This window comes from Gossypium arboreum, chromosome 6 (genome assembly GCF_025698485.1).
Source record: "Gossypium arboreum isolate Shixiya-1 chromosome 6, ASM2569848v2, whole genome shotgun sequence".
Lineage (NCBI taxonomy): Eukaryota > Viridiplantae > Streptophyta > Magnoliopsida > Malvales > Malvaceae > Gossypium > Gossypium arboreum.
Window position 1 is genome coordinate 103130637 of NC_069075.1, and position 72089 is coordinate 103202725.

At 31.5% G+C, this 72089-nt stretch overlaps 5 protein-coding genes across 8 annotated transcripts; 3 read left to right on the plus strand and 2 right to left on the minus strand.

Moving 5' to 3' along the window:
* The first annotated feature begins 4234 nt into the window (after positions 1–4234).
* Positions 4235–5327, plus strand: LOC108485422 (ethylene-responsive transcription factor SHINE 2-like). The gene is made up of 2 exons (XM_017789260.2): positions 4235–4425; positions 4539–5327. Exons 1-2 carry the CDS (start codon positions 4346–4348, stop codon positions 5092–5094), a joined length of 636 nt encoding a protein of 211 aa, XP_017644749.1. The 5' UTR covers positions 4235–4345; the 3' UTR covers positions 5095–5327.
* A 21207-nt stretch (positions 5328–26534) lies between these two features.
* On the plus strand, positions 26535–29138 carry LOC108486584 (SPX domain-containing protein 2-like). The gene is made up of 3 exons (XM_017790706.2): positions 26535–27096; positions 28097–28223; positions 28560–29138. The coding sequence occupies exons 1-3, from the start codon at positions 26803–26805 to the stop codon at positions 28994–28996; spliced, it is 858 nt and encodes a 285-aa protein (XP_017646195.1). The 5' UTR covers positions 26535–26802; the 3' UTR covers positions 28997–29138.
* A 133-nt stretch (positions 29139–29271) lies between these two features.
* Positions 29272–30607, plus strand: LOC108486582 (probable carboxylesterase 17). The gene has a single exon (XM_017790705.2). It carries the CDS (start codon positions 29439–29441, stop codon positions 30369–30371), a length of 933 nt encoding a protein of 310 aa, XP_017646194.1. The 5' UTR covers positions 29272–29438; the 3' UTR covers positions 30372–30607.
* LOC108486585 (protein BUNDLE SHEATH DEFECTIVE 2, chloroplastic-like) lies at positions 30416–31958 on the minus strand. Of its 3 annotated transcripts, none has more exons than XM_017790709.2 (5): positions 31723–31958; positions 31537–31643; positions 31362–31425; positions 30794–30890; positions 30416–30713 (listed from the first exon to the last, which is right to left on the minus strand). In XM_017790709.2, the coding sequence occupies exons 1-5, from the start codon at positions 31778–31780 to the stop codon at positions 30641–30643; spliced, it is 399 nt and encodes a 132-aa protein (XP_017646198.1). In that variant the 5' UTR covers positions 31781–31958; the 3' UTR covers positions 30416–30640. The 3 variants fall into 3 exon arrangements, with proteins under 3 accessions (XP_017646198.1, XP_017646196.1, XP_017646197.1); XM_017790707.2 differs by having other exon boundaries at positions 30416–30719; positions 31723–31951; XM_017790708.2 differs by having other exon boundaries at positions 30416–30719; positions 31537–31640; positions 31723–31948.
* Positions 31959–32951: 993 nt separating this feature from the next.
* LOC108486679 (DEAD-box ATP-dependent RNA helicase 15) lies at positions 32952–37766 on the minus strand. 2 transcript variants are annotated; one of them, XM_017790854.2, is made up of 13 exons: positions 37708–37766; positions 37504–37564; positions 37264–37383; positions 36630–36730; positions 36110–36282; positions 35767–35998; positions 35547–35665; positions 34924–34980; positions 34650–34834; positions 33840–33984; positions 33658–33741; positions 33515–33578; positions 32952–33302 (listed from the first exon to the last, which is right to left on the minus strand). In XM_017790854.2, exons 3-13 carry the CDS (start codon positions 37377–37379, stop codon positions 33292–33294), a joined length of 1287 nt encoding a protein of 428 aa, XP_017646343.1. In that variant the 5' UTR covers positions 37380–37383; positions 37504–37564; positions 37708–37766; the 3' UTR covers positions 32952–33291. The 2 variants fall into 2 exon arrangements, with proteins under 2 accessions (XP_017646343.1, XP_017646344.1); XM_017790855.2 differs by lacking the exon at positions 37708–37766 and having other exon boundaries at positions 37264–37380; positions 37504–37692.
* Between the last annotated feature and the right edge of the window lie 34323 nt (positions 37767–72089).

The window sequence follows — 72089 nt, forward strand, 5'->3', positions numbered from 1 at the left end:
AGACACCTTGTATTAGGTATCGGGGCAGACGACTCCCAAAAGATAGAGACATAGGTGTGATTGTCTAGACTGACACTACATTGGACATGACCCAAGTAGAATAAATTCCAGATCCATTTATGGATTTTTTTTCACTTGTGACATTCATAGTGTGACTTACATTAATCCTGAGTAAGTGACAAACTACGTATCTGTGACTCGTATGATTTGATATATTGATAGCTTAAGTTCAATTGGTAATAGACCCAAAAGACAAAGCATTGGGTATACAACATTTGCATGAAATAGCTTTACTTGCAATAGTTGAATTTATAGACCAATAAAGGGTAAATGATATTCTCTTATCAGCATTATATGATAGATGAAAGGTAACCTTGCAACAAATCATTTATCCTGATCTAATAACTATTTAATAGTAATTGACTTTTCATGAAAGAAGATGTAATGGTTACCATGAGATAAAATAGGATCATATTAGGAGGATAGATTTATCCCAAAGAGATTAAGGATATCCTATGAGGGCAGAACACATATTACAAAATCATTAGGCAAGCACTTGATAATGTAGCTTTTGTAATGATATATAATAAGGGGATCTCAGTCATGGTTCTTTAGTGGAATGACTCCATGTCTAAATAACGTTGTAATTAATAAATGAAGAGTCAGAACTTAATTGAAAATTATTTGAGCCCTAATTATATATGTCCAATCTGTCCATCCTTTAGCCCGGTATAACCTTAATGGTTTGCATTAACTAATGAAATAGAAAAGGTGAAATGACAAACTAGAGAAATAGATCTCATGTGTCACTATTCGTAGTGAATACATTTTCTCGCTAGAAACAAGAGATGGCTTGAGAATTAATTAATTTCTTCGAATTATTATTTAATCAATTGGTGATTGAATAATTGAGGTTCGAAGAGGAAATTAAATTAATTAAGTCATCATAGTTTCATGACAATTAGTTAATTAAATTAACTTGGTTGTAGATTTTAACACGATAAATTCATCATAATTTTACAAAATTAGAATTATGATTGAGGAAATAACTTAAATAAATAAATAAGATTTTGGGCAAAGGAAATATATCAATTGAGATTGGATAAATTATATCAATTGGTTTAAAGACCTAATAACACATATATTTGACCTAGTACATCACAAGGCCCGATAGACTCGGTTTAATAAGAGTGGTGGCAAACCCTAGTCCCAAAAAGGGATTGTCATCGCCCCTAGCTTGTATTCTCCTGGTAAGAGTTGTGTTTCCTATTAAAATATTATTATTGGGCTATTTCTTGTTCTGCCAACACTCTTGTTATTTTCTCTATAAATGAAGAATAATCACTAGGTCAATGACACACCTCTAATACATCAATATTTTGTCAAAATATAGACAAAATTATTTTCAAATAAATTCTATCTTTTGACAGAATTCATTTTTCAGTTTCTAGCCATCAAAGTTTCACTAAAGTTTTTATCAATTTGCTAATAGAGCCCATACTTTGGCAACCTGAGGTCGGGGATAGTGGAAAAGATCGAGTGGTTGAAAGCCAGGAATGATTTAGTCTACCTCATCCAAAAACACAGGTATAATCTAGTTAACAAGTTTATCGCTATGAACATTACAATTGGTCAGTTATAAGAAAATTTTCAAAATTCCACTATACATTATTGCACTATTTTCAAACTAATTTTTTCAACAAGAGAAGATATTAGTCGATGTCTAACCTATTTCTACTCAAATCAAAGGCAAAGCAAACTTTACCCCAAAAGAGAGGCAAGAAAAAAACTAGCATTTCCTTGATACTAATATACCAATCATACTTGCAGAGATTTTAAAAGCTAAGCTAATTCGATAAACTAAGATAAAATGACCTGAAAATTTCAATCGAGTAAATGAACCAAATTATCACAAGGTATCATCTTTTGATTAGCCACTCTATTGAGAAGTGTTTTTTTTCAAAAGACAAATCACATGCCTCTATAAATAAGGAAAAAGTGAGTTTGAAAAAGAAGCCACATCATCAAACTTGACACTAATCATCATGGTCTTTCAATCCAATATGTTGGATAAAACTATAAATTTCAACTCATTTTGATCCTATTATATTGGTTTTAAGCACAAAAATAATGGATCTTCGAAGGAATAGAGGCAACTGTCTTCTTCAAAGATATCAGAATCAAAATAGGTGGACTTCATTTATATGTTAAAGAGGTCAACAAAAAACATCACTCATATGCTTGAGCTTAAAAGGTTATATTGTGCTCTTAAACACAAGGAAATAAAATGATATTGCTCCTAAGCACAAATTTAAACTATTCATCTAAAAAAAAGTGATGCTCTTAAGCAAAAGTTTAAATCATGCATCCAAAAAGAGATGATGATGATGATGATGATGATGATGATGATGCCCTTATGCATGAGTTTAAACTATTCATCTAAATTCTAAAAATATGATGCTCTTAAATATTATCTTAAATTGTTCATCTAATAAATAATATTCCTAAGCATAAGTTTAAACGATTGTATCACTTTTAAGCATGAGATTAAATTGTACATCTAAAAAAAATGAACTATCTCATGACTTGACCTTTAAAAATTGATTATACACATGCAATTTAGTTTTATTGCGTGCTCATTCCAAATGAAAAGAAAAGTTGTTGATGGCAAAAAAATATTAAAAGATGAAAATTTTCGATATTAAAAGAAAACTAAGTTCTAAGGCTTGTTTATGTTCTATACTCAACACAAACCATTTGTGTGACTAAGTCTTGAAAGGCAATTTGTAGGTTTGAGAAAATTTTGGATGAATCAAAATTATTTATTATTTATCTTTAATTAAATTAAATTAATTAAAAAAAGATAAACTAAGAAATTAAATCCTTTTAGAAAACTTTTATAAACATATCATATTCTTTAAGGTTTATTTTATATATATTTAATTTAAACAAATATGAGATAAATAATAAATTAAAAAAGGTTTAATCCTTGTATATCACCCAAATTAATAAGTTATAGTCTATATGAATTCTCTTTTACTTAATTGATTGGCATTATAAAAGGAGATAACTTACAAATCATTCAACACAACTTCATAATTTTGAAAGTTTAAAAATCAAAACCTTAAAGAGAAGATTTTGAACACTAGAAACTTTCTCCAAATCTCTGAAAAAATTGAGAACTCAAAAATTTTGAAGAATGTCGCATCAATTCTAGAAAAAGCTACTTCCAATCTTGTTCAACTTTACAAAGAAGTTTAAACTCGTTCTTCAAAATCAAGTCTAGAAAGCTTTTAAGTGGAATTATCTATCCAAAATCAAGTTTTAAAGAAGCTTGGAGCAAATCACTCCCTAATTTGATTGCACCAACATAAAGGAGATAAAAATCATTCTTCGGAATCAAGTCTTGGGAACTTTTGAAGTGAACCTTGTTGACTTAAGATCAAGTTTCAAAGACTCTTAGATCAATTCTCAAACAAACAACTACCCAAACTTGTTTTCAAAATCAAGTTTAAACAACCTTTAGATCGAAGCTTCATTAAACAGAAGAATAAAATGATTTCTTTGTGTTCAAGAAACTTCCAAAATTTTAACTCAAATTTTATAAATAAAATTATTTTATTTGTTCTTAGTTTTTAAGTCTTAATTTTTTACTCCAATTTGTGTGTAAAAATTGTTAATTTTTTATAATATAAATTTCAAATTAATACTTGGCTATTAGATACAAAATTGTTTAGGGTAGTGTTTGGGAATTTAATTTTAAAATTACAATTTGGATTTAAAAATAATGTAAATTAAGAAATAAAATATTTAAAATGTAAGATCCATAATAATTTCTCAAACTTATTAGATTTCTAGTTAGTAGTAATTTTGAATTCCTAATATTTTTAGATTTAATATATTCATATTTTTATACTTGTGGATAACATATGCATTGTATTCTTATCATGAATTTTCAAATCTATATTTCATAGAGGTAGTATTATTTTATCACCGGTTTTTTTTTTCTTTTTTCTTTTGAAATCCAATTAATTTGATTACCTAGCTAGTGAACATTATTAGTACTTACTAGTATAATGAAGAAGATAGTCAAAATGTTATCTAGCTGTTTTTTCTTTCTTTTTCTGTTTTGGAACCTAGTTCTTTCCTGGTGCGTAGGTGGAAATCTTTATTGCAGCAAAGTAGTATACTAATTACCTCGAGACTTTTCCATTAAATACATCTAGACAGCTCACAGCCTCATATATAATTTTTTTCACATTTCCCCCCTCTTAAAAACTGCAACCTCATCACCTTCCATATTTATGATATCTCTGCACTCAAGTCTTTCTCTCCATCACAAGACATGGTACAATCAAAGAAATTCAGAGGTGTTCGGCAGCGTCAGTGGGGCTCTTGGGTTTCCGAAATTCGCCACCCTTTGCTGTAATTACCACACCCACCCACTCACATTATCACCCCATTAATTGCCATAAATATATATGTATATGCTTGTCTGGTTTTATGCTGTGAATTTGATGGTGTTTTTATATTTGCAGGAAGAGAAGGGTATGGCTAGGGACATTCGAGACAGCTGAGGCTGCTGCAAGGGCATATGACCAAGCTGCTATTTTGATGAACGGCCAAAATGCAAAGACCAATTTCCCCAAGGCTGCTCACCCTGGTGAACAAAATGCTCGTGGTGGTGGTGGTGGCGGTGATGATGATGATGATGATGATCGGTCTCCATTGCCCCCTAAGGCCTTGGCCGAGCTTTTGAATGCTAAGCTGAGGAAGTGTTGCAAAGACCAATCTCCTTCTTTGACTTGCCTCAGGCTCGATACCGATAATGCTCATATAGGTGTTTGGCAAAAGCGTGCAGGGAATCGATCGAGTTCCAATTGGGTCATGAGGGTTGAGCTTGGGAATAAGAAGGTTGATACCCCGGCGTCCGGAGACAGAAGGACACTGTCGCCGGGGTCGTCAACTACGGCGGATGAGATCGAAGCCGGGAACCTAATGGGGGAAGAAGATAGGATTGCACTGCAGATGATAGAAGAATTACTCAATTGGAATTGTCCCGTGACTTCTTCAACTTCTCTAATTGGAGTTTAAGTGTGTTATAGCTACTTAAAAACATATATGATATTGTGAACAGCGCAGTGGTGAAGTCCCATTGCTAGATATAAAAAAAGAATTTCTACTCAAAAGTCCTTTTAGCATTTTACCCTTTCAAGGTCATAAGTCATTGTTCTACCATCCCCGCATGTAAAACTGGTTGTGAAATTTTACAATATGAAAGCAAATGTAGATCACCACCTACATAACTGTTTAAACTTCGAATTTAATCCAAGCTTTCATGTCTGTTTATCTGTCATAGATTCCACAACCTTAAAAACTGGTCTACTTGCTCCAGTAACTTCGAATTAGCCGTCTTTTTACTGTCTGCTTTTAGTCCATCTATTGTAATCTATCACCTCTCAACATTGTATATTAAACTTTTAATTGGTATATAATTAAAAGGGCACTCTTATCTTTTGTTTTTTTTTCTTTGGTGTATATGAAATCTATAAAATATCTATGAGATGTTTAAAATCTCAATTTTATTATTTCAATCAAACCTTTCATTTAATTTTTGCATCAAGTTCTCCCTTTTTCCCCATATATTTGTTGCTAACAAGTGTCTGCCATATACATTAAACAACAAGGTCCCTCAAGTCCAATCCAAACTTGCTTATTCTCCTACTTTATCCTTATCATGAACATGAGCATCTCTTTAACATATAAGATCCCCAAATATTGCATAAATATAGGCTCAAAGTCGCGAAATAAAACTTAAACTAACTTAAATTAAATTATTAATTTTTCGAAAAGGCTAATCTTTTTTTTTTTTTCCATTTAACAAAATTATTTGGAGTAAGAGTGCAATTGAACCATTTAAGTAAGGTCAAGGCCATACCGATCCTAGATTTCCCTATGAATCAATTAAGCTAATTTCCATTAGTTAACAATAAAATAATTTGTGGAGCATAAAATCATGCAAAATTATTGGATTGGATATTATTGAAAGCTACTTACAATGAGTAATCATCTAATTAATTCAGATTTGTATTTGCTTTCAGTATAAAATTGAGAATGATGTTTTAAGAGTTATGATAAACTCCCTTTTAATTCCCCTATCCTATATACGTATGCCTACCCAAATATTTGTCTCTCAGAACACTAGAAAACCAGTCAAAAAGGCAAAGAAAAAGATATGCAATTCATGCTTTAGTTTCATGGCCTTTGAGAAAATATCGAAAATCATTTTCTTTATTAAATCGGATTCGATTTTAATGTTTATTTTCGATTCACAGAATATACAATTACTATTATTCGAATTAAACTAATTATATTTTTATTTAATTTATAATTTTTATAACATAAAATTATTATATATAAATTAGTGAAAATCACCTTAAAATTTATATAAAATTTTCTCAAGATTTTTAAAATTAATTAACTAAATTGAATACTGTAACATAATACCATAAGATAACTGCAATTTAAAAAGAACAATCCAAACCAATTACCACCCTACTCTACTCGTAATCAATAATTTTTATAAAAGATATTGAATAATATTGCTTAATGAAAATGAAATACACTGACTATTTTAATATATGATTTAAACGATTAGAGCCTGCCTTTACATTGAAACCTTAGCTACTTAAATATTATAGCCATTGGTATGGAAACAACAAACAATATATGTTAAGATAACGACATCCATATTCTCATCAATTAAACAATTCAAACCTTTATTAAAAGCATTTGGATTAATTGCACTAAACCTCTGCATTTCATTGCTCCGATTCTAATTCGACACTAAATTTCAAACCTTTCTAATTAATTCCTTATTCTATTAGTCAAGCCTTTCAATTAGTCATGTAGTTGTCAATTTAGGTGTTAAATGCCAAATCAAATTTGACATAAAATGTATTTAAAACATGCGGACCATTTATAAACATTTGTATACTATATAGATAGCTTCGCTTTAACATGTTAAAAAGCCATTCAATACCATTAAAATTTAGGATGGATATATATATATATATATATATATATATATATATATTCTTTTTAACACTTTGATTCTAGTTGTCCATGTAGTAGGTACACATATGTTTACAATTTGACACAGGTGTTCTAAATACACTCCACATCATATTTGAGTAGCATTTAACGCCAAGTGAGGATGCTTGCAAGGGCAAGCATGGGTCTACCCTCTCTCCCTCAAATGGTAAAATTTCTTTTAGAACCTTTAAGAAATTCTAAAATCGTAAGTTAATACAATCATAAAAATACAATTTAACCCTCAAATTGATAAAATTTTAATTCAATCCCTATTAATATTATGAAATGATAAATTAATACAATGACAATTTTATATTTTCATTTTGGCCCCTTAAAATAATTTTTTGGCCTTGTCCTTGCATCAAAGCTAACGGCTAGGCTAATAGATGGATTTGATTGATACGATACTAATATTTTGAAGATTCGATTAAAATATTTTGAAGTTTAGGAACTATTTATAATTACACCATGGTTTAAGGATGTTTGGTGCAATTTATGGTCTCCAATAAGTCAAACTAACCCTAGACAGTAGGCATCTCACTACCAACATGTGTTTGGTCTAGTGATAAAGCACATTGCACGTCTAGAGAAATAATTCAAGTTCAAGTCTTAAAGATAACATTATTAAAAGAAGAACCACAAACTCCAAAAAAATTAATCTTCAAGAACTATTAATAAAAAAAGTTTTTATTTATACTTACATATACTGGAAGGAAGAAGGGGCATCTGTCAGTCTCAAACCAGTTGGATGAGAGTTAATGCACTTCGTACAAAGGGAGTGAGGTACCTTGTGATGTCAGGGTTTCAACGTATTGGTTAAATTAGGTGCATAGTTTTTAAGCATGTAATTAGAGATTAGTATTTGATCGAGTCGAATCGAATTAAAAAATTTTAAATTAGTCGAGTTGATGGATTCTATTTTAGCAACTGAACTTAATTTGAAATTTTTTCGAATCGATTCGAGTCGAGTCAAAAAAATTCAAGTCAAGTCGAGTCAAGTTAATAAATCCTATTATTTATATTCAATATTGCGTTTACATTATTTAACTAATAGATAAAGTACAAGATTATTTAACTACTTTAACAATATAATGGTTTTGTCTTTTAACTTAATGGATAAATAATTATCAAAACAACATAATTTTACCTTATAACTTATTAGTTTTGACTTTTAACTTTAAAAAAGGTAAATATTTATCAAAATGACGTAGTTTTGTCTTTTCTTATTCAGATTTTCAGATAACTCGAATTGTGTAATTCATATTCGAGTTAAACCGAAATTTTGATTTTTTTATTCAAGTTGATCCGAATAACTCAATTAACTCAAATAATTTGAACTATTAAATTCAAAATTTAAAATTTTTTATCAAATTTTTTGAATCGAATTAGATTTTACTCACCCTAGATGTTAGTTTCATATCCTTATTAGTTTTCCAATATTGTTTAACTGGGGAGTGAGGATCGATGGTTTGTCAATTTTGGTCGACTGTCCATCCATGTGTGGTATTATAGAAATGTGAATGGACCCTTGCCTTCGGCCGGCATAACTTGCATTCATGGCCATAAAATTAAGCTCAAATTCTAGTTTTTGTCCCTCTATCATATTCAATTTGAGGATCTAGTCTATATATTTTAGTTAGACATAATTTGGTCTTTTCATTATTATTAGTGTTATTTTTAATAAAGGTACTCATGACTCGGATCGGATTAGGTTTGAACTAGGTTTAAAGATGATATTAACATAATTTATACTTACTCAAATTAAAATATAGGCATAAAATTTTGTCTAAACCCACCTATATTTATAAATGACTAACCCAAGTCCATTATAGTCATACCTATATAATTTTTAAATTTTTTGAAAAATATTTATATTACTTTTAATTTAATACATCTAATACTTTTATATATTTTTCATGTATTAAAATTTTATATATAGATACCTTACCATTTTTAATGATGACATTATTATTGTAGACTTAATTTTAACGTGTTATTAATTACATAATATATAAAAATAACATAATATAATATATTGTAAACTTGAAAAATAATTTGAGCTAGGTTGGGCTCGAGCCTGAGCCCGATCCATAATTTAAACGAGCCTAATTTCTTGCCTAAGCATATTTTTCGGACCTAATATTTTTACCCCAAACCTTCTCAAATATCAGGCAGACCTTCAAATTTGGAAAAATAGCCCAGCCTATAAACAAGTTTATTTCTTTATCCAAATCACTAATATTGTTAAAAATACTATTAGTTGGTTGAACTTTTTAAAATGATATATTACTAAAAAAATATATTTTGATAATTATAATTTTATTTTTAAATGACAAGAAATTTTGAGTTTAATCTTTTAAAAAAGCTCACATCTATCAGCTAATAAAATTCTTTTAACGGTGTTAGTGAATTGAATGATGGCATAACATTAGTAAGATTAGGAGAAGAAAATTATGTATGGGCTAAACTCTCATGTTAAATATATTTTAGGGTCTAAAATTTTTAATTTGGTCATAACATAATAATTGAACAATTTTTTGGAGTTATGGGTTTTCGTTCCTATACTATATTTAACTCTTGGATTGCCAACAATCTAAATAAGTGCTAAATGAGTAAGTGATTAAGAGTTCTACGTCGGGGTTTGAGGTCCAAGCAATATCATATTCCTCCCCCCAATTTGTAAGGTACCAAAAAATAAATATTTAGATTTAGTTGATATTTTTAATTTCGTATAATTTGATTTTTTTAATTAGTAATATTATTTCTAGATCCAAATCATTAATATCATTAAAACATTTTGTTTGATGAATAATGTGGAATATTTTTAAAATCCACAGTCAAAATTTTATATGTCAACCAAATAGATATTTGTCACTAAAATATCATTTACAAAAATTCAGCTCAACTCTAACTTGAACTCTCTTTTTTCTTTCTGTTAAAAAAACAGTTCATAACAGCCAACTAACGTAATTTTTCAATGGTGTTAGTGATTTGGACTAAGTTGTAACATTAATAATAATAGAAAGACCAAATCCTCAAGTTGAATATAATATGGGACCAAACCATAATTTGATCATAACATAATAATTGACCAATTCTTCACATTAAACATATCTCTTGAGAAAGTGATCTATGAGCTGACCTCAAAGCTAAACGTGGGTCTTTCCCCGTTACTTCGCTACCAACCGGGGCCTCAATTACTCGTATATTTATGTCCATGAATTGATGCATATGTATACATATATATACATACACATTTTATTTAATTTACAACTAACTATATCAACAGTTCCGATCAGTTTGATTGAACCTTAGATCAATTGTTATTGTTGCTATTGCAATAACCAGGAAAATATAAGTTCGAGTACATTCAAACCCATATTTCTTCCGATTTAAAGGTCGGGATTTATAGATAATTTAGGACTTGTATAAAGAACAATTTCACTTAGAATCAATCATTACAAGCATTGTACTGAATAATTTAAACTTACTGAGTTCAATATAACTAACTAATTAGCTCATTGTAGAAAGAGAATTTTGGAATAATCAAAATTCATCATGTGCCATTATTATTTATCTCTACTTAGATTGAATTAATTAATAAGATATAAACCAATAAATTAACTCCTTGTAATACTCTTTTATAAAGATATCATATTCTTTAAGGATTATTGTATCTTTGGATATTAAATTAATATGAGATAAATAATAAATAAAATAGTTTAATCCTTATAAATCACTCAGAAAATGAAGAAGTTATATTCTATTAGATCCCTCTTTTACTTGACTGATTGACAAAATAAAAGGAGATCACCTTCATGTTATGTTCAATAGCTTGAAAAGTTCAAAAGTCCAAAAGGTGAAGCTTGAAGAGAAAATTTTGAAGAATAGAAGTTTTCTCCAAAATCTCTAAAGAAGTTGAAGAAATTATAAAGCACACTATATCAATTCTAAAAAAAAACAACTCTTCAATCTTGTTCAATTGATAGACAAAAGACTAAACCCATTCTTCAAAATCAAGTCTAGAAGGCCCTTGAAATAAAACCATCTATCCAAGATCAATTCTTGAAGACCCTTGGATCAAGGCTCTCCCCAGTCTGGTTTTATCAACATAAATAAGATAAAATCTAATTTTTAGGAACAAGTCTTGATAACTCCTAAAAAGAACTTTATCAATTCTAAAATCAAGTTTTGATAATTCTCAAGCATTTAACTCTTCAAATTGTTAGTATTGGCTTGTAAATCCCACATGGAGAAGGGCATTAATTATGTCATCTCTCCATCTATATATATTAAGACCTTAGGCATTCAATTAAAAGCATCCCGACATTAGTTCTTCTCACACTCATTATACTTTTAAGTATATTTTGAGAACTTTTTTAATTAAGATTTTCATTAATTTGTAAACTTTTTAGTGAAAGTGAAGTTATCATCTGGTGTTGGTACCTAAGGATGTAGGCGATTTGTCGAACTTTATAAAATTGGTGTGTTTTATCCATTATTTTTATGTGCATCTATTGGTTTTTCTATCATATTTAATATTCAATAGTAATTTTTTTGGGTTAATCCACTGCATTTGGGTAATTTGAATTTGGTATTGGTGTTCCCAATTCAATTTTGGTGTTCAGTATTGAAACTACATTTGTTTAGGATTAGAGCCTCAGTGAAGGAGTGTTAATTTTCTTAGTATGCTCTATGGTTGCAACATTGTCTGATCTTCCACATCATAATAGAATTTTCACTATTCGAAATTATATATACCTCCTTGGTTACTGGATAAAAGCGTAGTTATGTAAAAGTGCATGTCTAAGAAAAGTTTTAACTAGGAAAGACTTGGTATTTAAGAGCGTCTTATAGCCCACCTCTCTTTTCTGAGAAATTACCTAATGCACTATTCTTGAACTACACTCACCATACTAGTATCAAGTGCTTATAATTTAATATTATTAATTGGTGTTGAAATGACATTGAGGCATTTGTCAAGCTCGTCACCTATACGAACAAAAATGTGAAATACAAAGTTTTTGGTAGAATTGTTTGATAGAACTGGTCATTTTAGTATGTGGCAAGGCAAGGTACTAGACACTTTGTTTCGGCAAGGTCTAGACATCGCTATTAAAGAAGAAAAACCTAAAGAAATTGAAGAGACATACTGGAATATTTCAATCACTTGTGTAATACCCATTACCCGTATCTGATGCTGGAACAGGGTATGAGGCATTTCCGAACTTAAACACAAGCAAACATTCAAAACCGGGACATAAATTTCCACTTAAATTTAAAACTTTCCATAAACATTCATATCATCCCTTAAACGAGCCTACGAAGCTCAAAAAGTACATTGGGGGTGGTTCGAGACTAAACCAAGAACTTTGGAAACTTTCTCAACACTTAATAAATTTTATTCATAAAAAAGGGGTCACACGCCCGTGTGGCTAGGGACACGCCTGTGTAGGTAGGCCATGTGGTCACACACACCCATGTCCCTAACCCGTGTAACTCTATGTTTATGACGTCATCAACAATTTGAAGTCACACAGCCAAGTCACACGCACGTGTGCTTAGGCCGTGTCCTTCACATGGCTGAGACACACGGCCGTGTCTCTGACCATATGTTTACTATTGGGCATTCTGTTTTACAAAAATTAATATGTAGGGGACACACGGTGGGATCACACCCCCGTATGTCTACCCGTGTGGACAAAAACAAGGCTATTTACCAAGCCATTTGCCACCCTTATTCACACATGCATTCATATAAATTCAAATGCACAAAACATATCATACTTAGCCCATTAAAACATATTGACATCACATTTACAAGAGGGCATTAACACATGAATAAACTTGTAATCAACATAAGCCATCATTCATGGCTATATACAATTAGAACAATAATCCATTATAGGCCAACACATTTGGCCATATCAATAATAACACATATAACCAAAAGACCAATTCCCTATACATGTCATAGACTCAAACTACTTGAATTCATCAATACCAGTAGTGATAGCTTGATAGTGTGATAGGATCTCTGGCGATCTCCAACCCGAGCTAGCTTATTAACCCTATAAGACATGGGAAGGGAAGGGGTGTATGCTATATAATATAGCTTAGTAAGTTAGCATGTAAATAATAAACAACCTCAACCATACAATTTACATAATGTAAATTCATACAAATGTCATTTAAGTCTCCCAATATAACTTACTCATTCACAACTTACCAAGTGTTTATCATAACTCAACAATCCAAACACAAAGTGTTTGCCAAGTGTTTACTATAATTTACCAAAATCTCATGGTTATAATTCTTATTCAGTCACAACGTTTGCTTTATCAACTTATAAGCATAATTTAACATATTCGGGCATTAGCCCAACAACCGAAACCTTTTTGTTGTAACATACTACAACAATTAACAAATCATTTCAAACCACATAATAAACATGCATATTAAATATGAGTATTTACATTTTAAGCATATACTTTAACATCTTTCAATTGTTCAAAGCTTATAACATCCCATAATTATTTTAATAGGCAATTATGCCAATCTTTCCTCTTTCACGTATCTGATGAATCACAATTCGTGTGAATAAAATATGTTATATCATAACTCAATTTTGGCCCAAAAGCCAATCACTCTGTTACAGGCCAATTTTGGGCCCAACTTCATACCCTTTACAACTAGACCCAAACACCAAAACCCGAGAGCCCAATTAGCCTACCTTTACAACTAACCCCCTAATCCCAACCAACCTAGCCCACCTAAACTGACCCATTAACCCAATGCATCAGCCCAATCAGCCCAAACTACCCAAAACCCTAGCCCCACTTCTGGTTCCCACTTGCGCCACCAACCCTGCAGCACCAGCATGCCCATCCCTCTGTCTGCTGCCTACTGACCGCCGTTTCTGTCCCATCACCTCTGTCCACCCCCATGCCACCGTTCAACCACCATCTGCAAGACAAGGAGAATATGCAATTAGCAAAACATAGGGAAACAGACTTGTATGAATGGCTATATAAGCTGATTAGAAGCAAAAACCGAGAGGATTTTTTTTAGAAGGGATTCAAACAAGAGAATAATAGAATAGATTCAAACACTAAGAATATATATCAAGCTGATCAAAACTCATTCAAGAAATAAAAAGGTTTTGTTCTTTTTTAGTTTCTGTCTACCTATATTTTCTTCTTTCGAATACATAGCATATTTCCTTTTATTTTTTGTTTCTCTCTTCTTTCAAAAAGAATACATATATATATACATAGATAAAAAGAAATATAAATAAAAAAACAAAAAAAAATATAAAAGTTTTACCTTTTTCGGCCACCATGCACGGTGACTGCTACGGTGTTAATGACGGTCGACGATCGTCGGTGGATGGCCCCTATTGGAGCTCCCTTTCCCTCGCCCCTTTCTCTCTTATTTCTCTCCTTTTTTTTTCTTTTCTCTTCATCAAATGATTTTTTTTTGTCAAATTAAGGCCTTATATAGCCCACCAAAATGACATCGTTTTGGGGGCTGATCATTAACCCCAAAACGACGTCGTTTTGAGCATGACCCGAACTGTCCGACCCGACCCGCCTCAGGATCTGCGTGTTTTTGTTTGAATGGGCTATTTATGTGCGCAGTCCTTCCGCTTTTCTGGAATTTACAATCAAGTTCTTCGTTATTTTAATTTGGCCCTGAATTTTTGCATGGTTTTCAATTTGGTCCGGTTCAATACGGTACGTTTTGTAGGCTCGGGTTTATTGCGCTTTTGACCCCTCCAAGTTACGCGCGTGTTATAATTTCATCATTTTCTTTTATTTCTATTACAAATCGGCCCTGAAACTTTTTTTTACTCAATTTTATTCCTTTTTAGTGTATTTTCATTCCTTTACTATTAAATTAATTAATTTTGATATTTTCTATTATTATATTTACTATTATTTATTGCCATCTCTATTATTATTATTATTATTATTATTATTATTATTATTATTACTTATTAGTATATACTCTTATTATGTATGTATATATATATTTATATTTAATATTTTTATTTACTTTATTTTAATATTTTATTAATGTTATGTTTGCTTTTTATATTTCAATATTATCATTATTATCATTATTATTATTAATATTAGTTTATGTTTTATTATATATTTATATATTTATAATACGTATGCATACTTAATATATTTGTATATACTTATGTAATATTATTACTAAGGTTTTTATTCTAACATGTACACATCACCTAAATGTTTTAGTATTATACGTATATATATATTCTTCATATATTATATACATGTATCTTTTAATACTATACTTTATATATATCATATATTTTTTTAATGTTGTATTATTATTATGTTCAAATACTATTTATGTGTATATTTTTCACATGTATATTATGTACATATATTTTCTAATATTTTATATATATATATTATCATGTATATATTTTGATATTATTAGTAATATATTTTTATACATTATTTCGTGTATATACTTTAGTATCGTAGTTATATATTTTATAATATTTCATGTATATATTTTCATGCATATATTTTCTTTTACATATCATGTGCATACTCTTTTAATATATCATATATGTGTTTATACACAATTAGTTAGTTTTATATACTAATTTATACGTATATTTCTCATGCTATTTCATATATGTATAGTCCTTATTATTGTTATTAATACTACTATATATTTCATTATATATGTGTGTATGTATATCTAGTAGTTTCCATTATTTCATTTCAATATTATTAGTTATTTTCTTATATACCTTTCCATGTCCATACTCTATATTATCTTTTGTATATACTCCTAAATACCATTATACTTATACAATTCTTTTTAATATCATGTCATGTATATATTTCTAATAGCTATTATGTGCATTTTATACCCTATATATGCATGTATATGTGTTTTGTTATATTATGTACGTATATATATATATATATAATATGATCTTAATTACTTTATTTTAATATTATGATATTATATTTATTTTTATATTACATCATCATTTTAGTATTACTGTTATATAATATTAGTATATATTTTATATGTGTACATATATATTTGTACATAGTATCACTTTTTCTTTATTTTAATATTTTTATATATATTATGTCTATGTATGTGAACTTAATATGCTTATGTATCATATTACATATATCTTTTATATACGTTATGTATGCTTTTAATACCATACTTTTATATATTGATACGTTTATAATCTTAATGTCATTTTTATATATGTATAATCGTTGTGTTCTCGTATTTGATACTATAATTATATTTAATCTTGCATGCATGGTTAGCGTTTTAATATTATTGTCATATATGTTATTTGCTTTAATATATTTCTAGTTCTTCCATTTCTTTCGTCTCAATTTTGTTTTACATTCCTTCGAAAATCTCGTTCGTGTTTTCTAATTAATTTCAATAATCAAGGCAATGTACCGATTTAATATTAAGTCATTGAATTTCATCGCTATGTTGGATGGAATTTGTCAGCTCGTGTTAAAGACGGAACACCCTTCTAAAAAACCAAAAACTAAAATTTCTTGTCTTTTCAATCGAATCATGATTAAATCTTATATTGAACCCGTATTTTTGAAAATCAAGACAACACATGTTTATGAGATACCAATTTTGGGTGTCGCGAGGGTGCTAATACCTTCCTCGCGCGTAACTGACTCCCGAACCCTACTTTTTCTCTAGATTTTGACGTGGACCCAAACTCAGCATTCTTTTATTTTTAAAAACATAAATCTAATAGGTGTCCGATCACACCTAAAAAAAAGATCGGTGGCGACTCCTTGTTTATTTTAAAATCAAACCTTAGTTTTCAAGTTTTCAATAGATCGCCACAATTAGTGACCAAGCTAAAATTTTTACGTCGCTACACACTCAATTGCCAACCAAATTTACCATGTATTTCATCCATCACAAATAGATACCAATAATCTCAAGACTTTCACAAAAAAATTATCATGGAAATCATACACTCACCATATCTTAAATCAATATGTATAACTTATGTACATACTTGTACAGAATTCGTAATACTTACATGCTCTTTCTCTTCTTTGACATACTCATTTACTTTCCCGTTGAACCACTTGGAATATTAAAGGATACTTGGGAAATCTCATACACATAGTAAGATGCCAATGCCATATCCCAGATATGGTCTTACATGGGATCACAGATCGAAGCCGGTAGCCCAGCTATGGTATTACACGATGTCTCATATCGGTGCCATGTCCCAGACATGGTCTTACACGAAATCACATATCGATGCCAATGCCATGTCCCAGACATGGTCTTACATGGGATCACATATCGATGTCAATGCCATGTCCCAGACATGGTCTTACATGGGATAACATATCGATGTCAATGCCATGTCCCAGACACGGTCTTATATGGGATCACATATAACCCTAATATCATGACATTTGTATCCTATATATTCCTAAGGTTCAACCGGGATTTCGAGGTATCAATTATTCGTCGAATCGTCATCGAGTCATCATTAATCAAATCCAGAGAGATAAATATATATTTCATGCAATATCAAAACATTAGGAACATAATAACATAATGTTGAATTATTTACACACGAACTTACCTCGGATGCGACAACGGCGAAAAAGACCTATTTTCACAAAACAATTCCATAAAACTGTAGACCATAAAAATATAATAAAAATGAATTTTAATATGTTGAATTTGTGGTCCCGAAACCACTGTTCTGACTAGGCCCAAAATCAGGCTGTTACAACTTGGCATGTGGTACGATTCGATCTTGGGCAACAAGTAATCTTCTTCTATATGTGTCAACCTACTTTGACACTTTTTAGGTCACTTTAATGCCTTCTTATGTTTTCTAGACTCCTAATTATTTTTGGTTTACCTAATTAAATAATTTATACAAGCCCTAGTTTAATCTCGTTAAATTCATGACGACTTTACCATATTAAAATACGAGTGTGACTAAATTAACCTCAAATTAATTCTAATCATTTAACCAAGAAAAATCTTATTCCTCCAATGAACAAATCCAATGAATTGTTTCTCCTAATTCAATCGTTTACGGTTCCATACAAGTTCTCATTTTAAACATAATCTGTTAAAGAGATGTGTTGAGCTAGTAGAGAGATCAATTAGACATATATATTTAGGCCTTAAATAATTTTTAATTAAGTTCTGATTCTTCGTTTATTAATAAAAAATTATTTATTCAGAGAGTCATTTCACTAAAGTACCATGGTTGAACTCTCTATTATACCATTACAAAAGTTATTAATTTCAAGTTTTTATCCAATGACCTTGTCATATGTGTGTTACCCTCATAGGATATTCGTGATCCTTTTAGGTTAAATTCATTCACCTAATTTGATAAATATATCTTATGATTGTCATTGTATCTTTTGGAATGAAATGATCATTACTCATACTAAAATCATTTGTCCCAAACAAATGACTCTTGGCCAGGTTCCATTTTCATAATTCATACAATGCCAATAAGAGGATATCATTTACTCTTGTCAAGTTATGAATTCCACTATTGTAAGTGACGACATGCCATGCACAAGTCATGTACCTAGCGTACCAACCGTCGGGCTTACTACTATATGGGCACATGTTTTTAATATATCAAAAAACATAAGTTACACACAAATGGTCATTCACTTACTCAGGATTTAGGTAAGTTGCAAAATTAATGTCACAGGTGAATAAATCCATAAACGAATCTAAGATTAATTCAACTTGGGTGTTGTCCAATGTATTGTTAGCCCAGGCAATCACATCTATGCCTCTATCTCTAAAAGTTATCCAGCTTCAATAGCCAAGACAAGTTATCTCTCCAATTGAACTTATAGATAACATAACAATCCCCAATTATTTCAAACATTTGCTCAGTCTGATCCTATGGACTATGGACAATTTAAATTACCTACTAATAAAAGTTGTCTTCTCACATTATAATTTTTCTATAAATGAAACTTAATATTTGTTAACCTTAGATAATCAATGAGTCAATATTTGTTTATACATTTTTATTTACTTGCAAAAACGATTGAGGTCAATACAACATAGAGATAATGAATAACATTTGTTTATTTCCATGAATAATCAATTTTGTCATTTTAGTAATTTATTAAATATGATGAAATTACTACACTAAGAGCACAAAAATCATAAGACAAGTAAGACAATGAATCTTCAACAAGCAATTATATGTTTCAGTAGTATCAAAATGATCATGGTTGGACTTTGGTTATATGACAAAGAGGCTAATGAAAAACATCTCTCCTAGGCACGAACTTAAATTGTCACCTTGCTTCTAAAGACAAATTTAAATTGTTCATCTCAAAGGAAGAATATGATGCTCCAAAACATGAGCTTAAATTGTTCATCCAAAATATAATCTCTTAAGCACAAACTTAAATTGTTTATCCAAAAAATAAGGCTCCTAAATGCAAGCTTAAACTGTTGTATCACTCCAAAGCACTGTATTAAAGTGCACATCTAAAAAAATAAAACTACGTCAAGACCTCATCTTTCAAAAAAACGAGGTTATATAGGCAACCAGGTCTAATTGTCAAGTTTAGTCCAAATGAAAAAAAAAACTTTGACGACTAAAAATTGTAAATATTATCAAGAAACATTAAATATGAAGAAATTCTCGGCATCGGAAGCAATTCAAGTTTCATGATTTGCCTACTTTTACACTCAATAAAATTCATGTACGTGACCAAATATGGGGAAAGGATTGTATGAAACAATGGCGCCACGTCATCTGTATCCCTTTCTAATAGTTTTATGCCACATCAGTATTCTTACCCAGAATTTCAGGATTTTATCCTGAAAAAAATCAAATTCAAATTAAAATCCTGAAATTCAGGATAAGAATACTGATGTGGTATAAAACTATTGGAAAGGGATACAGATGACGTGGCGTCACTGTTTCATACAATTCTTTCTCCCAAATATGAGGGACATTTGTAAAAGGAGAATTTTTGACCAATCAAAATTCATTGTGGGCCATTATTATTTATTTCTAATTAAATTAGATAATAAGATATTAATCAAGAAACTAAAAATTTAAAAATCTTTATAAAGTTGTCATATAATCTCCTTTTGAGCGAGCTTATGAAAATGTTTTTAACCAAACAACTCGATGCAATCAATTCCAATAATTAGGGGAAAAACTATACAACTTTTTTGTTTCTAGTTGTATTTGGATATTATTTATTATTTTAGTTTGCTTTAGATTATTTTTATTTCATTTTATTAATTTAATAAATTTAATGAATATTTAAAGTATTATTTTATCTCTAATTAATTTAAATTATATGAGATAAATTATAAATGAAAGATTTTAATCCTTACTTATCATTCAAATAAAAAAATTATGTTTTACAATAACTCCCTCTTACTTGATTGGCTAGCACTATAAAAAAGATCACTTCTAAGCTATTCAACACAACTTGATAAGTTCATAAGTGTAAAAATTCATAATTTAAAGATTGAAGAGAAGCTTTTGAAGCCTAGATGCTTTTTCTAAAACTCCCAAGAAAACTTTAAAAACTATTATATGATATCGTTTAATCAATAGAAAAGAGTCTAAACCATTCTTCAATATTAAGTCCAGAAGAAAATTTAAGCAAAATCATCCATCCAAAATAAGCCTTAAATACCTTTGATCAAAACTCTCCCCATTTGGTTGCATCAAATTAAAAGAGATAAAAATTTATTTTTCAATATAAAGTCTTGACAACCTTAGAAGCAAATCTCATTGATCCAAGATCAAGTATTAAAAACTCTTGAAGAAAATTGCATCAATCCAAAATCAAATCTAGATGATACTTGGACTAAAACTCAATAAAATAGAAGGATTAAAGTATTTATCCAAAGATTTTAATTCAATTTTATTAACAATTACTTTTATTTCAACTTTTAGTTCTTATTTTAACTCAAAAATTTATGTCTACACTAACACAAAATTTTCACAAAGTAGTACGCATTCAAAGTCATTGGCATACATATACATTTTTATTTAATTTGAAAATTTACAATATTATCTCTTAGTATGATAATGATCTTATGTATATACTATGCCTTAAAGTTTGGTTCTTTTTACAATTGAAGTTCATCCAAGCAAAACCCATCTTTCTATAATAACCTCAAAAATATATATTAAATTGATGCAATTTATTGGGACCTTCCTCGGGAAAGAACCTGTTTGAATTGGTCTAACACTGTATTCCTCACATTTTCTAGGGTTATTAGCCAATGATGATGAGTAAAATCATTTCTATAGAGGTGGTTTTCTAGGCATATAAAAAAAAAAAAAAAATAACTCCTTCCTTGTGTTATTGCATATTTAATCCAACATAATAACATTGGTATAACCAAAAAAAAAAAATTATATTCAAACACACATTTACATCGACAAACCAAATCATATGTTGCTGGCAATACTCTTCTCTAACTTTGCTGGACACATTATTCTAAAGAGGTACCTTCAAATGTGTTTATATGTACGTATGTTTGTTTGTTTACTTTCTAGTGCGAGAATATATATATATAACTCTAAAGAAATTACATTGAAATTCTGGTTTTTTTTTTTTTCCTTTGATTTGATAGTGCATATTTTTGGTACTGCAGGTTCAATGGAGTTCCATCTGAGGAAAGATTACACTGGAGAACTTTCTTGGTTAAATTGGGAGCTGATAATCTCAAGGGTGCAAGAAATGAAGAGCGCGCTTTTTGTTTCTTCACAAAAGTGTGTTAAAAAGAAATTTTCCCATAATTTTTGTTTGATTAGTTCCATTGTAAAGCTGGTGTAGTGAAAAAAACTTACATGGGTTCAAATTATTGATGTTATGTCAGGTTTAATTGTGTTTGCAACTCATTCCCTTTTGTTATTGTATTTACTTGTACCTAAAAAGGAAAATTCAATTATCATAAGATAATCTTGCATTTGATTAAGCAAACTCATCTCAATATCAGATTGTTTGAAACATGAAATTGAAATATTTATTGTCACATTAATGATAAAGTGAGATAAGGGTAGAGAATAGCCAATAGCCAATAGCCCATAGCCAAGGCCAATAGCAAAGGGGAGGGTAAATGGCTACACCTTTTTGTCCTTTCTTTTCATCTTCTTAATAATGACATTAGTTGCTTTAGTCCTCCCTCATAAAAGACAAAAAGCTTTAGTTGGTACGCACATTAATTTGTTTTTGTTGAACTATGTATGAAAACTAAGATAATAGTTTAGTTATTGGTAAACACAAGAATTTGAATTTTTTATATTTGTTAATTTGTTGTGTATAAATTATTAAATTGTAGATTTTTATTGTGTCTTATATATAAATTGATAAATTGTTGAGTTTTAAATCTGCAATTTAACGGTAAAGTCTAATTATGTTATCGAAATTAGACTAAATTCTTAATTTTTGTAAAATATAATGACTAAATTTTAATAAATTAAAATAGAGAAATTAAATTATTAGTGTTCATAAAGTGGAGGATGAAATTCATAGTGAAACTAATTCTTGACTTCCCACCTAGTTAACTTTAAGGCCTACATCTTTAATTACTATAAGTTGTTAAAAAGTTTTGGACTTAAAAAGTGAACATAGTCAAGTATATAATGTATATAGGGTTAATATAATTGGTAGTCCCTAAATTTAGTAATTAAATATATTTTGATATCTATATTTTTTGTCAATTTTGATATTTGAACTTACTAATTGGGTTCATTTTAGTACTTGAATTTAATAAACATAAAAGTTTAATGATGTGACATTCTAAGATTGTGTCACATCATCACCTAAAAAAAATTAAGTGATAACGTGCACAATCTTAGAATGTCACGCAAACATATTTTGATAGAATTCAAATTCAATTACAAGTATGAACTTAATTGTCAAATTCAAGTATAGAAGTGGACAAAAAATACAAGGATTAAAATAGGCCTAATTACCAAATTCAATTACTAAAATTTATATTTAGCCATATATATGTTCAATTATGGATGATTGAACCCCTTTTTATAAACATTGACTTTTGCTTCTTGGTTTGACTTTATCAGGTCAGTTTACATTGTTTACACAGTGCTGGGAGGTGTCCGCATATACATTGTCGGCAAGGATGAGTATGATGAACTTGCTCGTAAGGGCTTTTTGTCCTCTTAGTGCATGTAAACTCTGTACAATAGACCAAAGAAAAAGGGATCAATTCTACTAAAAAATTGTTAAGAAATACATGTTAAATGATGAACTAATTCTGGGTTTTGAATGTTGGTGTAGTGACTGAGGTGATGTTTGTAATAACCTCTTCAATCAAGGATGCCTGTGGGAAATCTCCAAGTGAACGCTTGTTTCTTGATAAATATGGAAAGATCTGTTTATGTCTTGATGAAATTGTTTGGAAGTTAAAGGGATTTTTTTTTTGTCTGTTTGGTTCCATTTTTAACCAATGTTTGGTTCTGAAACACGTTTTTTAATAATGTTGTTGCCAAGGGAATCCTGGAAAACACAGAGAAAGATAGAATCAGAAGGCGGATAGGATTAAAGCCTCCAAATCCAACAGAGATTTGATCAGTTCTTGTCTCCGGTTGAAGGCTGTGGTTCTTGCCATTCCCCCTTTCTCTTAGAAGATTGGACAATAAACTTTCTGCAAATTGGATATTTTAATTCTTTGATCTTTCCATTTGTTAAAAGCTTTGTTTTTGATCAAATTAAATACAAGAGGAGTTGTGAAATATATATATATATATATATATATATTTTAAACAAATTTTTTGGTCAAAGTTGTCACCTTCGGAATAAAGGAAAATATGGAGCGGTGAAATCAAGAAAAGATTGTATACTAGTTTAGTATTTGAAAAGCACCTAGCAGTCAGCTTCGAAATCAAGAGCAAATTATATGCTAGTCACTATACTTAATTCCTTATGAATGCATTACAGTTGCGATTGAAAAGTGTTGTATGCTTAGTTCCTTATAAAAGTGTAATTTAGCATTACTGTTGCAGTTCAAAATTGATTTTGAAAGCATTTAGCTGTCAATTTCTTGGTTTGGTTCCAAAAGTAAAAAGTGTTTTGGATGGCAAAAGCCTTTGTTTAACATTGCTTTTGCTGTCAAAAAGTGCTATTGGATAGCCAAAAGGCAATGCTATGGTACAAATCCCTTTGTTACCATACCAGAAGAAAAGGCATATTTGATGTAAATACTTTTACGGTAAATGTCTCCAAAAGCTTCAATTGAAAGCAGTAAACCACATAGTCTTGGTGGTAGTTCAGGTCAGGGGACTCTCTATTCAGGCCAGCACGACCATATATTTATGGCTCATAGCTTAGTTTTCTTAAACGTAAAAGGCTAAGCTTCAACTTCAAAGGCTTCAAAACATTAAATATTTACCTTACAATCTACCTGTGAGCTAAGTTTGAATGTGGATCACTATCAGCTTGTCCATGTTGTTAGCATGGGGAAAAAATAGTGAATATAGCCTGTAAGGACCATTTTAACAAAAGATTCATCTCATACAAGACAAACTAAACCAGTTCTGCATTGGACCATCTATGCCTAGATTCAAGAACTCATCTAACACCATGATATACGCAATAAATGCAGTCAAGAGTTGAAAGGCCAAAAATATCTACCATGCATATAATACAGTAAGGGAGAAAATTCAGCAACATAATTCCTAACAAGCATGGAAATCAATTTTAAATAATAAAATAGGTCATATAGCTAGCAGTAGAAATGATGTAACATTAGAAATCAACATTACAATTTATGCTTCAACAAATTGTACTGGACAAAAAGATCCGAATGCCACTCGTACTCAATCAGCTAGGTAGCTCACAAGAGAGTCAAGTTAACGTTTCCCATTCCCCGGCGCCTTACATTTTATTGTAGCAAGCTATTCCATTCCAGCGTTGCATAGGTTGATGAGAAGCAATGCCCCATCATCCTGGCACCACATTGAGCAACATTTGGGTTTCAAGAACTTCCCCATCCAGCCTCTTCTAGGCATTATAAACTGGACGCTATGTTGACATTCTCTTGATTGATGTGTCTCAGCAGGTTAAAGACAAAGTCCTCTGATAACTGATATATGCCTTGGTTGGTGTGCATTACAGCATTCACCAGAAACTGAACCCTTTGGTTGTGATGACTATAATGCAAGGGATTCGGCATGGATGCCCCCGGAATTAGGCTCATCGCTGATCCGAAGTGGCAATCTGAGGTAGTCCACTCCACTGCGACTCTTTGTTGGCATTTGAACCATAAGCAGCACAAATTATGACTCTGTATGTATTGCACCCACCGATAGCTCCATCAAGGGTGAAATCTGTGGTTCAGATCCACTAATCATCATCGTCCTCAGCAGTTCTATACCAGACCCAAGGTGAGCTTGAAGTCCCATTTTATCATTTGTATCTCTGAGAAACAAAATTTGCACCAGGGTTCCAATCTCCAGTGGGACATGAGCTAAATTAATAGGTATGGTAGTCCTCCTCCGATGATTCAAGTAGTAAGGATCTTCAGGCCCCAATCTAAACCTTCAATGGCTCATTATCCAAAACACTAACTTGTCTCACCATTCCATGATCTCCTTTTCACTCCCTTCTCAACTCCATATATTTCAGGAATTTAAGCTTTTTCCCTCTAACACTCAACATAATCATGAAAAAACTTGATTCTAAGAAAATAACACTGATTAACTTTGCATGAAAACTTCTGCAATATTAATTCTTTACATCTGCACTTTTATCTCAAATTAAACTTTGAGCATATGTCAATTTTGGAGATTAACATAGACAAAAAGAATTTAAAGAATAAAGCGAAAAAAATTGTCAAGTTCAGTCACTAATTGTTATTTTATCAAAATAAAATACCTGTAAAAATAAAATGGTGATTTTTGCTTTATTTTTTAAGGAGTAAATCTTATTTTATTTTTTATCTAATTAAATTAACATGACACTAAATTTAGAAAATAAAAATTAAGTTAACTAGATTGGGTGTTAAAATTTTAAGTTAATTAAATTAAATGGTACAATGTTGGTAGAAGATTTTATTAAAATTTATGTAAAATTAAATAAAGTTTAAATTAAAATGGAAAAGCTAAAATTAATAAAAAATCATGTTGTAAATTTTAAATATTTAAAAAAAAGAAAAGAAACTGACAAGTAAAATAACATTCTTTTACTATTTTCAATAATATAACTTACTCTGTAAAATGTTTTTAATTATTTTTTATGTTTTACAAATCAGATTGACTATCAATTGATTTAGTCATATTCAAATAATAATTAAATAAAAATTTATAAATTTGATTTATCTATGGATTTTTTTTAATTTCGAATAATCTATCTAAAAATCAATTCCGGGGTTGGATTGTAGTAACATGGTTGTATTTGTAGTATAATTTCACTAAATGTGTGGGAACTGCAAAACCCAAAAATATCGTCTCCTAGCAGGAACAGAGAGTAAGTAATAATATAATCCAATTTTCGAATATTCTAAGAAAAAGATGACTTTCACTTTTCTTTCTCTTTTATTCTCTATTATAAACATCGCTGGCCGCAGAATTTACTCTATTCACAAACAAAAAAAAAAAAGAGGTGGTTTTGATCTTTGATCGGTGAGTGGAGTAGCATGAAGTTTTGTAAGAGCTTAAGCATATTGATCGAAGAAGCGTTGCCTGATTGGAGAGATAAGTTTTTGCCTTACAAGGATTTGAAGAAGCAGTTGAAGTTGATATACCCCAAAGATGCGAGCGAGAAGCAGCCTAACAAACGGCCCAGATTAGATTCATTGGACGGTGGGGATGGGGAGGAGAGCGAGGTTTCCAAGGAGGTGATGGATTTCGTTTTGTTGTTGGAAAATGAAGTGGAGAAATTCAATACCTTTTTCGTTGAAAAAGAAGAGGATTATGTTATCAAATGGAGGGTAAATTTTCTAAAAATTCCCCTTTTATTTTTATTCCAAAGTTTTAGTTTTTTTTTTTTTGTGGGGGGGGGGGAATCCCATTAGGTATTCTGGGATTAATTGTTGATTAAATAAAGGGGTTTTGTCTCTTTTTTTATGCTATTTATAGAGGATTATTTTGGAGCTTTGCTCTGAATTTAGTGATGGGTTTGTTCGAAATTTTGAAGTTAATGAAGTAAAAAATGCATCTTTTCCCTCATTCAGAGAGCTCTATTTATAGAATTCTCTGTTGAATTGCCTGTTTCAATGTGAAAGATGGATGAATTTGATACTTTGTGGTGAATTTAGTGATGGGTTTGTTGAAAATTTTGAAGTTAATTAATTTAAAAAAAAGAAAGAATCTTCCCCCATTCTTCAGTGTGAGAGATGCATGAAAGGCATATCTGTTTTGGTACTTTGTGGTGAATTTAGTGATGGGTTTGTTGAATATTTGAAGCTAATGAAGTAAAGAAAGAATCTTTTCCCTCTTATTTTTGTTATTATGTCCTTTATTATGAATTCAGAGAGCTTTGTTTATAGAATTCTCCGCTGTAATGTTTTTGTTACTTTTGAGATGTTATGTTTGAGTCTCCAACCATTTATGTTTCCCTCTCACACTCTAGAGTCCATTCCTGTTTGAATCTTTCGAGTCCACACTATTTCAGCCCAGTCCTTTGGGAGATGTAGCATGTTTTCCTTTGAAAATAGAAAATTACAACAATATTCATGGTTTGAAAATACATTTTCACGTCCACTGCCACTAACAAAGAAGCTTCAATATGAAAAACGGATATTACAATGGCAAAGCCCACCTTGAAAATGCCTTGTCACAAAAAGAAAACTCTCCAGAGTTCTCATGTCTCCCACAGTCAGTTGGATGCAAGTCGAGTTGGTGGGGTCGGATGCTTGGCTTCTTTGGCACTTCCGACAGATTTCCTTTTCCCTGCAGCGTGTTTTATTGCTTTCTCCTTGTGACTTGCAGGAACTGCAAGATAGAGCAGAAAAGGCCAAAGAATCAGATGGAGAGTTGATGAATGTTGGAAGGGAGATTGTGGATTTTCACGGAGAGATGGTTCTGTTGGAGAATTACAGTGCCCTTAACTATACAGGTACTAATCTGTTTTTTTCTTTTCTTTTTTTTTTTTTTTCGCTTCAGTCCATCTTGTCAGCAAATGACTTAAAGCATAGACGGAACTAATTGATGTTCCGATCTCGGTGGTGCCTTACATTTTTCAAAATTCAAGAATGTATTTGTGGAATTCAATCTTCTCAGTAATTAGCAGTGTTTGTGCTTTGCTAATGTTAGCTACTTGCAATCTTGATGGCTTATATGGTCTAAAAGGACTGTATGAAGTTCATACGACCTTTCATAGATTCGAGAGTTGGTTGAGACTGCATTCCATTACAATGTGTGAAAACTTTTGAACCTATATGATGTTACACAGGACTAGTGAAGATAATAAAGAAATACGACAAGCGAAGCGGTGCTCTTGTTCGCTTGCCCTTCATTCAAAAGGTCTTGCAACAACCGTTCTACCGGACCGATGTTCTTAATGAGCTTGTGAAGGAGTGTGAGATGGTACTTGATCGTCTTTTCTCCACAAATGAACCATCGGCATTACCTGATGTAACCAACGAGAAAGACCACAAACCTGATACTTCTAGCAGAAATAATGAAAACTTGCTCAAAGTTCCAAAAGAACTTGCAGAAATCAAGGATATGGAGAACATGTATATGAAGCAAACTTTGTCAGCACTACACGTCTTGAAAGAGATCCGGAGCGGAAGCTCAACCGTGAGCGTGTTCTCACTGCCGCCTTTGCAAAATCGTGCATTGGATGATCAGAAGAAAATTACTGTGTTAGAACAGGCAGCCAAATAAGCTCCCACCTTTTCTTTTCTTTTCTTTTTTTAACATATACTCCTGCAAGATACTTACAAAGCTTTGTATCCTAAATCCATTTTCTGATTGGAACATGTATGACACCTTTTCATAGCTAAAAACCTTTTAAGTGTTAGTTTAACATTGTTGTTGCGGTTTTGATTTTTTGTTTGGTTCTAACAGTATTCCCATGTGTTTTTGGATGGCAAAAGCCCCTTGTTTTAAAAGTGGTTTTGAAAAACAATGCTAAACACACTCTAAGCTCTAATCTGAGACCTTAAAAGCAGATATCCAATGCACTTTACATGAATGAGCTAACATTCAAGAACCCTTTTTTTAACTTTCCCATGAAAATCTTCTGTGAGCCTGTGCTTTTTAAACCTCTAAAAACCCCACAAACCTTTCCAATGGTTCAGTCTGCAACCCACCATTTCCAGTGAAAATGTCTATAGTAGCAGAAGCACCCAATTACCTTCAGGTCTTTTCTGATGGTTCCGTAAAACGGTTTGCACCTGAAATACCTCCCACCTCTGAAGAATCCTCTAGTGGATACAAGTCTAAGGACGTGATCATCGATCTGTCAAAAGCTATAACTGGGAGGATTTTCCTTCCTGATATCCCAGGACCATGCACCTCATCACTTCCAGTTCTTGTCTATTTTCATGGTGGTGGGTTTTGCATCGGCTCAACCACGTGGCTTGGCTACCATCATTTCCTTGGAGATTTTGCCGTCGTGTCACATTCCATTGTTCTTTCGGTTGACTACCGTTTGGCACCTGAACATCGCCTCCCTATAGCTTACGATGACTGTTATAGCTCCCTGGAATGGCTGTGCAGCCAAGTTAGTAATGAACCGTGGTTGAAGCAAGCTGATATCTCTCGTGTGTTTCTCTCCGGAGACAGTGCCGGTGGGAACATCGTTCATCAGGTTGCTATTAAAGCAATGAGAAACGAAACTTTACGTGTTAAGGTTAAAGGGTTATTATTGATACATCCATTTTTTGGCAGTGAAGAAAGGACTGAGAAAGAGAGGGCAGATGGTGCAACTGGCTATGTAGCAATGAATGACATGTTTTGGAAACTAAGCATACCCGATGGTTCAAACCGTGATTACTTCGGATGTAACTTCAAGAAACAAGAGGTTTCAGAAGCCGAATGGAGAGAATTTCCTGCGGTGACGGTTTACGTGGCTGGCTTGGATTTCTTGAAGGAAAGAGGAGTGATGTATGCAGAGTTTTTGCAGAGGAAAGAAGTGAAAAGGGTGAAACTCGTCGAAACCGAAAACAAGTCCCATGTCTTCCATGTGTTTCATCCGAAATCAGAGGCGACTTGTTCGCTCCAGCAACAGATGAGTGAGTTCATGAAGAACAATTAACTTCATTGGCTAGGCTAGGTAGCATTGCAGGTTCAAGCATCAAATTAAATGCATACAAGTATTCCATTATGTATAAAGGATGGTAAAATATACATAGATGGTGATAGCCTTGTCTTGCGTTAAAGTTTAAGGAATGGGGTATGAGATGGGTTGGTCAAGCATCAAATTCCGCAAATCCTAAGAACATACATACATATATACATACATCTTATTCAAAAGCTCTGGAAGAATCTAGGCTGCGACGCTAACTTTTTTAATGCAGGGGAACCCTAGTCATCATCAGTGTTCATAAACCCCCCAATGAAGCCAGCACCATTGCAATTTCCACATAACATCTCCTTTCTGCCCCTGCAAAACGATCATATATTACCAAGTGATTCATGGTATAAATACATGAACATCTAGGTTTAGGTTTCATCTACCCGCAAAGCCAACAGGAATCACCGGCTTTGAATTGTCCATTAAAGAAATCAACAGGGTTGACTCCACTGCCTTTGCATTGAGAGCAAACAACTGCACCTGCCAAATTAAATACAAGGAAATATAACACGACCTAACTTTGGTGTTAACTTTGGTCCTAACTTTGGTGTTTTAGTCCTTTCGAGTTCATTCAAATTTAAAGCTATGGTTTTCCAAAGCCGGTCATTATATGTTTGAATCATTTTGGGTTTTGGTTGCTTCAGGTCAATTCCGAATTACTTATTTAGATCCTTTTGAGTCCGAATGTTTTAGGTTTGAATAGGTAGGTTTGAGGTTCTAATTAAATAACACTGTTAGACCTTAAAATTAAATCAACGGTGCAACAATTTATATAAAAAAATAGCAAAAAATTAACAATAATTTATATGCAACAAATTAGAAAAAAAATCAACTGATCAATTCATGTTCTGTATATATAAGAGGAGAGTTGAAAATCATGTGTTTACCAACAAGGAGAGCAACAACTGAATTTTCCGTGAAGTAGAAGGAGCAGATTTATAATGAGCTTACCATTTCCATCGCAATCACCACAGATGACACTATTGGGTTTGGTGTTTCGGTTACTTGGGGCAGCCTATTATCAAAAAACACACAAATAAGAAGAAGAAAAAAAAAAGCAATACAAGAACATGGAAACAGAAGAAGCATCTATGTGAAGGGGAAGGGGTTATAAATAAGCTCTAACCTTGGCTTTTATCACAGATTGAAGTTTAGTAGCGGAGCAGGCTCGAAAGGCACCATGATAAGGAAAAACCTTGGGATTGCAAGCACTACAACTGAATATTGTCCCTGCTATCATGTTCCACAATATGTTTTAAAAAGAAAAATAAAAGCAAATGTCAGTTACAAGAAAATGAGAGAGAGGAAGTACTTGGTTTTTGTGTGGATGGAAAGGGTAGTAAATGTGGCGAGTATGAAGCAGAGGCCATTGGGTTTGCAGACTGGTTATTGGAGTTGCAATGTGAGAAGAAGCATTGGTTTTTTGCTTGCTGCTATGGTTGGTTGGTTGGCAATCGAAGGACAAACAAAATGGATTAGATATTTAGCCCAACATGTTAGATGGGTTGCCAGATTACAGTGGCATTCCTTACTTCCTCAAATTGTAGTTATAATCCTTCTATTATGCTCAAATTACAATCCACTCATATCGTTTTATCCTTTAATTACCGGTCTTCGATTGTTACAAACCAATACAACCAGTTTCTACTTGTATCGGCAGGCATCAATTCGTGGTTGTAGGTATAATTTTTTAATATTTTGTTCGTTTCAACCATTTTCACTTTTTAAAATTACATTAAAAATAAATTTATTCATTCAATCAATTTAATAATTTTAAAATCTATGTTTATATATAAATATTGTTTTTATTCAATGCATATAACCATATTTAATCATACACAAGTAATTAAAATATATAAAAATATTTTGAGAAATACTAATAAACCCAAAACTATAAATATAGACACCAAAATCGATGTGTTCCCACCCTTGACTTTCTCATCGCCACCCACACCCTGCTGTTTTGGCCTTTTTTACGCCTCCCCAATCTTTTTCCCTCCTCTCTTTGCTTCAGGGTGATGGTTGAGCTTTCTTGAAGCGTTGATAGCTCGTGTGATCGAATCTGAAACTGCTCTTGTTTTCGAACCAGTCTTTTGAGCCTTTGATAATTCATTTTGTGTATATCTGACTTAGTGAGCTTTGATTTGACGAGGCTGCGCAAGTGTCACCAGAAACAACATGACTATCCTCGATGGAATCAACTAGTTCTTTGACTTCAACCTGATGTCTGACACCAAACGATGTGGCTTGCTTCCGTGATGTTCCTGATCTGATCATCATTTTTTTCATGCTATGGCAGTGCTATAAGGTTGAGTGTTGTTCTTCGATCAACCATTCATACCGTTGCTACGATATGAATAGCTTAGAGCTTTAAGTTCATATGTATAGGGCCATTTCAATCTCCTTTCTTTGATTATAAAGCTTGCAGTGCCTCAAAACAAAACAAAACAAAAAAAAAAGCAATATAAATATGATACGGCCTTGGATACCATGATACCTTCCAATAAAAAACATCACCATATAAAATCCCAAACCAGTGAATTGAGTAAACTCCAACTCTACCAAATGAAATTTTTATTTAATGAAAGATGAACAAAATGGAAAAGAATGGAACCTACTCCACAATTACTACCACTACATATAAGGAAACAGATTTAAAAGACAGTTATGCTCCAAATTATATCTTATGACATGCAATTCTCTGGAATAGCGGCAAAAAGATGTCCTCAAAATGGTAATTTACCCTTACAGATTGATTGACATCAAATCCTACTAATAGGCTACAACACTCTTTTAAGCAGCAGTCAGAAGCCACATGGCCTCCGGAAACCCCGCAAATTTAGGCCTCTGACTCCAGTATTGCCGACTGTAAGCTACTTCATTATGATGGCACTACCAAAAAGAAAACAAATTGTCAATACAGAAGAAAATTTGGACACCAACCTCGTATAGTGAGAAATCAAATTAGAAAGCACATATTATTGCCAATATATCAAGCAAAAATAATTTAAGACAGAAAGGGACAAACCAAAACCAAATATCCTACTTATGCATGGAAGCAGGTTATTAGTATGTAGAATGGTAGGCCATAAAAAGAATCATACTGTATGTAGATGTATCAATCTGCTCAGGAAGCTCCTTTATATCCACCTCAAACCTCTCCTGGACCTACAATGGATCGTGAAATTTTGATTAGAGGTTGACACGTCATAGGACAAAATGATGCTAGAAAGGTTTAAACCCAAACCTGATTGAGCACATCAGAATCTGAAGCAGATGAAACAAATGTAATTGCAAGACCCTTGGTACCAAACCTACCAGCCCTACCAACCTGCCAATAAACCAAGACACAACATTAGTCAGTTTACATGCATAAAACAGACGCAATACTATACAGATAATTCACTTTAAACATTAAACAAAACCCACTCTGTGCAGGTATGTATCAGCAGAATCTGGCATATCGTAGTTGATGACAATGTTAACACGTTCAATGTCAATTCCCCTTCCAACCAAATCTGTGGCCACTAGAATTCTTTTATGCCCCTCCTTGAAACCCTTGTACCGAGTCAGCCTACAATCATCAGTTTTAAAAAAAAATACAAGATTAGATACTTCTATTATTAAATATCAGCTAAACCTAATTAGAGAAGCTAAACCATGTAATATTTAAGCAAGGAGAATTATACTACTGGAACAGAAAAAGAAACCCAAACTTCTAAAAATATATAGCAAGTAAATAACAGTTTCTAGAAAGAAGACATAAGACGCACAAGCCAAACCCTAAAACAAGGGACCAAAATATGGGATCTTGAGCAAGATAATGTTACAAAGTTAACTGAAAACTATAAATCAAGTAAAGAAAAGCATTATTTTCTCCACATATGTTCTCTATGAGAGGAAAAAATATAACAAAAAAATAAATAACCATACTGCATAACCCAACTCAACCAAATCATGTTCATACTAAAGACTCCATGGTTCCAAGTGCACAAAACCACCACAACATCCAGTGTAGCAGAAAACATAAAATCAGCAACTGAACGACCATACTTGGTGCATTAAGAAAACATGATAAAGAAATGCCTCAAAAACCTTTGAAAGAAGATCTTTAAAAGTATATAAACGTCCTTGAGTCATATATAGTATAAGAAAATATAAAGTATCCTAAGCCCTTATAAATTTAAAATAAAAAAGGGACAATGTATAAAGAACGAATGAAGCATGATAAGTACAAACCTTTCCTCCTGGGACATGCCAGAGTGGATGCATATAGAAGGAAAATTACACTCTACAAGTAACTTGTTTAACTCAGCAGCTCGGTTCACACTTTTGACAAAGATAACAACTTGGTTGAAGTCCAATGCATCAAGGAGGTCATTCAACTTGCGGTTTTTCTCCAGCTCACTCAATTTGATGTAGTGCTGCCATTGGAACCATTTTGGTGATTAGGTCTTGAATTATCTTTAAAAATAACAAGTTCATGAGGGTGAACTAGGCTCATGGAACAAACCTGCACAAGACCATGAAGGGTCAACTTGGCCTCGTCGTCCACATAAATTTCCATTGGCTGAAAGGAACAAATGTGACAGTAAATCATATTAGCGAGCTTCCTCAAGAAAATGGAATCCAGTACAAAATGAATTATTGATGCACATCGCTTGATTTGAGATTCTGGTCCATCTGACTTGCCTCCTTGCAGATTCATTACTTAATCACAGCAAGTACGTGCTATTCTCCTCAAAAGCAATGATTCTATTACAAAACAACACAGCACCCAAAGAAGGAAACATCCAACCCTTCTTAATACCCCCAGCCTAAGCCCAAACCAATAGCCTTAATTGAAAACAACTAAGAAATCAAGCTTAAATTTAAATAATAATAAAAAGATCACAAAGATCCACTACTTCAAAAGCCTAAACACTGCAAACCTATCACTTCACTACTAACCTTCCCCAATCAATCTGCATAACCCAGAAATGATTAGTTGAAGAAACTGCACCCAAGCAACACCAGTAGCAAGCATATAGTGATGGACCTACCAAGATTAAAATTTTACATAACTCTTGTTGAAAGCTGGGAATGAATTAAAAAGATACTTTCTAAATTCAAGTAGTATTGGCCACGGAATATTACATCTTGCATAAATTTCTTGCAAACCGGGCGAATTTCTTTGCTGAGCGTAGCAGAAAACATCATAACTTGCTTATCATGGGGGGTCATCTTGAAAATTTCCTGCACATCTCTCCTCATGTCTGCAGGAGATAAATAAAATAAATACCAGAGGGAATGCAATAAGTAAAAGAAGCATAAAAAACTTGTACATTTATCTAGCTCCAGGTAAAGAAAACCATACCGAGTGATTCAAGCATCTTGTCACATTCATCAAGAATGAAATGCCTGACATTCTTCAATGAAAGGTCCTTGTCTCTAGCCAGAGCCAATATCCTTCCAGGTGTCCCAACAACAATGTGGGGGCATTCATTTTTCAGCAGATCTTTGTGTACTTTGACGTTGACACCACCATAGAAGACAGCAACCTTAATATCAGGCAGGTAAGTACTGAACCTCTCAAACTCATGACAAATCTACAAGGGGATAACTAAAATGAGATGACATATATCATATAACCTCAAGAATGTAGAAGGAAATTTTATGACCAGAAAGCTTACAGAAAAAGATGCAGAACATGTTCTTACCTGATAAGCTAACTCTCTTGTATGGCATAAAACGAGGGCAATAACTTGTCCTGGAGTTGGCTCAATCTGCTGTAATGATGACAAAACAAAAACCGCAGTCTTTCCCATCCCTGATTTAGCTTGGCAAATGACATCCATACCCAGTATAGCTTGGGGAATACATTCATGTTGCACTGATGAACCAAAGAAAAGTGCATCAAGGAATCCAGGGTAAGTAAAATATAACCTCCACGATCCTTTTAATTTAACTTTATGATAGTTGCATATTACCTGCAAAAACAATGCATCAAAATAGAGGTTTTAAGCTGAACAAGAAAGTCACATTAAACATACACAAAAGAGGCTATAAATCTAAATTGGACATTTTGAGTAGAATTCCCAAGCTTGAGAAAATAACAATAAAACTGCCAAAGAGCAAGCCATCAATGTAATTTAAATTGCAATTTTGGTTCTAGGAACGGAACTACATATATCTTTTAACAAATATATAGAAACGAAAGAGTAAGAGTCAGAAACTTGCCTTCGGAAGGGTGCTCAAACCCAGAGTCAACAATTGCCCGAAGAAGCTCTGGCTTCAAAAGGAAGTCTCTGAATCCTGAACTGTGAATCCCAACATAGCCCCTACAGAAGAAAAGGAGAATATATTAATTACCATCATATACGAAAGCAAAATAAAATCATTTGAGACCAAAGAAAAATAAAATTGACGCAACTAGTATATGTTCTAACCTTCTGTTACCAGAAATTGCTCTCTCCCTAAAGATTCTCAAATTCGCATGCAAGTTCACAATTAGAGATCACTAACGATCAAATTCAGTAAAACTAATGTTCCAATTAGCATACAGTTTATTATAAAATTACTGATTAAAAGAAACAATTCACAAAAAAATTATATATAGAAAATTATGTATTTATATAAACACAAAAACTACATATATTTAAGTTCCAATAAATCGCAATCCGTTCCTACTAAAAGAATCTATCGAATTTAATTTTATAGTAGTGAATTGTACTCTAGTTTTCATTCCCGGTACTGGACCGATCCGCATTACACGTAACTTGTTCGAAGCAAAGTTCGTTCGTTCTCATATGAGAACAAATATAATTTAAATAGGAAATGAAAAGGGAGTAATAAAGAGAAAGTAAAAGCTCACTTCTTCCCGGCCTCGCCGTTGACTTTAGCAGTCACGGAGTCAGGTACTTTCTCTTCTTCTTCCTCGTAGTCGAGAAGCTCTTCCTCGTAAGCATCGTTGTCCCTCGTTTCTCCCATTCTTCTACAAATCCCAATAACAAATAATTAGTGTTTTAGCAAAGTAGGAGATCGAAGAGTAACTGAAAACATGGTCCTCATAAAAACAAATTTCAAAGAAAGACTGTAGATTTGGAAGATTTACCTGAGAAGTTAATTGAAAGAGGAGGGAATTTTGGGGTTTAGGGTTAAGGTTCAAAGAGAGTCTGCAAAGGAAAAAGGTTAGCACTTAAAGTGGAAGAAAGAAAAGATTTAGATTTGAAAAATAGAGAGAGAAAATCGGGTTTTCGGGTTCGACTATCGATCGTCGATATTGCCCGAAATGACCTCGCTTCTTCTCAATATTTACCATCGACTACTGCTCTCCCTAGTTGGACATAGCGTTCGAATTGTGAACATCTTTAACCTTTATTAAAAAATATGGAAATTAAATTTATTTTAGTATTTATATTTTTATTTTCGTACTTAAATTTGATAATTACACTTATTTTACTTTTAAATTTTAAAAATAAAAAATTTAATAACGTGACACTCTTATATTATATTATGTCATTATTTGAAATTTTAAAATATACATAATATTATCATATAGTATTGCGTTATCAAATTTTAATGAAATATAATTTAAAGATTAAAACAAATTTAATTACCAATATTAAGATCAAAGTAGATAAAAAATATAAATATCAAAGTGAGACTAAAAGTTATATTAACTCTTTTAGATTTTAAGTATTTTGCATTGTTATAAAAAGTACTTTCAAAAGTTAAAAGGATTACTTAGGTATTATAATTTCAAAGTAAAATTAAGTTAATATTTAAATCATATTTTTAAGCAATTAATATAAAATATTTAAAACTTTTAGTTTGAATGTATAAACCATATTTATAATTTATCATTTATAATCTATAATTTTATACTATGAAACTCAAATTAGCTTTTGAAAAATCGAAAGATAGAATTTTCATTTTTTTAGTTTAGTTTGAAAAATAATTTTAAATAAAAACTTATGATTTAGCATTATTTAAAGGATAAGAATTTCGTTTGGCTTGAAAAACCCCATTTGAAAAGAAATGCTAAATGCAATCTAAATTTTATTTCGATAAAAAATTGATGGGTTTTACCAATGCAATATAGTTAGTACTAGCAAGAAAAATTGAAAATCGATAAAAATTAAAGTGTTCAGATAATTTATAAAATACAAGTTTAAAAATTATAATTATTCGAACCGAGTCAAATTTTATTTTTATTTAATATATAATTAATATATTTTTATTATATAAAATAAATATTTTATATTAAAAATAGTAAAAATAATTTAAAAGTTCTTGAAACATTATTGTTTTTAGAAATATTTACTGAAAAAGATTTTAAAAGTTTGTATAATAATATTCAAAAGTTATAAAAAAAGCTTATTTTGTTAAAATAAGTCAAAATTAAAATGAAAAAATGAGAACCAAATCGAATTATGACAAATGGTTCAAAAAAATCTAAAAAAAAATATTCGACCAAACTGAACTAATATCACTCCTAGTTAGAGGTGTCCATGGATCGGGCCAAGTCCAATAAAAAATTAAGGCCTGCTTGTTAGGCCTGAGCCCGGCCCGAAAATGAGCCTAAAATTTTGCCCAAGCCTGATCCAAATAAAAATACTAAAACCCGAGCCCGGCTCAGCTATATTAATTTTTTAAAAAAATATAATACATTAAAAATACTAAAAGCATTAAAATGTTTCCTAACAAATTAAAAATAAATTTTAAAAATATGTATACTTAAATAACACTCAGATATGTGCAATTTAACAAGTAAATGTCTCTAAAATAATAACAAAATTAACAATAAAACAAGAGTTATATAGTATCCAAATAATAACAATAAAATAGTAACAACATAATTATGAAATTGTAGCAAATAGTAAAAACCAACAAGAAAATAGTAATAAAATAATAATAAGCAAGAAAATAATAAAAAATAGCAAGAAAATAATAAACAAACAAATCATTTCTGGTCAAAAAAGTCTTACCCGAGGCCTAACCCGTTTTCTAAACGAACCTTATTTCTTGTCCAAGTTCATTTTTCGGTCTTATATTTTTACTCAAATCCTCTCACTTTTCTGGTAGGCCTTCAGGCCTGATCCGGTCCATAAATAGGTCTACTTATTGTCAGTACTTATGCATACAAGTTGATTTCAATTAATACAAAATTTTGATATTTTAAATAAATTTTTAATATTTTTATCTTAACACTTTTAATAATTGCATAAAATTAAACATAATTAATAAATTAAGTATTAAACCTAATTATTATTTTCAAAATTTATATTTACATAAAACATATGTATACATTATGTTAATATAACATTTGGTACTTGATTTTAGGGGTATTCACACTTCGGTTAAAATCGAATTTGTAACACACCCTACCTGTATTCGTCATCAGAACAGGGTACGAGGCATTACCGAAGCTTATCGAATCATTCTTAATTAGGGGAAAAAGTAAAAGAAAGTAAACATGTAATATTTAATAAATTCGTATAACATGGTAATTAACTTACCGCTTCTCTATATTCAACATAATTATACAAAGCATAATTATTCGAATTGATCATGAGTCCTAATATCTATTCTTATCACATTGTTAGTCATACAATTCATATAAATATCAAGAAACATGTATGTGCTCAACTTTCATTAAATTTCTCATATGCATAGACTTTTACGCATCATTTATTCACATAACTTATAACAATCATATCTATGTATTTTAAATACGCTTTCATAACAATTTGTCTTGATTTCAGACTATCTCATATTGGAGCTTTACTCATCAAATCATTTGAAATACTGTCTTTATACAAATAGTACACTTGAGTTGCATAATTCTATAATTATGAATGAACACATTTATAAAATATATTCCATGTTCATATATCATAGTCTCATGTCTCCATATATCAAATATATAACCATCATTTTCTTGTGTTTCAGATAAATACATATAACCATATATAAGCATGCCATTCACTATTTCTTCTTGTCTATCACAATTTCAAATGATAGATTCATGTGAATGAGCTCAATAATAACCATGAAAATACTTACCACATTCTTTCACACATGTTCCACTTATAACATATTTTTTTTATATTTGGCTTGACATTTACTAAACAATATCGGATATTCTTTTATTAGGTAATAGCAAATATTCAAATTATTCTTTAACATATATAACATTTAATTCAAACATGAATTTATAACATTTTTCATTTTAACAAAGTTTAACATTTACCAAATATAATCGAGCATGTGATCAATTTATGCATAAGTCACTCACATATTTTTCTCCTGCTCATCTCCATTCCACATCCTTAATGTATATAACATGCTTATAAGTAACATTATCTATAATTTCACTATTTACTTATATTTATATTCCAAAGTTGTTTATCTGTGTCATAGTCACTAAATTATTTTTAACTTGAGCTATGGAACTCCAAATTAAGATCCACTAATTTTCTCTGAAACTAGACTTACATATCTTCTTACCATAAAATTTTTAGAATTTATGGTTTAGCCAATAAGTACAGTTTATTCTTTAAACTCACCCATGTTCTGCTGTCTGACAATTCCGACCCTTCTTCACTAAAAATTAATTTTCTCCTCATACGAGATTCGAATAATGTTCCCGCTTGTTTTTCTTGAAAAAAAACTCATTCAGGATTCTAAACATATAAATTTAAGCCCCTAATTATTTTTTTCAAATTTTGATGATTTTTCAAAGTCAGAACAGGAGAACCCAAAATCATTCTGACCTTATCTTACAAAATTTATTATATCTCATGATTTACAATTCCATTACTTACATCATTTCTTCTATAAGAAACTAGACTTAATAAGCTTTAATTTCATATTTTATTCATCCTTTCATTTGATTTCTAAAATTTTTGGTGATTTTTCAAAGTTAGACTACTGCTGCTGTCCAAAACAGTTTTAATGCAAAATGTTAATTTCCATTTTACCCCAAATTTCACAGTTCATACAATTCAGTCCTTACTCAATTAACCCCTCAATTGAGATAATTTTCTCAATTAATACTTTATTCTATCATTTTAAACTACTTTATAGCCCCTGAAAATCATAACTTTAGCACTAGACCTTAATTCCAAACTCTTTCATAGTTAGGTCCTAAAATCAATTTCCATCAATTTTACTTAATAAAATCATTATATATCAAAATTAAAACTTCAAATCTATATTTATTCATCATATGCTTCCAGCACTCATCCATAGCAACTTTAAAAATTAGCGATGGAATCAAAAACTAATGACATAGTAAGTTGGACCCAATTGTAAAAGTCCAAAATCTTAGAAATTTCAAGGAGAAAGCAAGAATTAAACTTACGTGAAGCTAGAGTATGAAAACCAGCTTGAACCCTCTTCCATGGCTGTTTTTCAGCTGATGAAAATGAAGAGAAAATGAAGAGAATTCTAGATATTCCAATTTGGTCCCATTTTTATTTAGCTAATTTTGGCAATTTTTCAATTTTGCCTTTATTTCACCAATTTCCTGATTTTTCTGGGCTATTGCCACCCAAAATATCTCCTTTGGGCTTATTTTCACTTTAGGTCCTTTCTCATTTGACAATTAAGCTATTTAATCCTTCTAGCAACTTTTACACCTTTTTCAATTTAGTCCTTTTTATTTAATTAATCACCCAAACGTTAAAATTTTCTAACGAAATTTTAATACTACCTTATTGACACTCCGTAAATATTTATAAAAATACTGGCTCGGTTTATAACACCGAGAGCTCAATACTTTTTTTTCTCAATTACTTGACTAAATAAATCTTTGTAAAACACAATTTATTATTTCAAAAATATTTTAAAAGCTACATTTGACTCATAAATAATAAATAATATAATCTACGAGTTTATTTTTCGGATTTGATGGTCTCGAACCACTATTTCTGACATCACTAAAATTTGGGCTATTACAGAATTAATTGACCGAACCGATCTAATTCGATTAATCAGTCGATGACCAGATTTAGTTCGATCGGAAGTCGGTTAATGATTTTTTGAAATTTCAGTTAGCAGTTAATTTGGTTTGAAATCGGGTAATTAACCAAATTAACTAAAATATTTGTTGTTTTCAAGACTTATATAGTGTTTGGTTGTTAACTTTCAAAACTTATGTAATGTTTCTAATATCTTATTTGTTGTTTTCACCTACATTTAATATTTTTGAATTATTAAATAAAAGAAATAAACATTAGTAATGTATTTTTTATATGTTTAATTCTGATACTTATTTTAACCAAAAGACAAAAACATATAAATTTTGATTCGGTTAACGATTAAAGATTTTTACATTTTGAATAATTCGATTAATAATAATTTGGTTCAAATATTAGCCAAACCGACCATTTAAACTTGACTTGACTTGACTTTAACGTTTAATTTTGGTACCTAAATTTTTTATCCAAATAAACACAAATTTTAATTTTCGCCACATTTTAGTCCAATTTTTGTAATACAATTAAAATGAGATTACATGACCAATTAGGTTTGTACAAATAGAATGTACTTACCACATCAGCAAACACCTTAAAAAAATCTAAACAATTAGGAAATTTTGAAAAATTAAAATATATATAATCAATCACTTCCGTAAATTTCGAAAAATTAATTAAAATTTTAGAATATTTAAAAAGTATATAAAAAGTTTATAATATATGTAAATTAAAATTGGATTAAAATGTGTGACAAAATTAAATTTGAATACCAATTTGGATTGAAAAAGTTAGCTCTCAAAAAAATATTGAAGCCAAAGTTAAGTACTAATTTTTATGTCAATCTTTATACATACGTAATTTATATATATATATATATATACATATATCTTTACTATATTTAAATTTTGATTAAGTTGGTATTACGAGTTAACTGGATACTATCTCAATTGGTGTTACAAGTGTATTTTTATCTTTTAATATCTATATTTTTATCTTTTAATATATTTATAAATTAATAAAAGTTACATATGGTAACTATTTGAATCAAAGCTTCATTTTGTGTTTATTATAAATTTTAATAAATATTTTTATTACATTTTTTACTCAGGACTATAATCTAATATTTCAATAAAAATAAAAATTGATCTGTAAAATAAAATTTTTAAAGTATTGATAAACCTAAAATAATAAATCAAATCACACTAATACAAATACTTATATAAGTATGAAAATAAAAACAAAAACGATTCACCTCCTAAACTGGTATTGACAACCTTGTACTATGTTTGAATCAGTCAAAAAGGAGGGAAATTTACGTAAAATGAAGAGAATGGTTCATTTGGATAACACGTTTTAATAGGGAAGAGAAAGTAAAAAAAGAATTAATAGTCTCTCCCTTTCTTTGTGTTACTATGTAGGATTCATATGGATAACATGTTTTAACAGGGAAGAGAAAGTAAAAAAGAATTGATAATCTCTCCCTTTTCTTTGTGTTACTATGTTTTTATTTCGATAGAAAATAATAGTATACAATGAAACATCAACCAATTAAATTTTAACTCGGCATCGACTGAATTAGATTAGCTAACAATAAACTTTTCACCGTATTTGGGGGATCGTCGTACACTTGCAAACTTGAAATTTCGAAATTAGAACATTTAGTCATATGACCGACAACTTCATTATGAATTTTTGGAATATGATGAATCTTTACTCTCCAACTCCTTCTCAGGATTTGATGCAGCAAACATAACGCTACCAAACTATTATTGTCTCCCCCACTAGCCAAAAGTAATTCTACCAACAGTGCATTATCACATTCAACCTCTATCTGTCTAAAACCTTCTCCCAGGCCATAAGTAGACCTTCCAAAACTACCCTTGCCTCTACTTTGAAGACAGGATCCTTGCCAAAAGCCATCGAGAAACCATAGAACCAGTTACCATCTGAGTTTCTAAACACACCTCTAATGGATGAAAAAAGACTAGTGGCTGAGACCGCACCATCCGTATTAAGTTTTATCCAACCTCTCTTTGGACGAGAACAATGCAACAACATACGCATAGAACTTGGATGAAACAAACTAAAACCAAATTCTACATAACTCCTCGCCCAAGAATAGCCTATAACCATAATAGCTTGAATACAACTATGGTTGTTAGAAAAAAAAAAAACAAATGAGTTTTGGTCTTTCCGAAGCAACTAACATATTATAGAAAACAAAGTTTGCCAATCCGTATTCTCTATACCACAATTCCCTATATTTTGCATATTCCAAAGAAACCACTCATCAAACGAAAGAGAAAAAAAACACCTTAAACTCGCTTTGAAATTACTGATAGCTACACTAATCTAGCAAATGAGCAATCTTGGATCACATGGGACCCCGTTTCTAACACACTACTACATCTAGGAAAACTACCATCACTTTTCATGTGTCTTCTCACCCACTCACCATTCGTCAATAATTCGTTTTGCCACAAAAGCCAAAGGAAAACCTAAACCTTCAAGGAGTCTTCTCTTTCCAAATCATCTTCAAAGCTGCAGGAGCTGTTGAAAAATCATATTTCTTCATCCATTTCCATGCTAAATGATCTTGACCTGCATTAAGAGAAGGAGGTAAAACATCTACGATTTGTGTGACGAATGATCCAGTACAAGATAACTCAGATGAGACCAGTCCCAACTTTTACAACTTGTAGTGTATCATACGACTGTCCAGCACATTTATAAAACATACGAAAGGGCCCTAACTGCTGAATCCACACATCATTCCAAAAATTTGTAAGCTGGCTATCCCCAATAAACCAATAAACCAATAAACGTTAGCAATCACTTCAGGCCAGACTTTCATCAGTGATCTCTAAATAAACAAGCAGTTGCTTCTAACAATGGACCTTAGCAGTAGGCCATTGTACATTGTATTTATTCCTAAACACTTTGACCTATAGAGTATCTATTTTTGAAAGAAGTTAAAACCCAAACTTCAAAAGGAAAATTTTATTCTGATAAGCTAACCTCCTTAATTCGTGCCCTCTAACATCGAGAGGACGACAACAGTCATCCCAGGATACTAATGTAAGTTTTTAGAAACTGAATTAGAGCCTCAAAGGAAATTTCGAGCAATCTGCTCAATTTTCCTACAAACAGATATAGGGATACAAATTGTATTCATGAAGTAGTTAGGAATAACCAAGAAAATTGACCTTACCAACGTTAAATGACCTACTAATGACAATTTCTTTGCCTCCCAACCAAACAAATTTTTTCTTACTTTACCCACCAGGAATGTAAAAGTACCTTCATAACTCTAGTATAGAATAAAGGCATTCCAAGATAGTCACCCAAATCTTCTACATAGGTAAACCTCACACCAACACAAATAACATCATTCAAAATCCTAGGCATATCAGGGGAGAAAAAGACTTACGATTTGCTTCTGTTTACTTTTTTACTTGAGTTATAATAAAATGTATCCAAAATACTGTTAACAACTCTCGTCTGAATCCTACCAGCCTCGTGAAATAGAATAAGATCATTTGTAAAGAAGATATGAGAGATGTATTCGGAACCCTCCTTGACAGAGATAGTGGTTTCGAAAGTACCCTGTTCAACTGATTCTCCAATAAGGTGCCTTAGCATTTCTATGTAAAGAATAAACAAATAAGGGAAAAGTGGGTCACCTTGCCTTATTCCACGTATAGGCTGAAAAGAATCTGTCATAGCACTATTCCATAGAATTTGAAAAGTCAACAACGAAACACAATTTAAAATTACAGATACTAGTAATAGAGGAAATCCGGCTTCTAAAAGGGAATCCTTTAAAAAGTCCCATCTAATTTTATCATATGTCTTCTCCAGGTCAATTTTCAATATTATCTCATACTTATTACCTTTAAAACCTTTGATCGAATGCACTACTTCTTGCGCAACCACAATTTTATTAGTTATATATCTCCTTGGAATAAAACTTTCTTGATTCTGACAAATAAGTTTCACCATCAGAGGTTTCAACCTGTTCATTAACGTTTTCGTAATAATCTTGTAAAGTACCATACACAAGCTAGTCGATCTAAATTGAGAAATCCTCTCAGGACTTTTAGTCTTAGGAAACAAAACTAATAAGGTCCTATTCAATCTAAGATCCAATAATTGCCCTCCCAAAACCTGCTTTACAAGAGAACATACAGACGAGCCAATAATATTGTAACACCCCTTACCTGTGTCCGAGGCCGGGACAAGGTATGAGGCATTACCGGACTTAAACATACACATACATGCAAAAATTGGGCCATAAAATTTCATTCGTATCAAAACTTTTCATACACATACATAATACCCTGTACACGGGCCTACGATGCCCTAAACATGCATTGAAAGTAGTTAGGGGACTAAACTGAGAACTTTAGAAAGTTGAAAACTTAGAAAATTTCTTTCCATGGAATAGGGTCACACGTCTGTGTGGACTTATGGACACGTCCGTGTGCCTTTGACATGCTTGTGTCCTCAGGCTGTGTAACTCTTTATTTATGACGTCAACATGCAAATCGAACCACACGGCCAGGCCACACACCCATGTCACTCGACCGTGTCTCTCATATGGTTGAGACACACGACCGTGTCTTGGCCTGTGTAGTCAATACTTAGGCTATTATCCAAGCCTTCATATTACCCAAAAACCCCTACAACCTTATACATTTTAAAACCACAATTCATGGCATCATTTTAGTGATTAAACACTCTTTATTAAGACATATTCATAACATAAACATGGCCTCTTACAAGCAATGCATCTACTCTTGCAATACCAAGTCTAGCTTCATTAATTCATATTCATAAGCTTGTCATTTTGATGATCACTTTTACCATTATACTAAGGTTACCAACCTATCCATCAAGCACTCATGTCCAACCATTATCATGTTGTTTTTATAACATGCAATTACTATATAGCTATGACCACCTCAATTGGTCATAGAGCATACATCCAACACACATCTCATATTACCAACCATGCATGGTAAACAAACATAATCACATCATAAACATTAGACATGACATGAATAGCTAGATTTATAAGCCATAATCAATATGAGCCACATCTCATGGCCATCTACATATAACTCAATATAAGCCAATACATTTGGCCAAAGCATAATAATACATGTCAATAAACTAGATCCCTATACATGCCACTCACTTGAAATTTCTAATATATGCTTCTTTATCCCAATGTTAGTGACTTGATAATGTAACGCTGCCTTCGACGATCTCCAACCTCGAGCTAACCTGACAAAGCTAAAAGAAATGGAAATGAAAGGGTAAGCTTTATAGCTTAGTAAGACCGTATGAGAATAATAAGCAATTTATCAACTTGCTTCTCAAGGTAATACAACCCTATTTGCATTTTTACTTATGTTCCAGTCAAGCTGTTTTCTCAAATCATAGTTACTAAATTGTTATATCTGGAGCCATGGAACTCCAAATTAAGATCTGCTAATTTTACCTGAAACTAGACTCACATATCTTATTACCATAAAATTTTAAGAATTTTTGGTCTAGCTAATAAGTACAATTTATTCCTTAAAATTACCCTTTTTTCGTTGTCTGATAGTTCTGACCCTTCTTCACTAAAAATTAATTATCTCATAATAGGGACTCGGATGACTTTCTAGTATTTTTCTCTTGAAAATAGACTCATTAATAATTCTAAGCATATAAATTATAACCTATAACTATTTTTTTTTTACAATTTCCAATGATTTTCTCAAATCAGAACAGGGGATTTTTAAATCATTCTAACTTTGTCTCATAACAATTTAAATATTTCATAATATGAAACTCTTTTGCTTACACCATTTCTTCTATGTGAAACTAGACTCATTAAGCTTTAATTTCATATTTTATTCAGCCTCTAACTCAATTTTCACAATTTTCGGTGGATTTTAAAATTCATACAACTGTTGTTGTCTAACACTATTTTGGTGCAATATAATGATAACTATCATAAGTTCACTTTCAACTAATCATAAACTCACCATTTCATGAATTCCATGTTTAAATACACAATATAAGTTAACATGATATTGCAACAAAATTTATAATCAAAATTCATACATCTTAGCTCACCGATGTCTCAACATTTCAAAGTCTCAATAACCATAAGCTTAGTGTACATACTTGTACTCATCGTAATATATCATATGACCATACCTCTTTAACATGCCCTCCTCAGGACTTTCATCACATCTATTGTATTACCCATTGAACCCTCGAAATACTATTGGATATGTAGAAAACTTGCACATAAGTGCCACATATACATATGTAACCAAAGCTACCTCATAACATGTAACGCTCACAATAGAGCTACTCACGGGTTTCCTCATAAAAGCTATCGGTCAAGGTTTAGCTACATGGGCTGCTCACACGATTTGTCAGTATCCGACCAACTTAAGGATTACCTAGCCACCGGCAGGACACACAAGACCATTGGATGCTCGCATCCATAATGAACTCAGACCAATTCAACAAGTTTGGATGCTCGCATCCATAATGAACTCGGACCAACTCAACAAGCTCAGATGCCTCATATATATCATGAATTTGGACTAACTCAACAAGTTCAGATTTCTTAATTCCTAGTGACATGTCACTTGTACCCTAGACTATTCCTAAGGTTCAGTCTAGATTTTTCGATACTCCATCTTTGTCGAACTTACTCGAAGTGTCGATCTCACTATCCATAGTATCAATTGCCCTTTCATAGAATAATAAGGCATAACTCAAATAGCAAATAAGCTTTTAAGAATTTATATAACATATATCACATATTACATATATCACTTGTCATGGATTATCATTTTCTTGCATTTCTTGTAATATTCTTCTATGTCATATTTCCACATCATATACACCATTTCATCAAATTTTCCAATATATATTTATTAATTCATACAATATATGCAATAATAGTAAAGAATTATAAGTTAAATATAACATTGCACTATTATTATCATACGAACTTACCTCTAATGTAAATTTCGGTCAATTACTCCATTTTAGTCCATAACCTCGTACTTTCTTATTTAAGCCCAAATCTCGATTTCCTTGATCTAACATGATTAAATCCACTCATTTAATCATTACATTAATTAAAACATCCTATAATTCACAATTTAGAAAAATGACCATTTTGCCCTTAGACTTTACAAAAATTATGATTTTTCCTTGGTAAATCGATTTTTATCGAATTTCTTCTTTTACCAAGCCTAGCCGAATTCTTTTTATAACTATAGCAACTCAAAATTTCAATTATTTCACACATTTACAACTTATTTTACAGCTTTACAAAATAACCCTTTTTAGGTGTTTTCATGCAAACTTCTTTCACAAAAGTTGTTTATTACACAACCAAGACTCATTTTCTTCCATAAAAATTCAGCAAACAACATAAATGCTCACATGGAAAAACCCTAGACTTTCAACCATTTTACAAAATAGTCCCCCCTTTAGTTAGCTCATGCTACAAGGGTCTCAAAAACACAAAAATCAACAAAAATGATCATCAAAATCACTTACTTGCAAGGGATGGAAGTTGCTGAAATTTTGAGCTCCCAAACCCTTATTTTACTGGTATTTTTGGTGGAGGAAGGAAGAAAGATGAAAATATGACATCTTTTTTCTTTTTGTTTTATTTTAATACCAAATAAGCTACCTAACACCCACCAATTTTGACTTTTCAATTTCTTTCTCTCTATGGCCTACCAAGCACCCTTTTTAGGGTCTAATTGCATTTTAAACACCCAAATTTTGGTTCTCTAGCTATTTAACATATTTAGCTTGCAAAACAAAACTTTTGCCTCTTACGCGATTTAGTCTTTTTTTTGTAATTAAGCTCACAATCGCTAAAATTAATTCACCAAAATTTTCATGCACTTATATAAACATGTTATAACACATAAAATAATATTAAAAATAATTTCTTCGGCCTCAGAATAGTGGTTCCAAAACTATTTTCCCGACTAGGCCCGAAATTAGGCTGTTACAAATATCCCATTGCGACTGAAAGAATTTTTCCTGAAATCCATCAACCCCTAGAGATTTCAACGAAGCCATGCCAACAACCGCTGTGCGAACCTCATTGTTGGAAACCATGATTGACAATCTATCTAACTCATCAGGAGGAACAAATAATAATTTACCATGGCATGGAAACACACCACTAACCGAATAATCCATAGTATAAAGGTCTTTGAAAAAATCCACAACATGATTCTTCAACTCCTCATCCACAAAACACCACTCATTTCCAATAATAAGACATTTTATTATGTTTTTCTTTCACCTGGCCAATGTACAACTATAGAAGTAACTCGTATTCTTGTAGCCATTCATAAGCCACATGGATCGAGATTTTTGAAACCACAACTCCTCATGCTGTAAGACTTCTTCTTTCTCCTACCGAAGTGCCAATTCACAAGACCGGAGTCTAGAAGAACTTCTCCATTCCAAAATTTTTTAATTCAATTTAATTTAGAAATCAATTCCTCTTTGCGAATAAAAATGTTGCTATAAAACCTTTTATTCCACTCCTGAAACACTTTCTTAAGCTACTCTAAGTTCATGCCAATGTCCCCCTCGTTAATCTAACTCTCCCTGACAAGGTGTTTAAAATCAACATGTTCCATCCATCTGGCAAGACAACGAAATAACCTATGACCTCTACTGAGTAGTGGCTAAAGCGAGAGTATAATTTGTCTGTGATCAGGTTTTAGTCTATATAAATTCCTAATGGAACATACAGGTGCAAAAGAATCTCAAACCTCATTACAAATAGCTCTATCCAACCTCTAAAACAAGCTCCCTTTGCACCAAGTAAATTGAGATATGTTGGCTCTCGAATCCTACATTCCATTATTCAAAAACTCACAGAATTGTCTACACTCGACCTTTTAAACAGTAGTACCAACCGCTATTTCAAAACTATAGATGATCGAATTAAAATCCCCAGCTAACATCCAAGGCCCAATCGCTAATACTGCTACAGTATCCAAAAACTGCTAAAGTTTTCACCGCTTAGTTGGTTGTGGGCTAGCATGTATAGCTGAGCAAAGGAAACTATTGTTGGAAAATCGTGTTTGGAAAAATAAACACTTATTCAAAAACTAGAGTTTTAAAATTTTTCCAAGACAAGAACTTGGTTGAGATATCTAAAGTAATAAATACTTAATCAAAATTGTACCTTTTTTATTCGTCTAGGATAAACACTTCGACTGAATAGTCTTCTCCGCTATCCTCAAGCTCATGTCTCCCAAGTGTAGGCTAGCTTTGAATAAAAAAAAATTCACAAAAATTACCAGTGGGTAATTTCATAATTTTTCTAAATTTTTGGGTCAAGTTGTAACTAAGAAAAACATCTCTAGAAATCTTCTGAAATAATTTCTTCAGAGAATTTTCTCTCTACAACTTTCTATTGAATTTGAGTGTGTGTAAATAATGACCGAAGACTGTCTTTATATAGGGAGAGTTTAGAGAGTTCAACTATGATTAAACCTTATCACTTTAATATTAAATTTAATCTAATACAAGATAAATATTAAATTAAATTAATATTAAGATAATCACTTTAATATTAAATTAATAAAATACTATTAAGATAAATATTAATCTATTAAAATAATATTATTTTTGGAATAGTTAACCTGAAATCAACTTCTATGGTAGAGTCCTAGTTGGAGTGTAATTCTTCCACTACTCAACCACCGAAGAACCACCACTGCCAAAAATTTTACGGCCATCAAAATGTCATCGTCACAGTCGTCGGTACCCTGAGCTGGTCTGGTTTTTGTTGGTTTAGTGCTGACTAGTGACGGCCTGGTCGGTTCGGTCTAGTCATTGATTGGACCATCAGCCCAATTTCATATACCAGGCACGGTTCGACCAGTTTTTGAGTTCCCGAGCCTAATTTACGATCTCAGGTTCAATTTTCAAGTTTTATTACCCATTGGGTCAATTGTCTGACTTGAAAATTAATTTCCAAAAATATCATATTAATCTTAATTAATTTGATTAATTTAATTTTACTTTATCAAAATTAATTTTCCCGAAAATCACTTAGATTTTTCAAATTAATTTTTCAAGAAAATTCTTTAATCAAATTCTCTAGTTGAATAATTCTTACGTCCGTGTAATTTAATTTCACATCGAATAAATCGACTCAATTAAATTATTTCCAAAGTCGTAGAATTTTATTTTGATTCAAATGCAGTCTGATCGAGCTTTTTTGAGCTAGTAGAGAGACCAATTAGACATATACAATTAGGCTCTGTAATTGCAATTATGTCCAGAGGGATCGTTTCGATAATTTACAATTACTTAATCACGGAGTCAACCTACAAGAAGTACCATGATTGAAAACTCCTTACTGTATACTCTTTACGGAAGCAATTCATCCAACTGCTTTGTCCAATGACCTCGTCCTCTGTGTGCTACCCTTATATGATATTCTTGATTTCTTTGAGTTAAATCTGTTCACTCAATACAATCCTATTTTATTTCATTGTCACCATTGTGTTTTCTTAATGATTAATATGATCACTGTCAACAAATGACTGTGATAAATTGCACGTTCAAGAACAAGCAACCCGTGGCCACGTTCCATATTTATTAATCCACACAATTCCAATGAGAGAATATAGTTAACTTTTTAATTGAGCTATAAATTCCACTGTTGCTAGTAAAGCCATGCCATACACAAGTCATGAGATATAATAAATTTTGTAAGACAAGGTTAGAATGAATTCGGGTTCCCCTGTTCTGAATTTGAAAAATCATAAAAAATTTAATAAAAATAATTAGGGGCTTCAATTTATATATTTAGAATCCTGAATGAGTTTATTTTTAAGAAAAATAAATGGGAACACCATTCAAATCCTGTACGAGGAGATAATTAATTTTTAGTGAAGAAGGGTCGGAACTGTCAGACTGCATAACAGGAGTGACTTTAAAGAATAAATTGTACTTATTGGTTAAACCAAAAATTATGAAAATTTTATGGTAAGAAGATACATGGTTCTAGTTTTAGAAAAAAAATAGCGGATCTTAATTTGGAGTTCTGTAGCTCAAGATAAAAATAATTTAGTGACTATGACACCGATGGATAACTTGAATATTCACATAAGTAAATAGTAAAAATTATGGATAATGTTACTTACAAGTGTGTTATTTATACTAAGGATGTGGATGGAGAGGAGGAGGAGGAAAATATACATATATATATATGAATGACTTGTGTATAAATTAATCACATGCCCGATTATAATCGATAAATGTTGAATTAGAAATGATATAATATTTTATTTGGAATATTTATTATGAAATTATGATTATCGCTATAATACAAAAATCAAACTTGTGAGTTTATAAAACTAAATTTTAGTGACCATTTGTTAATATTATTAAATTTCAATATTATTTTATGAATGGTGATTAATATTTATGTATGTTAATTGTTGAAAATAAGTAAATTATGTACAGAAGTTATGAATTTGAACTGAGTATTTCAGAGGAACAGAACGTAGGAAATGAGTATGATCTTTCAGTGAAAAAGATGAATTGACGGTAAATTACCCAAGTAAACCGAGATTCAACATTTTTTGTGAATTCTCGTGTTTGCTTTCCGTTTAGCTCTTACAAGCTTTCGTTAACTTATATGAGTTTTAGTTAACCCTTTTGGGGTCTCGATTCACTCGATCGACTTGATTAGCCTTGAAGCCCGTTAGCCTCTAAGCTTCGTTTAGCACTTGTGTGCTTGATTATATCGGGCTTCCATTTAGCACTTATGTACTTCAGTTAGCCTTCGGGCTTCCGTTTGGCACTTGTGTGCTTCAGTTAGCCTTTGGGCTTCCATTTAGCACTTGTGTGCTTCAGTTAGCCTTCGGGCTTCCGTTTAGAGCATAAGCCTCCATTTATATCAAAACACATGAGTTACATACATATTCTCAATCACTAACTCAGGATTTAGGTACATCACATTATGAATGTCACAAGTGAATCAATTCATAAACAGATTCAGAGTTGATTCATCTTAGGTCTAGTCCAACGTATCATTTTGCCAATGAATACATATATGTCTATACCTGTGGAGTCAATTGCTTCGATAGCCAAGACTATACATCTCCTCAATTAGAATTGTAGACAACATAATAATCCTTTTCAATATTTGAATAAAGCATTCAATTTGATTCTTTTACAGGATTACAGACTCGTTTAGATTATCTACTGAAGTAATTTGTTTTTCTCGCAATGTAAACGTTCATTGAATGCCACTTATTATCAATTTGAACTTAGACAATCAATAAGCTAATATTTGCTTGTCACATTTTCGCTATGCATGCAAAATATGAAAGACAGAAATACAAAAGAAATAACATGAAATGTGAAATTTATTTATTCGTCGTTCAAATACATAGAAAACAATTGCATATTTACTAAAATATGGGCACATTTCCCAACAACTATCTGAACCTTGCTTACTACGAACCCTTAAATGGACAACTTGCAAATGAACAATCAACACATCCAAATCCTTATTTCAGCAAATCAAAATACCACCAGCAAACCCATTAGCTTCAACACTAAACGAATTAGGATACCCAATTTTAGAAATAATACCATCTACTCTTGCTCCACTAACCAGGATTTCAAACAAACTAACTAAATCAAGAGAAAAAACCTTCCTATATTCCTTCACAATATTACGAAATTGGGGATGATCGACTTCTTGAGAATTCTAACAATAAAAATTCTGTATCCATAAAACAAAAAAAAAGTAAAAAAACCAACCTTAAAATCAAGTAGACATCTCAACAACTAATATAATCATTATAGGTGTTCTGTCTTTCATAACCTCTCTTCTTGATAACTCATCATCCTCTATCGACATTCTTTCGGCTCCTTTTTCCAAATCACTAACAAGGTCCACCATTGCCTTTGAGAAAACCACCATGGTACGAGCAAACCCTCTAGAATCATCATCTGATGGTTTGTCCCGCAACCTTTCCCATGTATTATTTTCTTTTGGTAAAAAACACAAAATAATTTTGCTTGATTACCTGAAGTTAAAAATTCAATTATGTTTCCTTTTAACCAAACCTAACGAACTGTCATGTGTTTCCCTTTGTCCAATTTAATTGACACATTAACAAATTGAAGAACCAATTTATCCAAAATTACCTTATCTAATTTTGGCCTCATAATTGCAACATCATCAAAGGACCTTTTCTCAGAAATAGGCTGAATATTATTATTGCCATTTGTTAGCATTAATGGACTATTCCCTTTATTCGGCCCATTTGCAATCACTATAGTTTTGCCTTTGGCTTGTTGACCCACTCTAGAAGGACCTACAAACCCTTTAACATTAAACCCACTAGCAAAACCTAGTGTCCACGACTAGCATCCATGACCCAAAAGCTTCATCCTTTACCCTTTAATTTAAACCTGAAACCTTCGATATAGTTTCAAGCTGACTTGCTCCATTTTTTGGTGGTGGAGTTTTAGCTCCCAAATAGACATTCACACTGTGACCATAACGGCCGCACTTGAAGCAAATGTTTTGTAGAGACTCATACTCTACATGCTTTAACTATCTGTTGATTTTTACCTTTGACACTAGCGACTTTCTCAAACCCACGCACACTGCTAGCCATGCAAACCTCCCCCAACAAGCACTAATAGTATGCACGTCCAGTTTTTTCACTTGAATGATTTTCTACCCAATCGCTTGAAGGAGGCAATCCGAGTAGTACCCTTCAGGTAAGCCCAGGAGTCTAATCCACACCACCTGTTGTTCAACTTTAATCTAGGTCATCGAGAACTTTGACAACCATTGGTCGAACAGATAAGTAATGACCATAGATTACCCACGGTCCCCCAACTAAACCCTATTATAATACTCCTCATCTTACAACCTAACTAGAAAAAGAAAAGTTTTCTAGGTCCATCATTTGAATCGGGTGTCTAGGATTCCACAATAACGAAACCTTATTCAACAGTACATTAAAACCAATTCTTTTGCCTAATAATTTAACCACAATTGTCCTCGCCATCTTACGTTCAATTAATTCTTGTACCTGATTCAAAAAAGTGATCAACAAAACACCATCAACCACCTCTGTTACCATATCCCCATTTAGAAGTGAAAAATCCTCCTCCATGGATACATTATGCACAAAGTCGACGAGTCCCCTACCAATATCGGTTTATATGAGGCCTTAGTGAATCTCGAAATCTGTGTCTGTTTTCCATTACTGTCCACTGTCGAATCATCCTTGTCTAATGTTAAATCTAGTCTTGTACGAACTTTCTTGGTTGCTCGATCAACGCCGTTATTCGATCCCACCATAAATTCCGCCATAGGTAGAGTATTATCGTTGTTCATGACAAAGTATAAATTCTTTATTATAAGGAAAGTGAGAGTAAAAGAATTATTAATAAATTTGTAACATTTAAAATATCAATTTTACCCTTCAAATATTTTATTATTATTTAAGAATCTATCTTATTTACAAATCGTAAAAATAACAAAAAGAAAATCTAACTTGAATACTATAAAAATAACTCATGACAACAAAAAGAATATAATGGTGGGATTTAATACATTTTCATTAAAATTTAGAACAAAAATGTGTTGAAGATGATAATAGACAATCCTAAAATAAAATAAAAACGGAATAAATAGATACTTTTGGATTATTAGGATTTCATTTTTTAAACTTGTTTTGAAAAGTTAACAATCATATATTTCGTCGATTGAGTTTTATCTCGATTGGCATAAATATTGTTGTCAATGTAGGAAGGCGTGAGTTCAAGTGTATTGAAGCGCATTATCCTCCTGTTTATGAACCAGGGTGGGGCTATAGGTAATTTTAAACATTGTGTCAAAAGAAAATCAAATATGATTTAAAACTATAATAAGATTGTTAAAATAAATCATATATTTCTTTTCAAACTCTTTATTTTTAAAATTTGTTTTCAAAATTAACAACGATTTTATTCTTGGTTTAAGTATTATGATTTCATGAACATTGATTTTTCTTTTAATTTTTTTAACTTAATTTAATTATATGTTATTTAAATTTAGAAAGTTAATTTAATATATATATATTTTTACGTTTTAACCAAACAAGAGATGGTAGAATACATGTACTTTATTTTATTAATTTTAACTATCCAAACAAGAAATAAATATATCATAGGATAATGTGATATTTAGTATATGTACTTTTATAAAATATCCAATTTGATACATGAACTATCAATTTGTGCATTATTTGGTACATATACTTTCATAAAATGTCAATTGTTGTACTTATACTTTGAAAATGTTCAATGTGGTACTTGAACTATCAATATTTATATTATTATGGTACCTAGAGTTAACAATCTTAGTAAATACTAAACTAACTAATGAAAATTCGACATGTGAATTTTTTCCAATAAATTCGATGTGGATAATATAACATTATATAGAAAGATAAACAAAAAAATTAAATTAAATTTTTAAAAATAACTAAACTTATAACTTTAACTTTTAAAAAATCAATTTTAACTCAAAATTTCTTCAATTTTTTAAAACCCAAAATTTTCTAAAATTTATACAAGTTAAAATTCCCAAATTTTCTCTTGTTTGACTTATTGACCTTAAATAGGAGGATAATTAACTTGATTTCGACTACCATTTCTTCTTTTTTCTTTTTTTGCGTTATTTATCTTGTCATGTAATATTATATTATCCATTTGGAATTGATGATTTGGAAAAAAAATTCGTGAAAAATTTCATTGGTTGGTTTAGCATTTAATATGGGTGTTAACTGTAAGTACCATAGTAATACATAGATTGATAATTCAGGTGCCACATTAAATACTTTCAAAGTATAAGTACCACATTGGACATTTTATGAAAATAAATTTACCAAATAATACACAAATTGATAGTTCATGTACCACTGGAAATTTCAAAGTATAGATACCACATTGAATATTTTATGAAGGTACAAGTACCAAATACTACATAAATTGATAGTTCAAGTATCACAATAAAAACTTTAAAATACAAATACTACATTGGACATTTTATAAAAGAGTAAGTATCAAATATGACATTATCTCATATATCATTAACTTTCTTTTCCTTTCCTTTCCTTTTATTGTCATTTAATAAAATTTATGCATATGATTGTGTAACAGGGCTAAATCTTTAGTCTAGCAATTCATACGGCCTTAGGTAATTCCTTCACTTCAAATATGCTTAAGTTAACCTAACTCCTGAAATTGAGAATTCTCTTAAAACTCTCTAAGGCACCAATGCAAAGCGGAAGTAGCTCACTAAAAGTACTTGAAAGAAGAGAAAAGCCACAGAAAAGAAAAAGCAAAAGAGTTTAAGTGAATGCTCTTAAAGAATTCTATTACTCAATAATGAAGTGATTACAATGAGGGAGAGTGGCCTTTATTTATAGTTGAGCTTCCCCAAATTCAATGGTATAGATTAAAGTACATAAATGGCTAAGATTAAAAGCAATTTACAAAATCAAATCTATAAGATTTACAGAATCAAATTTACTAAGATTAAAAATCTTCTAAGATTGCATATATTTAAAGGTTACTTCCCATACTTGTCATGCTTTGTAGATGGGCCTTCAATCTTTCCAAGCAACGGGCTAATCTTGTTGGGCCATGTGTCCCCTTGCGAACAAGATGGATCATTTAAATGTGCCATGTTTTGGCCTTCATTGCACAACCTGTAACATTCTCCCTTTCATGTTTTAGCGATGCCTCGTCGTGTCCTCCGAATAGAACTGTTCTATCTTAACTTGGAACCGTCATAATAATTCAACAAGTTCTCCACTAGTTTCACTTTTGGGAAGTCCCTTTCATCAAACTAAGTATTCATGCCTTGGCTTATTGTACTTTCGTCAAATCACTCAGTTTGCCATGATGCATTCAACTTCATGATCATAGGAGACTTTGACCCTCATCGGTGCTTGTTTGGACTTGCTTGGATCCTCTTGATCCTTATGGAATGACTTAAGCATGCTGACATGAAATACCGGGTGAACTTTGAGTTTTACAAGCAACTCAAGTTTGTAAGCCACATTGCCTATTCTCTTCAAAACTCAAAGGGGTCCTTCATACTGTCGCACAAACCCCTTGTGCAAGCTATTGTGGTGCAAAACCAAGTATAATTTCACAAGGATTGAATCCTAATCTGAAATTGCACATCCCTTTGATTTTGATCACCCTGTTTCTTGTTGCGCTTACTTGCCTTGTGTAGGCAAGTTCTAGCTAAGTCATTTTACTTTTTCCAATCTTTCGTAAAAAGATAAGTTGTTAGATTAAGTTCTGCATAACGAGTCACAACAATTTGCCCATAGTGCTGAAGGTATGTCTTCAACAAAGCATTCACTCTCTCAGTTTGCCTATCAGTTTGCGGATGCGTGTTAGTGGAAAGTTCAAGTCTGAGCCCATCAATTTGAATTACTCAGTCCAAAACTAGCCCGTGAATCACCCGTCTCAATCACTAATAATAGATTGTGGTACTCCTCAATATTTCACCACAAGTTTAAGGAACAAACGAGCTGCCTCCTCAGCAGAGCACTCCATGGACGTTGGAATAAAGGTTCTAGACTTGGAAAACTTGTCCACCACAACAAAAATACTAACAAACCCATCAGATTTAGGCAAACCTACAAATATGTCCATGGATACACTCTTCCATAGGCGCTCCGAAGTGGACAAAGGTTGTAATAATCCAATCGAAGTCTTCAACTCTACTTTGTCTTGTTGGCATACTAGACAATTTTTCACATAGGTTTCCATTCATCACCTATGTAAGGCCAATAATAATGATCCTCCAAAGGAGTTACAGTGTAGTGCATACCTAGATGGCCAACCCATCTCGAATCATGACACTTCTTCATGACTTCCTTACGCGAATTCCCATATGGAGGCACATAAATATGATGCCCTTAAGTATACAACAATTCTCCCTCATGCCAAATTATTTTTCCCTCATTGGAAACCTTGATCAAATTTTTGGCTGTGGGATCTTGGGACAATCCCCCTCGAATGTGCTTTAATATAGAGCTATAAACTGGCTGATTATTATAAACTCCACCTTTTGACTAAGTGCATCAGCTACAGTGTTGGCCGACTTATAATCCATGTCGAATCAAACTCTACAAAGAGAACCTACCAACAAGCCTGCTTGGGAGACAACTTTTTTTAGGTTAGAAAATAACTATTTGCAACATTATCCGTAAATACTATGAACCTGAAACCTAGGAAATAATGTATCCATATGCGCAAATAATACATCACAGCGGTCATTTCTTCCTCTTGGATTGTATATCGTCATTCCTTTTCGTTAAGCTTCTAACTCTCAAAAGTAACCGGACGCCCATGTTGCATCAATACTCCTCCAATTGCATAATCTGATGCATCTGCACGTACCTCATACGGTTTCAAATAATTTGGCAAAGCAGTATGAGCTCCCTCATCATTTTTTACTTCATTTCCTTAAAGGCGTTCTCACACTAAGAATCTCAATCCCACACTTTACCCTTCTTTAACAATTCTGTCAAGGGTGCAATGATTTTGGAGTAGCCTTCAATGAATCATTAGTAATAGTTCACCAACCCAAGAAAAGACCGCAACTCTGTTACCTTGGTTGGTGGTTCCCAATCAATAATAGCTTGAATTTTGCTTTCATCCATCCAGATTTTGCCACCTTCCGCAATATGGCCTAAAAATAGAACCTCGTGTTGGGCGAATGAGCATTTCTCTTCTTTAACATGCAACTCATTTTCCCGCAAGGTTTGGAACACTTCCCTCAATTGTTCCATATGGTCCCCAAATGACTTATTGTACACCAACAATATCGTCAAGATAAAAAACCATAAAATGGTCTAGGAAGGGTTAAAGTACCTTATTCATTAGGATGCAGAATGTGGCTGAAGCATTTGTCAGTCTAAAGGGCAGTACAAGGAACTAATAAGAACCATAACGAGTCACACATGCGGTTTTTGGATTGTCCCTTTCAGCTACTCTAACTTGATGGTACCTCGTTCGCAAATTCAATTTGGCAAACTATCTTGTGCTACCAAGCTGATCAAACAAATCTTCAATAAGGGGAATCAAGTACATGTTCTTCATGATGATTTTTTTCAATGCCTGATAATCGATGCACAATCTCAATAACCCAATATGCTTCTTCTAAAATAATACTGGCATACCGAATGAGGTTTTAGATGGTCTAATGAACCTGACATCTAAAAGCTTATTCAATTGTTTCGACTATTTTTCCAAGTCAAACGAAGACATTCGATATGGTGACCTAGTTAGCAGCTGAATATTGGGCATCAACTCGATTCTATGATCTATCTCTCTTTGGTGGTAACTTTTTGTGTAACTCTATAAGCATCACATCTTGAAAAGACTACAGTAACTAGTCCACTTCCTTGAGAATCTCACTAACGGGTTTCACAACTTTATCGATCTTTAAGGTGGCTAAATAGGAGACTTCATCTCTACGTAATCTTTTAGTAAATTAGATTTTTGATAGTGTCTTTACTTCCACACCCCATTTTCTTTTCATTAGCACCATATTTATGGTTTGTATTCGAGATGAACATAGATTCAACAAAAGGAAAAAGACACGTATTAATTCAAAAAAAAAAAAACTCAATCCAACCACAAAATCATAGTCATCAAGTGGTATTACCTTAAGGGTCTCCTTGCTAGTCCAACCGTAAAGTTAGAGTTCCACTCCTTTTGCCACACGCTTTATTTGAAAGCTTTTCAAGTTCACCGTCTTGATCCAACTTGATTCCTTCTCAATCTTAAGACCAAGTTTTCGAGTAGTTATTCAAACATGAACAAATTTGACACACCTGTATCAATAAGTGCATTCAATCATTTGCTAGCTAGCATGATGTCTACAACCATCAACCCATGATTCGACTTGTCCTCGGCACTGTTCAATATCGAACCTAGATTCTTGGTTGTTTTTTCTTGCTCATCATCCTTGTTGTGTTGCGAAATGTGCCTATTTTAGTAAATATTGTAACAACTCATTTTTTAGTGGTGACGGAACAGTGATTTCGGGACCACAAATTCTATCGTATTGACTCGTAAATATTATTTAAAGAACATTTGCAGAGTCATTAAACTCATATTAAAATTTGGTTAAGAAATTTTAATGTTTAGATATTTAATTAAGGAAAAAGGACTAAATTGTAAAATGTGCAAAACTTGTTAATTATAGCATTAAGATGGTCAAATAGCTTAATTATTAAATGAGGGTGAACTTGTATGGTAATTACACTATATTAAAAGTATATGGACAATTTTGGATATGCATATAGTTAATTTACAAGGTTATAATTGAGGGTAAAATTGTAATTTAATAAATAAAACTTAAGAAAAATTAAAGTAAATCATCACCTTCTTCCTTAGTGACATTTTCCACTAAATTTTAAATGGTGAAACACCATTGAAGGGTTGTGGAAGTTCGGCTATCTATTAGGCTTACATCGTATGATTTTTAAACTCATTTCTTGTAATTTTTATGTTTTTGAGATCGTTGCAACTAGGTCCAACTAATCCATACTTTTGTTTTTGAAACTGTCAAAAATTTTGAAATGTACCATTGTTGAATTCTTCTTGTTCATGATGTGAGTTGGTGAAATGGAAGTTTTAATTATTGTTCAAGATTAATTTATATAGTGATTTTTATTAGATTTTGGTTCATGGATTAAAATGATGAAATGTTAGAATTTATAGTGAAATTTTGTAAATTTAGAATAAATATAGGCTGGGAATAGACGGGTAAAGATTCGGCTAGCTTGAGTATTTGGAAAATTTTACTAAATTGGGAAAAATTTAAGCTTAGGGAGTTAATTGTAAAAAAAGATAAAAGTTTAGGAAAATATTAAATTGATAAAAAGTTTAGGGTCATATACTTGAATTGCTATAAAATGTACGTGTAATTAATAAATTGTATTTAACTATTATATAGATCAAGAACCGAACCAAAAAGACATTAATCGTGGCAACTAAAAAATTATGGAGTAGTCCCTGCATAATATCTAGAAGTGAATCTTAGGTAAGTTCATAGTGTTTCAATATGTAATTAGATTTCTACTTACATTCTTATAATATAGTTCTTTAATTAAATAATATAGTTCATGCGACCTCATTCATGCGAGGCTTATGCGAGCTCCCCTTGCGGGCTTCCCGCGTGAGCTATGTTTGCGAACATCTTGCATTTCCACGAGGTCCTCAGCTGATTATGCCTATAGGCGAACATTCCTTTTCCGAGTCAGAGGTCTAGATCCTATCAATCACTTAGGTTATCGATTCCCAAATCCTAATAAAAAAAAAAAACATATGAAAGCCCATGTCAAATTGGAAATGAAGCAAAGGAAATGGGGCCAAAACCCTCAAACATTCAAAGGAAAATGATGAAAAATCAGAAAAAAATAATACCAAAGCTTTGAGGAAACCTAAAATCACGAAGCGAGCTTAGGAGAAGAAATTGGGATGTCATCGAAAAATAAAATTCTTCAATTACGTTTTATATCAAATATAATATAATTAAAAATTCTACTAACTTATCATCTCCTTTTCGAATCCTCTCCCCTCTCTCTATAGCGTTCTTTAGCTAAACCCAGGAACCACCATATTGTCCAGTTTTTGACAGCCTAGTTGCTGCCGCCATTGTCATGCCTTGACCCAAAAAATACTCAGATTTATTCATATTTCTTACTCCACACTCCTTTCTCTTTTTCAAATTTCAAGCACCCAAACATAGGGGTGTTCAATCGGTTAACCAACCAGAAATAATATTAACCGAATTAACCGACTCTTCAAAAATTTTAACCGTTAACCGAACCGAAATTTTTTTTAAAAAAATTAACCGAACCGAAAATTATATTTTTTTAATTTTTGGTTAAAATAAGTATAAAATTAACCGAATTAACCGAATTACTCGAATTACCCAAATTAACCGAATAAACTGAATTATTTGTATAAAATTCTATGTTTTTTATTTTTAGATTTTTATTTTTATTTATTAAATTATTTATAATTTTTATGATTGGGTTGGGTATTTGAGTTGGGTTGGGTTGGGTACTTGGGTTAATACATATTAGATTGAGTATTTGGGTTTATGTTGGATTGAGTTTGAGTGAATAGTGGGCCATTTATATATTATAATTTTATTTATTAATTTTTTCGGTTAAAGCGAAAAAATTCGGTTAACCGACCGGTTTCGAACCGAATTAACCGTTAACTGAAAACTCAAAAAATTATTAATCGACCCTGACCGAATTAATTCGGTTAACCGACAGATTAACCGAATTCAGTCGGTTAACTGAATTTTTTCGGTTTTACCCGAATTTTGCACACCCCTTCCCAAACATTCTTTGATGTTTCCTTTTTGCGTTTCAAAATATCCAACATATTTTGAGAATTTACAATGGATGGCAAGCAGAGTAAAATGCATGAATTTGGTTCTGATTCGTGTGGCTAAGATCGTTTGATACTTTGCTTGGAAGAGGTTCCCTTGGGTTAGTAAGAGATCAACCTTTTTGTGAATCATCATCATACATATATTTCTTTGCCATTTGCAATTAATTCCTCTCTTATAAGCTTTAATTTATAAGAATCAAATTTTTTCTTGGTATAATGTGGTGACAGTTGATTTCATTGGTGTTTGGGGAATTCTTTTATAGGGCCCATTCATTTTGGCATCGAATAGACAATTTTGAGGGGGAAGACCCGAATGGCTATTCAGGCCATTTTGTTGTTGCCTGTCATAGGCTATTCCAAGTAACAGAAATTTGATCAGAATGACTGTTGTTCTCTGAATCGGCCCAACCAAACATGCCGTTAGATTTTTAGTTAACCTTGAATTTTAGACATTAATTGTAGCATTTCGAATTTTTTTTAGTACTAGATATTTTTATAATTTTTATTAGGAGTCAAAATTAGAACTATATAAAATATCATTAAAACCAAGGGAGATAGATACTTACAAAATATCAGCTTGTTGAGGAGAGGTTGATTCGGTCGAGAAAAAAGTGTTGTCCGCTAAGGTCTGCTAGCTCCAATAGATAACACTCTGCATAATTCTCTCAAAGGAGTCGACTTAGAGCATATTATCCCGCTGGAACACAAGCTAAACCCTAAAACAAGAGACCAAATTTCGGGGGAATATTACCAAGTGAATAAAAACTACAAATCAGTGAAGAAAGGCATTATTTTCTCTTCGAATATATGTTCTGCATCAATCTCCTAAGAGGAAAAAATATAATAAGAAAAAAAAAATAGTCATATTACTATAGCTGATACAGAAATAAGCAACTGAACCACTATATATATGTAGTTGGTGTATTAAGAAAACATGATAAAAGATGACTCAAAAGCCAGTGACACATGCAAAAGGTTCTTTGATGTTTTGGGATAAATAAAAATCTATGTATTCAATGTTTACTCCAAAAATAAAAATGTATAGAAAAATATATAGAAAGAAATTATCCTGGAAATTTTTTAAAGAAAACAGAAAGTAATATGCCATGCGTTTGCCGGAAGTCAAACCCGGGTATATTGCTTGGAAGGCATTTATCGTAACCGTTGGACTACAAACGCAGATTGACAATGGGCGCTGAATTAATTTATTAGTTTGGCAATAAAATGCAAATGTTTTATTTTCCAAAACTCCCCTATATTTCATCTATAACTGTAAACCTATATACTAAAAAAAATACAAAAGACCTTGGTTAACTTCTGCTATTAGACCCTATATTTTGTGTAAGTTGTTGATTTAGTATATGCATTTTACTTTGGTCATTTTCAATCCTTGTACTTTTAGAATTTGAAAATTTTAGTACTAACCAAATAATAATTATTAAATTCATTAAGTTATGTTATTTTTAAATTTTGATTATGTTATTTTTAAATTTTGATGTGTCAAACATATAATCAAATGTGTAATACTATGTTTGTTTGTTATTTTCACATATTACTGACAAAAAATCAGCTAATAGAGTTAACGACAGTTATTGGCATTAAGACTAAAATTTTGGAATTCAAAAAATATAGTCACTAAGAATGATCTAATTGGTGAACATGGACTAAATATATCACTTTACTTATAATACAAGACTAGTGACATAATTTAACCACACAAATTTAACTGTTACCATTGGGTTAGGACTAAAATTTCAAAATTTGAAAAGTATAAGGACTAAAATTGATCAAATAAAAATAAAAATTTTAAATCCAAAATTTACACAAAGTACAGGGTCTAATAGAAAAATTTGACCCAAAACCTTTCTTCTTAAGACACATGCGGCACACCGACCAGCTCCATTTTTTTTCATTTTTTGAAAAGTGGTTAATTTCTGATTTTGGTCCTTTTAACATGTTTAAATTTGAGACTTAATCTTTATACTTTAATTTCTCTATTTTTTATAATTTTATTAATTAGCTCAAATAGTTAATATCGTTAGATTTTCAATTAAAATATTACATGGTTATATATAATTTGAAAGCGAATCTTTAAATTCATAAAGTTGAGAGATTAAATGCTTGAAAATAAAAGTTGGAGGACTAAATTCCAATTGTACCAAGTGCAAAGACTTAGAGTCATGGTTATTTGAACCGATCTAACCATCGGGGTACCAGTTTAGGGTGAAGAATTAGACCAATTGACCAGCAAGTCGATATGGGCCGGTAGAACTAGGCTAAAAAATCAATTGAACTGATTTTTTGTTTTATGTTTTTTAATGATTCATTTAATTGAACCATTTGATTTAGTGGTCTAATCAGTTCGATTGCCATATTGGTTCTAAAAAAATTGGCTAGAGCACATTTAATCTTTAAAATTTTACTCTATAATTTGACATAAATAAATAATCAACCTAGTGTGAAGCATGGGTGGACCATACTAAAAACTATATATAAAAGGAATGTCATCTTCCTTCTACTTATGTCATGGAGATAAAACTTTAGTCTCACTATCCATGTGGCCTTATGTAACATCCCATACCCGTACTCGAGACCGATATAGGATATGAGGCATTACCGAAATTTTCAAAATAATTTCAACTAATTTATATCATTTAGCATTCATTTTCATGTTTCATGTAACATCCTTTTTATATTATAATTCTCATATCATATCAAATATTCTATCCGTTGAATCATTGGAGTTCTGATGGATTTTTCAACAGTACACTCAAAGCGTACATTTCCATATTCCATCAATTCATATTTAGAAATAACCCTTAGGACGTTTAATCATCAAGCACTCTCTCGAGTCACATCTCATGTAACTGTAGTGAATCAGGATTACCTTTTCTGGTCAAATCCTATCCACCTTAGGTTACCATAATGAATCATATATCATGTAACTGTAGTGAATCAGGATTTAGATTACCTTTTCAGGTCAAATCCTATCCGCCTTAAGTTACCATAGTGAATCATATATCATGTAACTGTAGCGAATCAAGATTACCTTTTCAGGTCAAATCCTATCCGCCTTAAGTTACCATAGTGAATCAGGAATAAATCCTATTCACTTTAAATTACCATAGTGAATTAGGAACAAATCCTATCCACTTTGAGGTATTATAGTGAATCAGGAACGAATCCTATCCACTTTATATTCTCGAGAAGGCTTTTGTCAGATTAACTGTCCGGGTTATCTATTTTTGCAATACATGCAGAAACTCTTTCATTTGGGAAATCACCTATATCCATCCGGAACCCAATATTCAAACAAATTTTATCCCTTTCAAGTAGTTTCAGAACATGTATTATTTCTTTCATTTCAACATCCATACATTTCATATATTCAATTCAAACATCATATAAAATACAATATAATATTTAAATTAACATATTTATATACTCATTCAAGTTATACGAACCTACCTGACTAAATTGCAGAAATACTAAGATTTAGAGGCATTTTGGTAATTTATCATTTTCCCAATTTTCACCCGATCTTAAATTAATAATTTCATTCAATTTATTAATTTAGATAATAAAACAATTCATTCCCTTCAATTTGGTCATTTTGACATTTTTATAAAATTTCCCCTTAAAGTTTTACTTTTTTTCAATTTAGTACTTGAGCCTAAAACATGCAAATTAACCATACTAGCTGAATATTCATATATATTTTTCTCCCCCTCTCCCCCTCCTCCCCATTCCACATCCTTAATGTGTATAACACACTTGTAAGTAACATTATCTAAAATTTTTATTATTTACTTTTATGAATATTCAAGCTGTCCATCTGTGTCATAGTCACTAAATTATTTATATCTGGATCTATAGAACTCCAAATTAAGATCAGATAATCTTCCCTAAAAATAGACTCATATATATTCTTATCATAAAATTTTTAGAATTTTTGGTTTAGTCAATAAGTACATTTTATTCTTTAAAGTTACCCCTGTTCTGTTGTTTGACAGTTCTGACCCTTCTTCACTAAAAATTAATGATCTCCTAGAAAAGAATTCGAATGATATTACCGTTTATTTATATTGAAAATAGACTCATTAAATATTCTAAACGTATAAATTTAAGCTCCTAATTATTTTTCTCCAATGTTTTATGATTTTCCAAAGTCAGAACAGGGGAATCCAAAATCATTCTGACCTTATCTCACAAAATTTATTATATCTCATGATTTACAATTCCATTGCTTAGATAATTTATTCTATAAGAAACTAGACTCAATAATATTTAATTTTATATTTTATTCACCCTATAATTGTGTTTATACAATTTTTGGTGATTTTTCAAAGTTAGACTACTGCTGCTGTCCAAAACTGTTTTAGTGCAAGATATTAATTACCATGTTTATAACACCCTTATTTTCTTTTTCTACACTATTTCTCATCACTTTCTCTTATTTCCTCTTCACTAACATATCAAGAACATAGGACCATATGTAAGAAAACTCTACATTAACATTAATCCCCTGCTTTTTCAATAATATCAAACTTAAAAATATATTGAAATCATGGTGTTCTTACCTTGTTCTATTGATTTCAATCTTCATCTTGATTTTCTCCCTCCTTCAGCTTCCATTTCTTGAATCCAACTTGATATTCTAACTTCCCATAGTCTCCTTAACATTTTTCTCTCTTGGTAGCTATGGAAATTCTTTTGATTTTTGGGTGAAAATGGTGAGCTTTTTATAGAAGGACCAAATTGTAAAGAAAGCAAAACTTTCTTTCTTTCTCTCTTTCTCTCACGTTAGTGCATGGGAAAAATGTCCATCCTCCTCTTTCTTTCCTTACATATATATATATTAAATAAAATAATAATAAAATGATAAAAATATCATTTAAAAATCAATTTAAAGTATTAATAAACTAATATTTATTTAATTTATCTAAAAATATCTCCAACATCATCATTGTCTCTAGATTTCTCTCTCCTTCTAATTGACCATATTACCCTTGATGATCTTTTAAAATTCCATCATTGAGTCATCATTTTAATTTGGTAAAATTGTAATTTAGTCCCTCATAATTCTTCACTTATTCAATTTGGTCCTAATTTATCCATTTTCCTTAGTTTCTAGATCATTCCACCCTTAAAATATTTGCACTATTGGTTCTTAAAATTTTTCATATTTTCACTTTAACCCCTCAATTTTTGAGTATTTACTCTTTACAACAAAACTTTTCACACATTTACAATTTAGTCCTTTCCTGAATCAAGATACCATAAATTACTTCCCAATGTTGTCATAACTTAAAACTTCCCTTTTTATCACTTATTTCCTTATTTTTCTATATCAAGGATAATATCTTACTATAGAAATTTTCGAGGTATTACATTTCTCTCCCCCTTAAAGAATTTTCGTCCTCGAAAATCTTACCAGTAAAAAAAATTAAGATATTACTTTCTTGTAGTTTTCTTTTATTCTTAGGTAGCTTCTTTTGTATCATGTCATTATCAGAAATTTTTTTACTAAAGCTACCTTTATGCTTCAGTATACAGGTTTTGTCTTAGAATAATAGACAATCATCAGATCTAATTTGAAATCCTGAATTAGAAGTTGACCCACTTTGTACTTATTTAACTTGCAACTCATTATTACATCTCTGAGTTTCACAGATCTGTTGTATAAACATTGATTTAGCTTTAAGTCTACTATTATCAGACAATTGCAATTGGGTATCCTTTACTTATAAGACAAACATAAATCTTATACTCGGAGTATCAACAATTGCATTTGTTTTTCCTAAATAATGATCAATTACCATATCATATTCTTTCAGCAGCTCACAATTCACACTGTCTCAAACTCAAATCTTTTTATAACATCGGATACTTTAAACTTTTGTAATCAGTACTTATATAGCATATTTCACTAAACGGATAATGTTGCCAAATTTCTGATGCAACTACAATGATTGCTAGTTCAAAATCATATATCGAGAAATTCTTTTCTTGTGATTTATCTATCTGGAAGTATAAGCTATTAGTTTGCTTTTCTTCATCAAAATACAGTGTAATCCATTCGATGATGTATCACTGTAAATTACAATTTCCTTACCCGATTCGAACTGAATCAGAATTGATGCTTCAGTCAACAAGACTTTAAACTGATCAAAACTTTGTTATCATTTATCAATCCATTCAAATCTTATATATTTCTGTAATAACCGTATCATTGATCTAACTATTTCAATAATTAATATCGAAGCTTTAAACTATTCCAAAACCATAATCATCCAATAAATTAAAAATCATGGTGCTATAATAAATATGACGTTTCAACAGTATAGATAAAATAATACCTCAACTTCAATAATATTTCCCAAATAGGAAAGGAAAAGCCGAGAGTATTCCCAATAACCAGTGTCATGATATAGTTTCTATAATCTCTTATCCATATTACCAAATTTCCATGTTCAAGTTAGGATTTACAACAGTAGTAAGTATAATTACCATTAATCAATGAATAACTTTTTCAGTCAAACCATAGAATGAAAGAAAACCGAGATAACAAATCCAAATTGCGAAACTATACCAAATTTTCGAGAAGATAATCTATATTGAATAATATAAAAATTGATAACATCTCAGAGAAAGTCCAGAAGAATAATATTGCACATTCACCATTTAGAGTTTCCAAACAGAAATAGAAGATAATATTATGTGAGTCTTAGTATAAAGTGTTCTATCACATATATTGACTTGGATAACCAAAGAAAGATAGAGTAATACCACTTGTGAATCAATTAGACTTGCGACAATTTTGGTCTGTTAGCATATTTATCTAACCTTTTCCATATAATGATTATTGCATCCAAACATGAACAGTTGCATATACTTCTGAAAATATCAGTACATATAAGACACCCATATAAAATCCCAAAAATTTATCCCAATTATAACAACTATATTCCAATATTTTTGCAATTTATTCACTAATCCATTGACTAGTATAGTCATCAATAATTTTTCATATCATTTAGTTCATTCAAGAAACTAATTCAGAAGAAATTTTCAGTTAACCATTCTGTAAGTACTATATCTAAATAAATCAATTTTCCTATAAATAACTTCTTTCTTTAGCAATGGTACTGTATATCCCAAGTAGTTTTTTTTAGAAAAATCT

Bases quoted from the DNA above. Each gene is read 5' to 3' on its own strand.
- LOC108485422 (XM_017789260.2), top strand. From the start codon at position 4,346: ATGGTACAATCAAAGAAATTCAGAGGTGTTCGGCAGCGTCAGTGGGGC. The intron at 4,426-4,538 runs GTAATTACCACA...TTATATTTGCAG, and splicing joins GAAATTCGCCACCCTTTGCT to GAAGAGAAGGGTATGGCTAG.
- LOC108486584 (XM_017790706.2), top strand. From the start codon at position 26,803: ATGAAGTTTTGTAAGAGCTTAAGCATATTGATCGAAGAAGCGTTGCCT. The intron at 27,097-28,096 runs GTAAATTTTCTA...TGTGACTTGCAG, and splicing joins ATTATGTTATCAAATGGAGG to GAACTGCAAGATAGAGCAGA. The intron at 28,224-28,559 runs GTACTAATCTGT...GATGTTACACAG, and splicing joins CAGTGCCCTTAACTATACAG to GACTAGTGAAGATAATAAAG.
- LOC108486582 (XM_017790705.2), top strand. From the start codon at position 29,439: ATGTCTATAGTAGCAGAAGCACCCAATTACCTTCAGGTCTTTTCTGAT.
- LOC108486585 (XM_017790707.2), bottom strand. From the start codon at position 31,780: ATGGCCTCTGCTTCATACTCGCCACATTTACTACCCTTTCCATCCACA. The intron at 31,644-31,722 runs GTACTTCCTCTC...GGAACATGATAG, and splicing joins TCCATCCACACAAAAACCAA to CAGGGACAATATTCAGTTGT. The intron at 31,426-31,536 runs GTTAGAGCTTAT...TTTTGATAATAG, and splicing joins AATCTGTGATAAAAGCCAAG to GCTGCCCCAAGTAACCGAAA.
- LOC108486679 (XM_017790854.2), bottom strand. From the start codon at position 37,379: ATGGGAGAAACGAGGGACAACGATGCTTACGAGGAAGAGCTTCTCGAC. The intron at 36,731-37,263 runs GTGAGCTTTTAC...TTTCTTCTGTAG, and splicing joins AACGGCGAGGCCGGGAAGAA to GGGCTATGTTGGGATTCACA. The intron at 33,579-33,657 runs GTTTGGGTTTAA...GATCCATTGTAG, and splicing joins ATTCTGATGTGCTCAATCAG to GTCCAGGAGAGGTTTGAGGT.